Below are 72,089 nucleotides of genomic sequence, written 5' to 3'. Positions count from 1 at the left end.
TATTCTTCATAATAATATTCTTCAAATCTTCATAATTACACACAGAAATGGCATTATTAACCCTCTGAAGGGCTTTGGAGCAAAAAATGATCTTTGGACCCCTTCCAACAACTTCACACATCCCACTCCCTTTACATTGTGTCACCTTCAAGAACTCATCAAGTGCAGAGACTCAGCTGACTACATCTGGCAGCTTAAGCCAGTGACACACCAACCCGACAGCCGACATTCGGCAGAAAAGGCAGTCGGACTGACTGCCTCCCCGAGTTGGCCAAAAAAAGTGCATCGGAACACACTGAAACGATGCCGACTGCCAACGGCAGCTGATTGGACTAACGAGTCACGTGGGTCTGGTTTCTCCAGAAATTCAAAGCCAGACTACCAGTCATGGCGGTTTGTTCAGAATACAATCTCATATTTTACTAAAATAGTTCACCGAAACATGTTTCTGAAAACATTTTAAGCGAAAAATAGGCCGTGCAGTTGCTGAATCTGTCTTCATTTCAGATCGACAAAGGTCAGTTTTAAAAGATTTTCGTCAGATTTTGAGAGGCGTTAGTCACGCTAATCCTGCTGGTCATTTCCGGGTTAGCCCTCCACCAATCAGATTGGTCATTTGAGTCCGACTGCCGGCCATGCCCGCCTTCTGACCGAGCATGTCAGGTCGGCCAAAATGAAGGCCAACGGCACCTCTGACGGATGATGGCACGGAACACACCGAACAGACTTGAGTCACCGACCTCGCCAGACTGTCCAATGGCCGATTATCGGGTTAGTGTGTCAGGGGCTTTAGTTGTACAGTATTTTGCTTCGAACCACAGAAACCAAACAGTACTCCTATTCTTGAATACCTTGTTTAAGGTTTGCTGTATGTCAATTGGTAATTTGATCAAACCCAAATTTATTTATCACCATTTGACACAGAACATCAACTCAATTATTTTAGCTGAAGTTCAGGAGCAGGACCAGACCTCAAACGCTCCTCATGCCTTCCTGCCCTGCACCCCTGTTTTTTCTTCGCTGCCTTGCTTCAATAAATCCCTGCTGTTTCTATTAGTGGCACTGGATTGCCAGTTACTCATCTGGTATTTATTTTTTATTTTCTTAGGACAATGCACATTAATCAACATTTCTGTAAATGCGCCAGTGTCAGCCAGATGGGTAATTGTCAACTGTAGTGCTAGTTACCTGGCATGCATGCATGTCTTTACGGTGGGAGAAAACTGGAGCACTCGGAGGAAAACCGCGCAAACGCAGGGAGAACATGCAAACTCCACACAGAAAGGCCCTGCCCGGACCAGGGATCAAACTCTGCTGTGCCAACTTGCTGTGAGGCAGTAATGCTAACCACTTAACCACCGTGCCGCTACCGTATTCTACCCTCACCTCACTTCCTGCCATTTTCATTCACAACTCTCATTCTGCTATTCTGACCTCATTTAAGTAACCTCACGATGTTCCCATTACCAGCATTGGGATGCCAGCCTCTCAAATTACTTACCCCCTGTAGCCAACTATCCTCTGACCAACCACTTCCAGTATCACGTTTAGTCTTAGAACCTTAGAGTCTTAGAAGACTTGTTTTCCAGTCTACCCAGTACAATTTTGGGGGTTTCTAATGCGGAAAATGGTTTGCTAATGATTGACCCACTGATTTCACATGCCCCTTCACATCATAACAGCTTAGATCAAACTAATAGTCAGACTTTACATAGATGTCTAGATTCATATGTTGCACAAAGCTGTCTAGTTCTTGACTACCTTAAGTAGGACTAATTTGCTTTGAATCCTGGGTAGGTCAAGACTAAAAACATGGCTCACCGAGTAACCAGATCAAGCCACTTAGGGCGTCACTGCAGCAGAAAATGGTTTGCTCCTGGAAGAATTCAACAGTTACAAGGATATTTTACTGTGAAAAGAAAACATCCTACAAACCTGTAGCAGAGCTGGGAAATAATGCAGGACCTGTCTTAAAAGGTTATTTCATTAAAATTCCAAAACGGTCCCCCATCATTACCAAATTAATCCTTTTCATAAATCTTTTTCACAGCGATATTTTGACATGGCATAGCTACAAAAAGGACAGGTGGAACTAATACCGTTAACAATGCTTCTCCAAGCAATTATTGCAATCCAGTGCAGTAATTAACAGTGTTATTGGTTACCCCTGTGTCAGAATTTCTGCAGTGAAAAAGGTTTATTCTGAATCTCAGGTTTAACCAACCATTTAAGGCCCTTGTTATAGCAGTTGATATTGTGATTGAGTTGTGCATATTCCCAAAGAAAAATAACCACAAACCAAAATTTTTTTTGTCCCCCAGGTTTTGGGGGACTCTGGGGACTCGCAAAAGACAAATGCAAACAAGTTTCAACACACCAGAGTGTATTAACTTTTAATATCTATAGATACAGGCAGTGTTACAAAAACAACAGCCATTGTTTGAATTAAAATGCTATTCATTGATTCAAAATTTTCAATGCACGTTTTTTTTGGCATCTTTTAGGCCTTTATTTGATAGGACAGCCCAGACATGAAAGGGGAGATGACATGCAGCAAAGGGCCGTAGGTTGGATTTGAACCTGCGGGCGCTGCAGCGAGGACTGAGCCTCAGTATATGGGGCGCACACTCTACCAGGAGCGCTACCAAGGCGCCCCTTCTTTTTTCAGTATAATAGAACAAGGAAAAACACAGAGCGCCTTCCTGGACACGACTGTGACATTTCACGTGCTTTGCTGAGCTGAACTGGCAGATGTCTAACGAGGAAGAGGTTAAAAACAGCCAGAGATTCAGCGTACACGGCAGAGAAATGAGATTTTTTGTTTTCCCCAAAAGGCCCAGAAGCTCATAAGTCAGTCTAGTGTGTCAGGAGGTTTCCTGCTTTTACTGCTGGCCCAACTGTCGATGTTGACAAATGGTTTTGATTTCTCAGTCCCGTTAAATCTATTACTGAGACTGAAAGAACCCTCAGTTCTAGTCTCTAACAGTGAGTTCACACCATCACTACAGCTGCACAGACTCCAACATACTGGAGGGATAATCATCATCTCCATCATCTTTGTTTCAACAGTTTTGTAACCACTCAAACAATACCTATGAAGGTAGTTTCATGGCTGGTTTCACGATGGTACACTTCTGCCTGCAGCCCAATACATTGGAGGTCAATGGAATTCCATTTCCGTTGCTCAAAGCATCAAGAAACTGCACAATAATTATTCCATCTTGTAAGGGGCTAGAATGTCTAGAATCTGGTCTCAAATGCAAGTCTTCTTTATAAACAATCCAAGGCACACTGTAGGGTTTGTGAAAAAAATGGTAAAGCCTTTATTTTACATGGTAATATGCAATTAACATGACCAAAACATTGCGACCGACATAGGTCTTCATTTGGGTCATTGTCAGCAGTAGCTTGAACGCCTATGTTGTGTTAAACTAATGAGTGGAATGGGAGTGTGGTCCTCTATCGATGTGCAAGTAGTAGTGTCTATACGTTCACCCCATCAGAGTTAATTTAGCTGCTGCCTCAGAGGAATATCAGCTATTTGAGGGAACAAGCAACCAACTAATCAGCACTTGTCAACACCAAATAATCAGTCGCTGCATCAAAAGTTATTATTACTGTTACCATGCCAATCTCTAGGTATGGTGAAGGGTATGTGATGATGGGGGGCTATTTTAATTCCAAAGGCCAAGGGAACTTTATCAGGATGCATAGTATCCTGGATCCATGAAATAACTGGCCTTTAAAAATAAAAATCTGCCTGCCTCTATGGGAATTTAACATAGGGGTGTACTTACTTATGCCCCCTGTATTTTAAGGAAAAACATTTATTTATTTATTTATGATAAATTATTCATTCACAAAAAAAAGCCTTAAAGGTTGGATTTTTCCTCATTTTTTTAATTAAGGCATTAAGATCAATTTCCAAAAGATGATTTTTTTATTCCTCTTTTTAGTCAACTTAAGCATGGGTGTCCTAATTTTTTCACATGACTGTAGGTCTGTGGGAACATAGGCCTGTGGCAACATCCCAACTGCACAGTCTTTTTTTTCAGTAAATAGTTGATACTGAAAATGGCACTTATTATCAAGTCTCTATGCTGCATGCAATGTCCAGGCTTACATATTGACTTTTTTTGGTCCTACATGTGTTTTAATGTGCCTGCTTTACATGCTATATGCTTGCTTTTATGTATATGATGGATGCCATTCGCTTGAATGTTTGTCTTTTTCTCTGTTGTTGTAAAGTTATGATTGTCCGTGTGATTTTATATGGTGCTCTACATGCTTTACTGTATATACAGTGTTAGGGCATGAAGTTAACTTTTTTGACCACCAGTCACTGTGGCAGGTGGATTTTTAAATCCACCTGCCACAGTGACTTTTTACCAGCCAGTTTTTTTTTTGCCTCAGAAAGGTGAAAAACAGGAATTGCTGTGTCTCTATGATCCTATCCTGTCCTATTCATGGTAGCCTACTCGTGGATATTGCGCCACCATCACGTGCTGTAGTAGGGGGGCCCGCCTTGATAATCCTGCATAGGGGCCCAGTGTTGGCTCGTTACGCCACTGCATATAAGAGATGAGATGACTGACAAAATCAGGAGTAGACTACGCGCACCACAACAACAAAAAAACACTTGTAAATGCGCACCATAACACATGAGTTGTTGCAAAAAAGTTGCAATTTTTTTTGTATAGTTCTTAAAAATAAAATAAATAAAAAGGAAACTTGTTTTGGGGAGAATAATAATTATTACTATTAATTAATTACTCTGCTGAGATTTTCTAGGAACCTTGCCAAAAAGGCTCAGGATGCTGCAAATGTTGGTATAATATGAAAACGGCTGGTGGATTTAAGACACAAAATAATAATTTATTGAATGAATCAAATATGAACATATCTGTCATTGTCAGTGGCTTTTTGATCTTGACATTGTTAGATAATTTCCTAACCTGGCCTGGGACACACATTCACAAGTACTTATTGGACTTTAACTTATTATTGCACTTACAGTAACGAGCGTAGCTGTCCTCAATTTAGGTCATCCTGTCCATCTCATCTGCGTTTTTTCCTGCATCCACCGTGTGTGATTGTGTGTGTGTGTGTGTGTGTGTGTGTGTGTGTGTGTGTGTGTGTGTGTGTGTGTGTGTGTGTGTGTGTGTGCGCGTGCGTCAGTCGCGGGGGAAACGGAGCAACAGCCTCGCCCGCTGCAGAGAGCCGACAGGATTGAAACAGTTTTGTACGTTTTGTTGGTAAATGTGAGACGTTCGAGTCACACACACGTCTCGTCTTCATATCAGAAACAAGGAAATGAATTTTACCCGTTCTCACTCCCGCTTGGTCAGTGGCTGCACGTGGGACTGCTGGGATTGTGTGAGTAATGAAAATGCGATAGGGGGGCCCGGCTGTCAATCAATGTCTTCCAGTGATGGGGGCCCCTGATTGGACCAGGCCCGTACCCTGCCTACCGATAGTTACGCGTCTGAATCACTCAATTCTCATTGGCTACCTGCCAATGTGGCAGGTAGATTGACAGTGTTACCCGCCAATTGCAAAATTCACCCGCATTTGGTGGGTGGTCGGGTGTTAATTACATGCCCTGTGTGCTTATATTGTTTACTGATATTTTCTGTGTGTGTATTATAGTGCAAACAACTAAGTTGTGCACAAGCTCAGTAATAGCATTTTCAATGAAAGACAGCCGTTTCATCGGAGCGGTCTTTCTTTCTTAGACTCTCTGGCATTGAAAACAATGATAGAACGGAGGTGCAGAACTTTTTTTGTGCCTTTTACTTAATTGGGAGGTTGGGTATGTCGACATGTGTGGGTAATAAAAGAGAGAAGGAGATTGAAAAAAAAAAAAAACTCCTCCTCAAAGAACTATTCTGTGGGTGAATGTATTCTCCCAGTGTTCCCATGTGTGTGAAATAACTGGAGCCATGATTCATTACACCAGACAATGTTTCCAATTCAAAAGGATTCACAATTCACCGTTTTTGTTGAATCGCCAAAATTGACCTCGGGATCAACACCATTGTAGATCCTTTTTTCTTTTTCTTCATGAAGCAGAACTGTTAACCTCTTTCTTCAGGGAACATTTTCTGCTTTTATTGTGTTTCTCTATCTGTCCTTTGAGTGTTGTTCCGTTCTTACACATTCACTTCAGTCCTCTGTTTTGTTTAAAGCAAAGCAACTGTTCATTGTAGAGCATACTCCATACAAAAGGTAATTCAGAATACTTTACATGAAACACTGAGACAACAACAACAGATAAAATGGCAAAACATCAGACTAAAAAAAAACATGGAAATGATGACAATAAAATGGCCTGAAAAGTGAAAGGATATTAATAGTGCTAATCTGAGACACAGTCTGAACTAAAAGAAAGCTATTGCAAAATGGAAAATGCTACTTATTCTAGGAGACAATGACAAAGGAAAAATCCCAAATCTACCAGGGCACAATCAACTGAAATACAAACAATCAAAGTCTCTTACAAAGATCCTAAACGTTGTGTTCTTTTTAGGCATTACCCCCTTATTCAACCAGGCATCACTGTTCAGAAAATGTATAATGGAAACAAGTTTTAATTTGGCGTTTAAAAAGGGCATTTTTGCACCCAAGATAAAGAAAAATGCCGTGCCACTGGCGATATGGAACAGCGAGGGACCTTTTGCACCAGTGCTGCCAAATGCTTTTAAATCTTTTGTCTACCATTTCCACCTTAAATGGCACATATGGCTAATCAATATCTGAGTCAAGTCTAGACTCAAAAATCATTTTTTAACTTCTGTTTCACCTTTGGCCTCTAAACGTGCCAAGACGTTAGACAGTCTTGCAATTATATTGTCTATTCCCCAAAAAAAGAAAAGATTGTTATTTTAGATTTTTTTCGCCAAATTAAGGGACTAAAAACTGTGTTTGAGGTTGTGTTTCTCTGTCTCTGCTCCATATGTGTACAGCCACACTGACTAACTACACACACACACTAACACACACACGTGACCTTTTCTGCACTAACAGGGTGAATGGAATAGAGTAAATCAAAGGCAGTCTTTTTACGTTTGGAATATTGACAGCTTCCCAGCAGGTTGAATACTTCACTCAATAAAGCATCTCAGTCCAGAACACAAATCCACATTTGCTCAGGCCTCACCAACCTTTCAATCCGTCAGACAAAGGCGAGAACAAACACAGAGGCAGTGGGTAAGATGCCAAACAACTTGCCACTGACAGAACCTGAAAAGCAAATGAAGAAAAATGTAATTTAAGTGTAGAGAATTTGACATGAGTTTACCACTGAAAATTCAGATATTCTTTCTTATTCTTCATGATATAGTACACAGCATTTCAAATATCAAATGGAATCCACTTGTTTGTTTGTATTTCCAAAGCATCCAAAGTATTTCTACATATAAATTAAAAGGTACGTATTTTTTAAACCAAGGGTCTTAAACTATAAATCAATAATTTATGTGAAATGTGTTTTCTTTTTAAATCTTCTCACCAAGCAAATATTCAACACTGACATATTTTATATTTTGCTGAATGTGCTTAAATAAAAATGTGACCAGTCCTTAAAATAGCGGCTTGCTCTGCTGGGTGCGTGCGTTCTGTATGGAGTACACTCGGGTGTCCAGGTTCGAAGGGGGGGGTTCCGGAGCATAAAGGTGACGGAGAGGAGGATACCTGCCAGACGAGCATATGGGCCAACCAGGTTGTGATGAGATGGGATGTGACAGACAGTGAGGTCCCTGGAGATACACCTGATCTGGGGTCAAACTATAGCTGTGGAGGCATCTGTGGGCAGGAGGAAAGTCCACAGGAAAGAGACAGCTGATGCTGTGGACGTATTTTCACATACAGGTTTTGACTAAGGCGAGACACTACAGAACTGGTCAATTTTGAGATTTTGGGGCTATTTAACCTATCGTCTTTTAGACTAGTGGAGAGAAAACATCCAAAATACACATGTAGAGGTTTATTTGACTACACTTTTTTTCAGCTTTAAACCATCGTAGTGAGGACATTTTGACAGTGAAGGTTAAGACTTCAGTGTAGTCTCGCATAGCCAGACAGACCTTCCTCCACAGCACAGCACAGGAAGGTCTGGCTAGTCCACACAGCAACGGTGCCTTTCTAAAATAGTCTGGATTTACCCTGCAGAGATCTGAGGAGCAGTTAACCATAGTCCTCATGAATCCACCGGAGTTTAGAACGGCAACACAAAGAAAGTGAAAGGTGACGAACATCTGGCCGAAAATGAGGCAACATTTACATCGCTACATTTTGGTTTTTAAGCGGAGTTTTGAGCCAAAAGCGATCTCTGTGCACACAAGTTTTATTTAGCTCCAGTAGAAGAACTAATCTCTGTTTAAACTAAATGCATATCTCATGAACATTCCTGTATACTCAGCATGCATGTGCCCGGCTAAACATAAGGCAACATGGACGAATAATCACTACATTTAAAGCTATACTGTGTAGTTTCCGTCTCCCCCATGAGGAATTCTAAGTAATGACAACAAAACTGTTGGCGTGTCCACATGATACAAGCCTTCCATGATCGCGCAATTCATTTGGCAATGGCTTGAATGTAATGGACGTTCATTATTATAAAAGAAAGTTACGCACTGAAGCTTTAATAACCTGTAGTCAGTATGTTAACTCAAGAGTTTATCTGTATGTCTCCAAGCAGTACACAAAGCAGTACAAAAACTGCACTGCGCTGAGGTTAAGAGATGACTGACCCTGCTAGCTCGAAGAGTTGAACTTTATCCCCCTCCTCCTCCGGCACAAGATGAACCATATAGCATTGAAAGACTTAACGTGAACTTAACTGCACTGCGTTTCCACAATCTAACCCTGATGTACTCTCCCAACCTGGAGGAGTAAGTGCATGTTCATATGGCATTGCAAGAGCAGTGATCTTAAGAACAGATCTGCGCTCACAGTCTGTTTGATATGCAATGAAGAGACCTATTACCCCATACAGTATATCTCAGATCATTAGTCGTCACTTTTGTCTATTTCATATTCATTCCAGCTCCTCCGTGACTGTGGAAGTGAAGCATGAAGACCGTGGGAAGACCATCAGCGCAGAAAGATTTTTTTTTTTTTACAAGGCAGACTGTTTGTGTGGGCATGTGGGTGTGTGTGCTCCAAGAACTGAAAGAGATAGATCGTGTCTTTCAAATACTGAGCCCTGAATTGCCTCGTGACGCCTGTATGTCACTGGTTATATAAGCTGAATCTGATTAAATAATTAAAGGGTTTTTTGTTTGTTTGTTTGTTTGTCTTTTTGTTTTCCATTAAATGATTGGGTGAGTAGATACAGCTTTGCAAGCTCAAGCTACTACATTCAAATGTTTATTACATATAGAAACTTACTATATTATATATATTGTATATTGTCAACGACATTGTGGTATCATAGTGACCCTGTACTCCACAGGCCTCAGATCACATACAACTATTGACTTTTGCAGAAAGCGAATCTTTAAACCTGTATTAATTGATGTTTTTGGCCCCTCTTTACCTAGACACTACTGTGTATAGCCTATACCAGGGACCCCTAGGGGGTCCTCAGAGTCATTGCAAGGGGGCCTCCAAATTGTTGTTAATTTTTGAAAGTTTTTTCAAAAATTAAAAAGTCTTAACATGAATCCAACATATTAGCAAATAGAAATCCCCACTGATGATAGGCTTACTGGTCTATAGGTAAGGTAGCCATCCACAGATACAGTTCATCCTAAAGATTCACTGTGCCACATGTGTGTTTAATATTAAAACATGATTAAGAAATCATGCCAATTATTAGGCTTTTTGAAAAAGTTGCTAGTAGCCAAGGAGGACAAGGAGGATTAAAAAAACATGATGGACTCTTCAGAAGAGGTAATTATCTTCACTGGAGTTTCTGTGCGGGAAAGATCAATGCAATCAATGAGGGTCCCAACAAGTATAATAAGACAGGCATGTGTGTGCATGCAGGTATGAATATAAATCAGTGGTTATTGATCCTGCATGGTCCTCAGGATTCAGAGCCCTGCTGGTTTTCCTTCCAGTGAACTAATCAGAGATTATTTTACACCTGGGATGTCAGATGACCCTGAGGACCAAGAGAAAAAAAAGGGCTGGTGAATGAGCATGATACACCGTGGAAGCAGATACAGTTTGTGCACAGATGTGTACGTTGTTTTTTTACTCTTAAATCCTCTTTAATAGTCCCGGTGTCACAGCTTTTTGGCTGTCAATGTTCTCTCAAATGACACCGACCATCATTACATTTCCTTCCAAAATGATGTCTTGATTGATTGATTGATTGAAAAGTGTTTATTTCAAATCAGTATAAACAAATAAGACAATAAATAAATTAATAATAATAATAATTACAACAAAAACACTTGACGCAAAAGAATGAAAAGTATAAACTTATTTCATCCCACCCCGTGTCCGCAAATCAATGATTGTAAAATCGTCCTGCTTCCCAATTGCTATTTACATGTGTTCTCCCTCCCTCATACCCAAAATCAATTTCAGATTTACATCCATTATTTACAAAAAAGAGGAAAATAAGCGACGATAAACTCAAAGACGATAAATAAATAAAAAACAAATTAGTCATACATAAACGTAATCTGTATTAAGACAGTGTTGCAGTAATGATAGGTTTCGTCACATTTTGGTTTTGACTGCCATGTTTGGTTGATGAGCATCACTTGTTTGTCTTTTAGTCATTTGTCAAAAACACTCCCATGTTGTACTTTATGTGTAGTTTTTCTTAAAATGAGATTCATAAAACATTTGTTTCTCTCCGTATTTCTCTTTCTATGCATCAACGCCCCTTCAGGGGATTCCTGTCCATGAGTGTAGGTTTCTTTATTAACATTTCATGAAGGGACCAAATCCATTAGGGAAATACTATAGGATGTTATAAGACACTGTTCTATAAATATAAGATAAACAAGATCACGAAAGGCCCGAGAGGTCTTCAGCAGTCAGAAGTATCGCTCACTAATGCTCTTTGATTGTCATTGGCCTACTTACACTGTAATGAGAGCCGACAGTCTCTCCAGAGTCGATGGGTGGTTGCTCTCTCCACAATTTTCTCGTTGGATAGTGCATTCCATTTGCCTTGGAACTCGGAAGCCGAAGCTGGGAATGACGTCACACCTGAGTTGAATGCGTTCCACATTACAAGTCGGATTTTTCATTGTTTTCATTAGCTCTAGCCAGATAAGAATCTGTTAGCCATAACAGTAAATAACAAATGCTTTAGGCTGATTTTTGTGGATACAAACAGCGTAACAACATGTCCACAGATAGAAGATGAACAGCACTGTGTGTGTGTGTGTGTGTGTGTGTGTGTGTGTGTGTGTGTGTGTGTGTGTGTGTGTGTGTGTGTGTGTGTGTGTGTCGCTTTGCCAGACCTTCCTCCACAGTGCTGCGGAGGAGGGTCTGGCAAGACAACACAGCATAAACACAACATACACATACATCATAAACAGGATGATATCAAACAAATCCACATGAATAATATGGACAATAAAAGATACTAAATAAACTAAATAAAAAATCCACATGAATGTACTAAGGGAAGTATAAGATATATATATATATATATATATATATATATATATATATATATATATATATATATAAAGGGCTGTCAATCGATTAAAAAAAATTAATCAAATTAATTACAGACTCTGTGATTAATTAATCGAAATTAATCGCATATATAATTAACGGTGCCTGTTATTAAAGAAGGGTACTAAACAACAGTCGGCGACATTAAAGAACGGCTTGTTTATTGCTAAGGCCATATGGTCAAAATTAAATGATTTAATAATAATGTATAACAATAACTTATTTCACTAGTAAATCGCTGTTGAACAACAAAAACAACAACCAGATGGGAAAGGGACATTTATAATAACTTCAAATGCACCACGACACTGTAGTTTACCAGTTTCATTGAATGCACCGTCTGTGTTGTTTCTCCGACGGCAGCTGCAGATTGTTACATCCCCGTGTTGAATCCTCTACAGTAAAACAGTCAAACTTTACACCGTTTAGCGTTAGCTGTCAGCATTTTAACCGTGTTTAATCCAGCTACTAGCTAGCGGTAGGCTAACGTTAGCTGGTGTCGAGTATAGTGTTAACTAGCTAGCGGTAGGCTAACGTTAGCTGCTGTCAAGTATAGTGTTAACTAGCGTCATGTGCAGCGGTGTTTGTGTTTCAGAGCATCAGAGAGAAGAGCAGACATATCAGTGGCACCAGATTTCGGTAGCCAGGGTTGGCAGGAAGAAGATTTTTACAAGTAAATGTTTCAGTTAATAATCCAGGCAGAACATTCTCATCTCCCTCCTTCATTTTACAGTCCAATGGTGCTAGAACGGCTCCGGGTCAAACGTCAATATGGAATGGATTAATCTGTGTTATTTTTTTTAACGCATTATTTTTTCTCAGATTAATTAATCGAAATTAATTAAATCGTTATTTTGACAGCCCTAATATATATATATATTATTATTATTATTATTATTATTATTATTATTATTATTATTATATATATGTGAATCGTTTTTTAAATCAAGAATCGTTTTTGAATCGAAAATTGATATTGAATCGAATCGTGACATTTTCTGAATCGTACACCCCTAATATATATATATATATATATATATATATATATATATATATATATATATATCATATATTTTTTTATTTATTTCTAATATGAAGACCTGTCAAAGTTTTCAGAAGACGTCGAGCTAAAGAAACCCTGCAGAAGAAATGCAATAATTCCCCTTTAAAAGCCTGAACCTGCTCACCGAGCTTCTTGTTCCGAGGTGAGACGGTGCCTGTGTGTCACAACTGCAGGCTAATGGGAGCTTCACATAAAAGCAGCTCTGCACATCTCCACTATGTGCATGACAGACACTCACTCATCTTCTCCTTTCTATCATTTGGCTCTTCAGAGTGGAAATAGCAGCTTAAATAAATAGTGTCTAACGGGTAATTTACTGCCCATCATCATTCTGCAAATGAGGCACTGACTGACTAATCTACAATAGAAGCCACACACACACACACACACACACACACACACACACACCACAGTGCATTAAAAATATTGCATACTCTGTACAAATAATGTCTTTTGATGAAGGTCGTTATAGGTATGGTAGTGGGGGGTTTGGTTTAGTGTCATATTGTTAGGAGTTGTTTGTGGACATCTAAATAATCACATTTTAAAGGTCCAGTGTGTAACGTGTTTAGTTGTTTATTATCAAAATCTGTGTTGCCCGTTCACAAACGTGTCCTTTTTCATGAATATTTACCACCACCATCAATTCCAAGTATTCCTATTGGCTTGACATTTTACATTTACATTCGCATGAACTGAGGTAGACGCTCCATATTCATGCGCCATCTTGAAATACGTTAGCTGGTAAGGGACATACAGGACATACTGCTCCGCTTTTCACGTTTTCGCTGTCACATGACAAACTCACAGGTGCTGCTAATGGGTATCGTCACTTCCCGGCCCCGGCAAGTTTGAAGAAGGAAACATGGAGGACCACAAGTATTCAAAATCCTAATTTCAGGAACAGGAGTCTTCTTCTTCGCCCAGAAAAAGAAAAAGGATATTGAAAAGAGCAAGAGACCGGCGTCATCAGAAAAAAGCAAGGAGGCTACCGTAGCTGTAATACATACATGTAATTCATAATATGTGGTGCAAGAGAGAGTTGATTGCGATATATGATCTCAACGCTAGATGGGAGAAATTCCCACACATTGGACCTTTAAATGTAATTAAATCCAATCAAGTGTGTAAATGGCACTTGTCAAAGAAAACCAGACATGCACAGTCATCTCAGCTGATTTCTAGGTCGCAAAAACAAATGCATATAGTAACTTAAAGTAACTATATGTAACTTATGAATGTTTCTGAAACTGTGTAATTTTTCATCTGATCATCATAAATGACCTGTAACAGCAAATGAGACCTACAGTGAAAGGAAAGCTATTTTTATATAGTTTTTATTAATGCCACAAAGTCACAAAAGGATTTACAGCAGGTAGACCAGCTGTACAGTCACACATTCTGACGGGTCACAGATTTCGCTGTAACACTGGAAAAGCCTGTGTTATTGTATCCAGCCATGTTAGCAGTAGATTTCTTTATATAGGCCTACTTGTATTTTAATTTTATTTTAGAAGTTATCTGCTGTAGTTATGGCTGATACTGGGGCAGGGTCATCACAGAAAAAAAGAAAATTAAACGAAGAACAACTAAAAGCTAAAAGGGAAAAGGAAAGGGAAAGACAACAGGCGAAACCAAGTCAGTCTTGGTCAGGCTGTTAAAGCCAATTGGAGACAATTACGGGATTGCAAATGATTCAAAACCGACCCCGAATTAGCTCTCAGGTATGTAATATGTCTATTTCCTTTATAAAATAACATTACAATGAGCGATGTGGTTGTATGTTAGTAGCCAACATGAAATTACGCCTCCCTTCCATTTACCACTTCCATTTTATATTCATTTCAGTCCGTGTTTGTGTTGGCCTACTATTTTGTTTAAATGTACATGTGTAAATCGTCCTTGGGTTTCATGAAATACGCTATATTAATCTAAGTTCTAATTATCTAATACATCTAATTATTACGTTGGTTGCTACAACAAACTCTTAATGCTTTGGCTCGTGACACAATGACAGGGATAACGTTACCCGGTTTAGCTCATGATACATCCAAAGTAGGCTAAGTTACCGTATGCAACACTTGAAATGCAACGATGCATCTGTAACGTATTCTCTTATTGTAAATGAATGATTTTCTGTCTGAGCCAAATATTCATTACAACCCTATGACCTCCCAGTAACGCTAACTCAGTAACACAGTGGGCAACACAGCTCCGTAAAGAAAAGACCTTTACGACAGCAGGTGTGGTAAAAACACTAGCGCTTTTGTCCAAAGCGGCCACTAGAATCAACACAAACTGAAAGTTACATATAGCCACTTTAAAGAAATAGTTATAACATTTTGTAAAACTATTCATATTCTATTTCTGTTCCAGCTTTGACATTTTTTGTTTGAGTATTAACCAGACAAGATGCAATGTATGCAGTCCATTCCTTTAGTAAGTTTTAGAGGAGTTGGAAGACATCTTTTTTCACTTTGGATGGAGCCAGGCTAGCTGTTTCTTCCTGCTTCCAGTCTCTATACTAAGCTAAGCTAAGCTAACCTAACCACGTTCTATCTCCAGGTCTGAACTTAACACACATGAATACCGATGTTTGTTGATCTCCATTTTTTCTTCGCTTATCTTTTTATTATCTTTTATCTTTTTTTTTTTATCTTATCCCTAAAAATACGAACGCTTGGTCAGTGCCTCTCAGCGTCAGATACGACACAGAAATCACCCTTTAGCGTCTGTATGGAACGCACCGGGCAAAGCAGCAGCTGCCTGGCGCTTCAAGATGACATAGCATTAAGAGCGACAACAGTAGCGTGGTTGGGGGGGGTGGATGGGTCAAACAACACAGGACTTTCACCCCTGAGATCGGGGTTTGTTTCCCGTTCGTGTCCTGCGTGTCACTGTAATGTTCATTTTATTACCCAACCGACGATCTTTTCCTAAACCCAACTGTCCCGTTCTTCTTTCCTAAACCCAACTCTCCTGTTCTTGTGCCGCATGTCAGTTAAACGTCCTGACCCAGAGCGTCCAAATGCCGCTAAAGGAGACTTTTAGCGACAATAACAACTAGGGATGCACCAAATCCAGATTTTTGGGGTTTGGCCGAATACTGAATCCACTGGTTAAGATTCTGCCAAATCCCAAACCGAATAGCGAATCCTACTCCCAGGGCTAGCAAAGCTGGTAATGGTCATCTGGTTAGCACAAGTTAACTGTGACTGTGACTGTCCTTCCTTTGCCACACCTGAAGTTGCTGCATTTTGGCTGCTGTCTGTAGATTCCTTCATGCTCAACTCGTATTCTTTCGGATGTTTGATACGCAAATGTTTTAACAAGCTTAGGGTTCGGTTCGGTGGAAAAAAAATTGTTTGGCAGAAACAAACGTTGGCATCCCTAATAACAACACCACAGGCCAAGCGTCCGTATTTTACGCGATGGGAGTGAGAATGTGTTGAGATAGCACACAGAAGTACTGACGTTTTTACCCTTCTAGTTTACCCTGTAAAACAGAGCCTATTTCACACAATGTTGCCTCTACCTTGTTTTCCAGGATGCATGGCTCCTTTGGGACCAACGCAAAATAATAACCAGAAGCCCTTAAAGTGTGTTTCAGCTTATTATCCAGCTCTATAATGTTGTCTGTGCATGTGTTTGAAGAACATACTATGAATTTAACGCATTTGTTTTCATACAATCTTGTTACTTTTACCATTATTATTTAAGTGTTGCCTCATCTTTTGTTTGAAATGTATGCAGTGCATCAAGAGAAGATAAAATGTGAAGTAAAAGCCGTCAGACAGCAGATACACTGGAAATTAACTATACATCTGATTAGTGTGCTGTCCAGAAGTTTTTTTAAATCAATATTATTTCTTGCCAGGTGTGTTGTCTCATCTTTTTTTTATTTTTAGTTTTTTGATTTAACCTTTATTTTTACCAGGAATATTGAGATTCAGAATCTATTTTACAATGGAGTTTACTGGCCAAGACCGCAGCATGAAGAGTTTCACAAAAGAACAAACAACAGACTTAAAGCTTTAGTGCGTAACTTTTTGTCCGTTACATTCAAGCTGTTGCCAAATGAGTTGCTACAAAGCTAATGAAGACTATCAGCTCCACACAACTCTCTCTGGATTTCTCAGTGTGACTATGTTCAGAAGATTGTGGCGTCCTGCGACTTTCCCGCGCAGAAACTTGAGTGTAAATAATCACCTCTTCTGAAGAGTCCATCATGTTTTTTTTAATCCTCCATGTCCTCTCTGGCTACTAGCAACTGTGTGGAGGAGGGGAGAGGGGGAGGGGGCGCAGCGCTATCACGGAAGGCTTGTATCATGTGGACGGGCCGACAGTTTTCTTGTCATTACTTAGAATTCCTCATGGGGGCGACAGAAACTACGCACTATAGCTTTAAAGCAACACAGCAAATTACATCAAACAATGAGTTAGCAGTGTTCGGTAACAGGACACGTACATTGAGTGGTCAAGTAGCCCTGAGTCCTGTTTTTATAATATTCCATGCTAATAAAATAATCTGGTCTAAGGAGACTCTGTAGCTCACACCACTATGAGGGTGCAAAAACTTTGAAATATGTATTTTATGGATTATTTTTAACAATCTACAGGTTATTTATTTATTTATTACTTGAAGTATCTTGGTTTTTAAGTGTTATGCCTCTGGTGTTTCCTCAGCTCGGTTCCTGTTTTTAATGAATTTATTTTTGTCGATATAGGGGTGGGTGGGTCACTGGGGCTGGGGGGGAGGGATATATTGTTATGGGTGGAAGTGTGTGTGTGTGTGTGTGTGTGTGTGTGTGTGTGTGTGTGTGTGTGTGTGTGTGTGTGTGTGTGTGTGTGTGTGTGTGTGATGGGCGGGGTTATTGTGTTGTATGAAAAGTGCTATATAAATAAAGTGTGATTGATTGATTGATCATAATATATATATAATATTCCTGCACACTATTTCCTCTCCAGGTGCTATCACCTGATTCATCCCACCTGTGAGGTCCTTGTGCAACCCTCATTGGCCAGTTTGAAATTTGGTGGTCCAATCCGTAACAGGAACGCCCTGTAAAAGACGACTGAAGAGAGCACTCTTCTTGATTGGCAGTTGCTCTTGCATTACTTCACTGCATTATTTCACTTTATTTTTCATTTTGGTTGACTTTTTCGTGTTTCCCCTGCTTATATGATGACATATCATTTTCTGTAGCTCATATGGCCTTTCCTCTCTTATGTTCTTTCTTTGTTTCACTTGCAGTTTGAAGTTGTTTGTGTCGGTCCTCCTACATACATCTCACACGCACACACACGCAGAGGGCAGTGCTGGAGAAATCTCAGTGGGAGCACGACTTTTCTTATTTATTTTCTAAAACATAATACTATGCAACACATGCTGATGTTTTCCATTAGGACATTGTGGCTCCAATGATGTTTCTTGACAGTGTGAGATGTCAGTTACGTGCTGCGCAACTCGGCAAAATCCCCCTCAAAAGGCAGGATTTCATCAGGCACGACTGTCGGAGCTCTGCCACAGTGATTTCCAACGCAGCAAAATCATCGTTGTTCACAAAACAAATGATCACAATGCCAGTGATAAGAAGTTCACCCCATCAGAGTTAATTTAGTTGCTGCCTCAGAGGAATATCAGCTATTTGAGGGAACAAGCAACCAACTAATCAGCACTTGTCAACACCAAATAATCAGTCGCTGCATCAAAAGTTATTATTTCTGGAGAATTAGCCGTGTAGTTTTTGACATGATGACCGCAGCAGCACTTCGGTATCGCTAAACAGACTTTCTTTAATGGAGTAATTACAATGTTTCAGCTGAAAGCAAATGTATTTAATTGTACAACTACAGCAGCAAACAGTGTGTCCTGACACTACAAGGCATGTTCAAGAAATGTAATGGATATTGTTTAGTCTGTGATAGTCTCGCATTGCCAGACCTTCCTCTACAGCGCTGCGGAGGAGGCTCTGGCTAGTCCACACAGCATTCTGGGATGGGAGAAAACGTGCTCTGGTTTATTGGCATTTCTTTAAATCAATCACAATCGTCATGGGCGGACGTAGCCACGGTGCCGCTGCAAAATAGCCTCGAGAAGGAACTCGTTTTGGTGGAACATGTGTACGTTCAAAGGTTGTTTTAGTTATACAACAGAAAACTCAGATTGGACAGATAGTCTAGCTAGCTGTCTGGATTTACTCTGCAGAGACCTGAGGAGCAGTTACTCATAGTCCTCAGAAATCCACCGGAGTTTAGAACGCCAACACAAAGAAAGCGGAAGGGACATCCGGCTGAAAATGAGGGACATTCGGAGGAATTTCTGGCGGCACCTGAACAATCCCAGAAATGAAACGCTGTCAAATCTGTGCTGACCCTTTCTTTATTTCAAATTACCATGACTTTTTTTATTCTGCAGATTATCAAGTGTTAACTGAATTGTGCCTGAGGCATTGCCTGAGTGCCTGAGGTGCATATATTCCCTAAGAACTTTAGATGGATTATGTACAGTAGAACTGAAAAAAATGCCCTTTTAAGAGTCTTAATTTAGATATTTCAAAATGTGTGTAGATCATGTGTGTAGCTTTTAAGATTTTGCGTGTAAAAAATAACTTTTTCAAAATGTATTCAGCCAGTTTTAATAGTGATTGATTTCTTTGTCTTCTGCTCATTCATCTCAGTGTCCTGAGTTCATTCAGGGGGTATGATTAAACAGAAAAAGAAAGTCTTCATTCTTTCACTGCTAATCATTATTTTGACACGGGATTATGCTTTTGTTGCACTCGTTCTTGAATAAAGACTCTGATCTCTGTTAGATTTCTCCTCCAGGCGTCTTATCACCTCTTTGAAAGCACAAGCTGCTTTTGAAAAAACATCTACCAAATGTGATACCTGATCACCTCCACCAGTCGCAGTCAGACAAGGATTCAGGTGTAAAACAGCAGAATCTGGGCCGGTCTCAGCTGCTCCTGTCACAACAGATGGAGTTACATACTGACATCCAATAACACCCACACATGCACTGCTAGTTAAATTAACACACGTATCATTGTAGGTGTGGATGCATGTCACATACAGGAAAAAAGGCTCCATATAGTTCTGTATTAATTAAGTATCTACACATCAAGTATTTTTGTATTATTGAGTAATCACTTCATCTCTGAGAATGAAGTTCTCAGCAGGAGACGTTTCAAAGGACCCAGAAATAGACTCGTCACCAGATAAGTGCCCTGAATTCATACTTCAATAGACTGAAGCCCCAGGAGGAAGTTTTTCAGGGTAATAATGTGTGTGTGAAGTGTGTGTGTGTGTGTGTGTGTGTGTGTGTGTGTGTGTGTGTGTGTGTGTGTGTGTGACAAACTCACGACCACTGCGTCGAGGACTGAGCCTCTGTATATAGGTGCTTGCTCTACTAGGTGAGCTATCCAGGCGGCAATATTTTTTTTTTTACAGGGTGAGCTGAGAGTAGGGCGGGTTCTTCCCCTACCACCCTGCAAAAAAAATTCACACCCACCCAGGCGCCCAATTGTACACATTTTTATGGTATATATTTTTCATATTGTTATTGCCAATATTATTTATGTTTTTCTTTTTTACTGTTGCGGTTTGTTGTTATTCACCGAAAACACCAAGGAAAAGTCCTTGTATGTGAAAAAAACTAGGGTTGTCAGCATTAACGCGTTAATCGCGATGCGATTAAGGGCATAGTGCGTTAAGCATAATGCGTTAATTATTTTTAATCGTATTAATCGCATGCCGCCATTTATTAATTTATTTTCACTTCACTCGGCTTTGCGTCGTGCCTAACAGGCTACTATTTTGCCGTACTTCCTCGTAACACATCCTGCTGCTGCAGGAATAGCAGCGGATTTCGGTGCCTCATTCTGGTGCCACTGATATGTCTGCACTTCTCTCTGATGCTCTGAAACAGACGTTACAGGAAACAGAAACATTGCTGCACATGACGCTAGTTAACACTATACTCGACAGCAGCTAACGTTAGCCTACCGCTAGCTAGTTAACACTATACTCGACAGCAGCTAACGTTAGCCTACCGCTAGCTAGTTAACACTATACTCGACAGCAGCTAACGTTAGCCTACCGCTAGCTAGTTAACACTATACTCAACAGCAGCTAACGTTAGCCTACCGCTAGCTAGTTAACACTATACTCAGCAGCAGCTAACGTTAGCCTACCGCTAGCTAGTAGCTGGATTAAACTACGGTTACAATGCTGACAGCTGACGCTAAAGCGGTGTAAAATTTGACTGTATTTCACTGTAGAGGATTCAACACCGGGATGTAACAGCTGCTGTTGTCAGAAAAAACACAGACGGTGCATTCAATGAAACTGGTAATTTACAGCCTCATGGTGCATTCAAAGTTGTTAATGTCAAAGTCAAATGTGTGACTAGATTAAATATATAATAAACAAATACAAATCTTAAAATCAAATTCATAAAGTCACTTGCTTTGATCAAGATACACTGGTAAGAATGGCTTTCCATTGTTAATATGTACTTAAAAACAGTTTTAATCATGTGATAAAACATGCGATTAATCGTGATTAACTACAGAAATTCAATGATTAATCGCGATTAAGAAAATGTAATCGTTTGACAGCCCTAGAAAAAACCTTTAAACCTAATTCAATCAGGAGAGACTTCTTTATAAGGTGCAAAAGGAAATACATGTATTCATCACATGATGTTGAAATGGACAGAGTCTTTGGCGATTAGACTCCATCGCTATGTAAATAATTTTATAAGGGGTAGAGAAGTCAAGAATAGGCATATCCCCCCGATGGAGTCTAGACACTGGTGAAGGAGCCACAAGACTGGATGGAACTAGGTGACCTAGGGTGACGTGGGTGACGATGACCGGAGGTGAGCGGGTGGAGGAGGTTGCTAGTTAAATTAACACACGTATCATTGTAGGTGTGGATGCATGTCACATACAGGAAAAAAGGCTCCATATAGTTCTGTATTAATTAAGTATCTACACATCAAGTATTTTTGTATTATTGAGTAATCACTTCATCTCTGAGAATGAAGTTCTCAGCAGGAGACGTTTCAAAGGACCCAGAAATAGACTCGTCACCAGATAAGTGCCCTGAATTCATACTTCAATAGACTGAAGCCCCAGGAGGAAGTTTTTCAGGGTAATAATGTGTGTGTGAAGTGTGTGTGTGTGTGTGTGTGTGTGTGTGTGTGTGTGTGTGTGTGTAACCAAACTCACGACCACTGCGTCGAGGACTGAGCCTCTGTATATAGGTGCTTGCTCTACTAGGTGAGCTATCCAGGCGGCAATATTTTTTTTTTTACAGGGTGAGCTGAGAGTAGGGCGGGTTCTTCCCCTACCACCCTGCAAAAAAAAAAAATTCACACCCACCCAGGCGCCCAATTGTACACATTTTTATGGTATATATTTTTCATATTGTTATTGCCAATATTATTTATGTTTTTCTTTTTTACTGTTGCGGTTTGTTGTTATTCACCGAAACACCAAGGAAAAGTCCTTGTATGTGAAAAAACTAGGGTTGTCAGCATTAACGCGTTAATCGCGATGCGATTAAGGGCATAGTGCGTTAAGCATAATGCGTTAATTATTTTTAATCGTATTAATCGCATGCCGCCATTTATTAATTTATTTTCACTTCACTCAGCTTTGCGTCGTGCCTAACAGGCTACTATTTTGCCGTACTTCCTCGTAACACATCCTGCTGCTGCAGGAATAGCAACGCGGATTTCGGTGCCTCATTCTGGTGCCACTGATATGTCTGCACTTCTCTCTGATGCTCTGAAACAGACGTTACAGGAAACAGAAACACCGCTGCACATGACGCTAGTTAACACTATACTCGACAGCAGCTAACGTTAGCCTACCGCTAGCTAGTTAACACTATACTCGACAGCAGCTAACGTTAGCCTACCGCTAGCTAGTTAACACTATACTCGACAGCAGCTAACGTTAGCCTACCGCTAGCTAGTTAACACTATACTCAACAGCAGCTAACGTTAGCCTACCGCTAGCTAGTAGCTGGATTAAACACGGTTACAATGCTGACAGCTAACGCTAAACGGTGTAAAATTTGACTGTATTTCACTGTAAAGGATTCAATACCGGGATGTAACAGCTGCTGTTGTCAGAAAAACACAGACGGTGCATTCAATGAAACTGGTAATTTACAGCCTCATGGTGCATTCAAAGTTGTTAATGTCAAAGTCAAATGTGTGACTAGATTAAATATATAATAAACAAATACAAATCTTAAAATCAAATTCATAAAGTCACTTGCTTTGATCAAGATACACTGGTAAGAATGGCTTTCCATTGTTAATATGTACTTAAAAACAGTTTTAATCATGTGATAAAACATGCGATTAATCGTGATTAACTACAGAAATTCAATGATTAATCGCGATTAAGAAAATGTAATCGTTTGACAGCCCTAGAAAAAACCTTTAAACCTAATTCAATCAGGAGAGACTTCTTTATAAGGTGCAAAAGGAAATACATGTATTCATCACATGATGTTGAAATGGACAGAGTCTTTGGCGATTAGACTCCATCGCTATGTAAATAATTTTATAAGGGGTAGAGAAGTCAAGAATAGGCATATCCCCCCGATGGAGTCTAGACACTGGTGAAGGAGCCACAAGACTGGATGGAACTAGGTGACCTAGGGTGACGTGGGTGACGATGACCGGAGGTGAACGGGTGGAGGAGGGTTGCTCGATTTGCCTGAAATGACGACTGACAGCAGCAGAGAGAAGAACAGATTTTAAAGGTTGGTTTAACTGAAGAGTGAACGCCCCGAATCAGCTGATCAGATTAGGAAAGAGAGAGAGGTGAATGAAAGTTTAGAAGTCTTCCTGAAAGAATTTACACTGAGCTTCATTTCTGAATTATGACATTATGTAATTGTTATAGCTCAAAACTCTGTGGGTGCATCTGTTTTGTAATAACCTCGATTGAGTGTGTGGGAGTATTTGCTTTACAGTATTTACTGATGATGATGATAAACTTGTGATTAACAATTTCTTATTTTTTAAACAAGGCAAAATTATTATTAAACTAGTCTGGACCCAGCTTCTTATTGACCCACCCTTAGGATTGCCCCATCTCATAGAACAAATAATCTTGGGCTGAATGGAACCTGGGTCCCTGCAATCCAACATAGGTTATCGTGTCCCAGACCAAAATTCCCTGGACCTTATCACAGGACAATAGGCCATGAAGTAATTGGCCTATATTATGCAAAATTGAAAATAATACAATGCATAAAAAGTATTGTCATTAAAGTGCTAGACTGCTACATCATTCTCACACATTATCCGCTAATATAAAGTTTTTATGGAGTGTTCAGAGAAACAATAAACTCTGTGTAATTCCTTCCTCTGTCCAGTGGGTGGTGGCATTTTCCTCCCACTTCCGTCATGTTTAAACAACTTGTGTTCTGAAACCTTTCTTTCTTTCTCCCTGCTGTGTGTTTTACACTGAAGTGTATCCCCTGCTGATGTTGTAATTTTGTTCCTCCACATTTCAGGGCTGAAAAAAAAAAGGATGCTCTGCTCTGATGTCAGTAGCAGCACGGTGTCCTTTCCATTACAAAGCAGCAGAATAAGGAGCTGCTCCTGTAAAGACAGGTCTCTGGAGTGGACACGCAGCCTTCCTGTTGAGCTGACATATCATCTCGGTTCAACATTGCCTCCCCCGTGTAGCAGCTATTGACTTTGATGTTATGTTTATGTCCCTGCAAGAGAGTAGAAAATAAAAAACTGACTGTGTGTGCACATTTGTTGGAGAGGAGAAGGAACAAAGTGGAACAAAGGCAAGATTATGACTTTGTTGCCTTGCATTTCATGGGCATGAATTTCTTGCCTGACATATACGCATGGCATTTAATCTGACATTTAATCACTAACCTTCAGCCTCAACCTACCATGAGCTACATTCAAACATGAGCCAGCAACCTTAATATACCTAAAAATGGCAACTGAACTAAAATGACTCTAAAATTCGTACTTTTCCTCCATGTGAGGACATTACAGTCCCATGAAGGTTATTCAAGAACATGCACCAGTTGTTGCTTCCCTTATACTGTCACTGGCTGCATAATGTATATTTATTTTGTTTATCAAAATCTGCCTAACGGAGAAACTGAGTGGAGGAAGCAGGAAGCTCATGTGGAGACACCAGATGCAGCAGGGCGAAGTATTAAAATGCCGTGAGCAGGGACCTTTCATCAGCAGCTTCGGCAATGGGGGTGTAATGCCCCTTTTCTGACATCTAATGGTGACTAGCATGCATTGCAACAATACTGGCAGGCAGAGCATTAAACCAGTTACCGTACCTCCACATGCTTAAAGTGATGCTGGCGAATAATTGACACAAACTACAGAGTTCAACTGGTAATATAAATTGAAGAGAGGGGATATACACCTGCCCACACAATAACATTTGAAAGTGTTTGGCAGTCGAAATGAAAGCCAATGTAATCTCTTCTATTCAAAAAACAATGAATTCAGGCTCAGAGGTTACGGTCTGTGGAGGAGAGCAACAGCCAGCTTCCTCCGGCGGGCTGAGTCTGCTCTGGCTCAACGGAAGTACATTTCCAGGATAGAGCCTGGCATCCTGTACGTATCAGGCTTCTGTTCTGTGTTTGTTACCGTTCTCAAAGTCCCTTCGCTACGGGAAACAGATACAGATACAGATAGCTTTATTTATCCCCGAAGGGCAATTCAGTTTCTACAGTCTACCGTTTTGGAGAAAATGTAGAGGCCTGCTTGTAGGGCTGGGCAATATATCGATATTATATCGATATCGTAATATGAGAATAGATATCGTCTTAGCTTTTGGATATCGTAAAATTGTAATATGTTAAGTGTTGTCTTTTCCTGGTTTTAAAAGCTGCATTAGAGTAAAGTGATGTACTTTTCTGAACTTACCAGACTGTTCTAGCTGTTCTATTATTTGCCTTTACCCACTCAGTCATTAAATTGACATGTCTGATGATAATTTATCAAAAATCTCATTGTATAAATAACATTTTGTTGAAGCACCAATTGTCAACCCTAGGATATCGTCGCAATATCGACATTGAGGTATTTGGTCAAGAATATCGTGATATTTGATTTTCTGCATATCGCCTAGCCCTACCTGCTTGGTTCTTTCGGGGAATGATTGTAATTGTACATATTTACAAAGAATATGTTTACGGCATTTCCTCTCTAACTGGGACGTTTCGGCACCAATTGGTGGGATTGCACCAAGGCGATACACTGGTAAGACCCAATGAGGTTTAACCATATATCCAGCTAATTTAAATATCTCATGTTACTGTATTGTGTGAACAGTTTTCTTTTGCAAGCTGCCAATGTTCCACCAAAACAAGTTCCTTCCTGAGACTATTCAGCAGTGCCACCGTCGCTGCGTCCGGAGCTTCGCGCCGCCCAAGACGATTGTGATTGGTTTAAAGAAATGCAAACAATCCAGAGCGTTTTTTATTCTCCTATCCCAGAATGTATCTGTGGCGTAGCCAGACGCTAGGTCTGACAATGCGAGACTACACTGAGTGCAGCTTAGATCTGGAATATGCTCACTGACGTAGAGAGGTTGAAGGAATTAATCTGATTCATCTGATGGGGTGTATGAGCACTAAATGTCAACTGGACATATAAAAGCATGCTCAGTTAAAATGGTTTGTAGCCATTGTGGCTAGCGTGACAGTCTGAAGGAGGTGGAGGTCAGGCTCACACAACAGCCAACACGTCAAAGCCACCGAAAGCAGCAGCCTCTCTGGCTGAATACTGAAGAACCCTTGAAATTTTAGTTTTGCTCAAAAGTGGAGATCTCATGTCAATGGTGAGTTCCCAGACATCTTGATGGGTCTGGCTTGTCAGGCTACTGGAATACCAATTTAGCCAGGACTGACTAACCAACTACAGCCCTTAAACAAAGTGAGTATGTGTGTGTGTGTGTGTGTGTGTGTGTGTGTGTGTGTGTGTGTGTGTGTGTGTGTGTGTGTGTGTGTGTGTGTGTGTGATTTCCTCACAATGTTTTTTGTCAATTATAATTGTCGCATCTTTTTCATGGGCAGAGAGCTGTGTGTATGTGTGTGTGTGTGTGTGTGTGTGTGTGTGTGTGTGTGTGTGTGTGTGTGTGTGTGTGTGTGTGTGTGTGTGTGTGTGTGTGTGTGTGTGTGTGTGTGTGTGTGTGTGTTTTTATCCAACAGTATCCCCAGAACACTCCAGTTATTGGTATTGATCAAAAAAATCTTATCAACTCATCCAGCAGACACACTGTGATCGAAAGTCTTACTTATTGCACCTTTAAAATTTCATAATAGCGTTTCTACTTCATTTTTGGGAATGAAATCAATGCTTCTGCAATAGCAAGGAGTGCAACCCATATTGAGGCACACAGCACAACACCCGCTTCCAATTACAAACTGTGAAAGACAGTTTTGCTTGGCAAAAGATCAGATGGAGGTCAATCTAATAAAAAACATCCCCCACTTTAAAGGAGGTCTGTTTAAAGTGAGAACAAACTTCAGAACAAACTTCAACTTAGTCTAAGACCAACCAGACGGCCGACCGTCGGCAGAAAAGGCAGTTGGACCGATCAGTCTCCCCAAGTTGGTCAAAAAAGTGCCTCGGAACACACCAAAGCAACGAGACGTAATGCATCTCCATAACAGCAGGCGGCGCTAATCTGTATTGTCGCCCCAAAAAATGAAAACCGGCAGCTGATTGGACTACCGCATCACGTGGGTCTGGCTGCTGCTTCCGGATTTTGGATTTTTCAACCGGCTATTAATGGTGAAACATTCAGAATACGATCTCATATTGTACCAAAATAGTTCACCCAAACGTGTTTCTGAAAACATTTTAAGCGAGAAATAGACCATGCAGTTGCTGAATCTGTCTTCATTTCAGATCGACAAAGGTCAGTTTAAAAGATTTTTGTCAGATTTTGAGAGGCTTAGTCCTCCAACTGAACATGTCAGGTCGGCCAAAATGAAGGGGGACAGCTCCTCCGACGGACGACGCCACGGAACACACCGAACAGACTCGAGTCACTGACCTCGCCAGACTGTCCAACGGCCGATTATCGGCCCGATGTGTAGCTGCCTTTAGTCTTAGACACAGAAAAGATTATGATGCAAGAAGAAAACCATACTTAATGTGTGATAAGCAGTTCAGTACTGGAAAATTAAACCTACAGTCATGACAAACAATCACATTTTAAATTCAACAGTTTCTTTTTTTACTTTAATGCCTTTTTAGAGGACCTAATCCTCACTTAACATTCATCAGTTTGACACCACATACTGGGATATAGCACACACTTATGTCTAAATAATGTTTGACATTTTAAGGTTTGCAAACTCTGCTCCCTAAATATAAACAGAGCGTCTGTTGTATTACTCTATGCCTAATCCCAAGCTGCCAGGAACAAACTTATCAATGAAAAAGGAAAATGTAGAAGTAGTTAAGAAGCTTAAATCTTAATATTTGACAAGATTAGTGTGAATGGCCGTGTCCTCACATGGTGCCAGAAGAACTGATCAAAAGAGGACAACAGCAGGCTGGGGAAGGATTATCAGAAAAGTCAGTGCAATTATCGGGTGTGATATGGAGTCACTGAATGAGATTCATGACAAGTTCATGCCTTCATGGGCTACCACTTTCTGATAAGCCATTTATTAGGGGTTTATAAGCTTTTAATTAATTAGAGAAATGCATGACCCCTTTATTAACAACTAAGTGCAAAATGTGAGTAAGTCATTAATAAATAAAGTAAAGTAAATGTCAATGAGTTGTCTGTAAATGGATTATGGTCCAGTCGCCCTGCAGCCCTTTTCAACAAGTGGTCAAACCTTCCTCATAATGGATCACAGCAAGCGTGAGGCTGGAGGATTCTCCACAACATGGCAGCCCAAAAGTGACTAATCAGAAAGTGGTGCCCAACCGGGTCATTAAATATTAATGCAACACAGGAGGTTTATTACTTCCAGCTGCAGCAGGTGTACAGATTCAGCTGTTGGCTCACAGCAGCTTCTTTCAAAAGAGTAAATCAAGGTTATGTATGGCATGTATTAATGAGCCTTTTCAGGAGGATATAAATGGATATGGGACTTACACTGTAGTGTTTGACGATGCTGACCTTTTAAATGTCACATATCAGCCAGTGAGTGCTGCTTACAGCTTTTTTTGTTGGATATATTTTCCATACCTGCTTCTTCGCCAACAGAGCTACAGTATCAGAACTTTCTAATCACTAGTGATGGCTAAATGAAGCTTCGTGAAGCATTGTCTTTATATTCTGAGCCCACTAGATGTTCTCTCTGTTCAACAAAGGGTTGAGAATACACTGAATTGCAATGCCTTAGGCCTTTCTCTTAAAACCAAGAGCGCCATCTAGTGGGTTTATAAAATAAAGAAAATGCTTCACGAAGCCTCATTTGGCCATCTCTACTAATTACAGTAGATTTGAAGTTCAGATGAGTTCTGCTCCATTAGAATGTCCATCAGAGCATGAAGTCTGACTCTGAGCACTATTGCTCTATTATTTTAGTCCACACGGTGCTACTTTTAAGTTTACTTCGCTTTTTCCAGTCTGGAAATGTTTCAGACGTGCAGTCCGAATAGTGTACTAATTGACTAATTGAACTTTTTCCTCAATATTCATGAAGAGGTTTTTTTCCGGCAGATCCGTCCTTCTCTTCGTTTGAACTTCCCGCAGAGGCGTGTTCCAAAAGACATAGAAACATGGAAAGAATACGGGAATTTTGTTGGATTGAATCCCAGCTGGGACAACGGGAGTGCAATGCAAAGTAAATTCATTTAAACAGGAGTGACAAGATTAAATCAAATACAAATAATTTAGAGTTTCATGCAAACAACCCCTGACTGACCTGTGCACTTATCTCGTTATAAGCGTTTATTGTTTTCTGTGCAGTATTTCAAATTGTATTTTATGTCATTTCTAAACTGTATGTATTTCTAATGTATTTATTATCTAGCCTTCATTCCCTTTTCCTAAGTGGCTATACCACTTGTCAGGCCGCCATTGGAAATAAGAATGTTCTTAATGACTTGCCCGTAAAAAATAAAGGTAAAATAAAAATAAAAAATTAACTGGTGGTCTGGTCAAAAGAATACTTAAAAAAAAAAAAAAAACAGTAAAAGATTTTAAAAAAATAAATAAATGAATAAAACTGGATACATTTCAGTGAATTGCATGTAAAAATGTGTCAATGCATAATTATATTTCTTTGTTTTAATACAGTCAGGGAGTCTGGAAGAAAATGTAATTTTCAGAAGTTTTAATGTGTCCCATATGTGTGCTGCCACTTTATTTTCAGCCTAATTTGAATACAATATGAAGCCCACGAACAGTCTTTTTTTTTTTCCTCGGGTCAAATTTGACCCATTTTCAAAAAGTTTCTATATCAGAAATTTGGGTTTCTTTCAACCAAACTGTCAAAAATAATAACACGGATGGTTCCATACAACGCTCTTCACAAGTAAAATAAATGATATGTTTACTACTTTCATTGAATTTGGGTGTTTTATTCAATTTTCTAGCATTTGGAAAAAAAAAATGATAAAAGAACGTTGAAAGAATCGACAAAAACATCGGCAAAAGCTTCAAAAACATCGAGAAAAGTGACAAAGTGTCGCAAAAACACCAAACATTGAAAAAAAAGGTTTATATTTTAAATTTTGACCCAGAAAAACAAAGAGTTACATGGTCGACAGGAAGACAATACAAGGGTTAAAAAACAAAAACAAAATATCACTGATGTCAAATATCTATCTGTTCAGGTCATTAGTATCAGAAAAGCCGACCTGATTATGTCCAGTACTGCATGTGAACAGTGTAAGTATTGATCCCTGTGTAAATTGTTGTGTCTCAGGTCTGAGGGAATTCCCCACCGCAGGATCAATAAAAAAGTAATTACATTGCTGATGCAGCAATTACAGCCAGTGATAAGCGTGGAAACTGTGATTATCAAAGCATGTGTGTGATGGGGTTTCCCTTGGCAGATAGCAGGGATTAAAGGATTATCATCTCTGTCTCTGTCCCTCTCGCTCCATGGATTAGTTTTTATCTACAAGGTAATCAGACTCTCGTCTGACAGGACTACAACTCCCCCAGTCTTACATGCCATATATCCACACCACACAGCTGCATACAGTCCACCGTGGTGTTGACTCAAATACATAAAGGTCCCATGGCATGAAAATGTCACTTTATGAGGTTTTTTAACATTAATATGAGTTCCCCCAGCCTGCCTTTGGTCCCCCAGTGGCTAGAAATGGTGATAGGTGTAAACCGAGCCCTGGGTATCCTGCTCTGCCTTTGAGAAAATGAAAGCTCAGATGGGCCGATCTGGAATCTCCTCCTTATGAGGTCATAAGGAGCAAGGTTACCTCCCCTTTCTCTGCTTTGCCCACCCAGAGAATTCGGCCAGTCCATGAGAAAGAGAGAGACATCATGGCTTGCAAACAAGCAAAGTGGCAGTTGGTCAAGGCCACACCCCCACCCTCCACCTTGCCCCCCCCCCTCTCCTCCGCAATAGCATTTAAAGCTACAGACACAGAATGGCACATACTAAGGAAAGCTCATTGTGGGACTGGCTCTAGTGGCTGTAATTCTGCACCAAGGCTGAATTTCGGGAAAGAGACTTCATATACAGTATTAGGGGACCACTAAGGCCTATATAAAAGAGACTTCAGATACAGTATTAGGGGACCACTAAGGCCTATATAAAAGAGACTTCAGATACAGTATTAGGGGACCACTAAGGCCTATATAAAAGAGACTTCAGATACAGTATTAGGGGACCACTAAGGCCTATATAAAAGAGACTTCAGATACAGTATTAGGGGGACCACTAAGGTCTATATAAAAGAGACTTCAGATACAGTATTAGGGGGACCACTAAGGTCTATATAAAAGAGACTTCAGATACAGTATTAGGGGGACCACTAAGGTCTATATAAGAGAGACTTCAGATACAGTATTAGGGGACCACTAAGGTCTATATAAAAGAGACTTCAGATACAGTATTAGGGGACCACTAAGGTCTATATAAAAGAGACTTCAGATACAGTATTAGGGGACCACTAAGGTCTATATAAAAGAGACTTCAGATACAGTATTAGGGGACCACTAAGGCTTATATAAAAGCATCCAAAAAGCAGCATGTCATGGGACCTTTTAAACAGACAGAGAGTGAAAGCATCAGAGATAAAGTCTGGATTTCCACAGGAACATTTTTGTACAATAAGAAACCACCTGAATGAGATGTCCTGCTCTGACCTTCTTTGCTATAACAAGTGCTCTGGGCATTTGGATTTCATTCCAGTAATGGAGAAAGATATGAAAATCCAGGTGCACATACATATGTAAGACATTTTGGAGATGGATGACGATATAAGACACCTCAGGGTGCAGTGAAATAAGTGAAATTGGTAAAAGTGATCTTTTATTTCTCCTTAATAATTTGAGTTTACAAAGAAATAACAAAAGCAGGCCTGTAGCTGCAGTTGAGAACACTAAGGCCTTAGCAATATCTTTTGGAATTTGCAGGGCTGCAGTTTACCTTCATATTACTTAATATTACATGGATAATATCTAAGTCGATAAATAATAATTTATAATAATAAATAAATTAAAATTGAAGTTTTGAAGTAACATTTAGACCATCATGGAATTCCATCCGTAAAATGGAATTTTGTGATTTTTTTGTAACTTCGATGGGTGGCTATTTTCTGCTATGGGACTTTGACTCGTGATCTCAGTAGCCTATTTCTATGAGCACAGGCTGAATTAGCAATACAACGGAAATCTTTGAGAATGAATGCAATGGAAAGTTAAAATATTCACCAAAATATCAAATTTAGAGATAAAACCCTGAAAGAAATCCCACGATTGTGACGAAAAAGACCTCAGATGGGTCCTGGGTTTACCGTGTGTGTGCTTTATCAGGCTCACTAAACCCTAAACCACACACGTTGCATAAATAAAGCCAGATTTGTGTCATATACCAGCTCTATAATGATTTCTTCAGGAATTCTGTCATTTATAGTCCCCTGTGTGTGTGTGTGTGTGTGTGTGTGTGTGTGTGTGTGTGTGTGTGTGTGTGTCAGTATAGCTCTCCATAAATGTGTCTATAAATAGGAACTACTACTGTAGGTTCAAGCTAGATATGGTGCAAATCAAAGGCAACCTATATTTATTTAGCTTTATATCTGTATTGTACTTATGGATATTGAACACAACTGATCATTTCCCGTGCACATGTAACATCAGCTTTGGGGCTTTTCTCTTTCAATATAAAAATGTTAAAAATACAAAATACTATTTTCTTATAAAAAGGCTCACCTTGGCCACCAATCGTCACTATATCTCCATCAATCTGTTTTTAGAGTTTTACTCAGATCTTTATCTTGGCATAACGTTCTTCACATCATAGTGATAAAGAATGCAACAAGCTAACCAGAAAGAAAAACATTTTATTTTCTTTGAGTACACAACATTCAAGCCTCATCCAGTTAATTTAGCAACGTTTTTCTTTCTCCAAGTAAAAAATATGAAAAATATTTATACTATTGAAGACAGAGTGATTAAATGAGGAGTTTTATCAAAAATGGCAGCAATAAGCCAGCACTTATGAATATTCATGCATGATTATTGTTGCATATAACCCAGCAGACACATACACATACCATTCAAAATGTCAGTGTTCCCTGGAATCATTTGAGTCATTTTGGTTTTATGTCCATCAACATTTGGTTTAACTGCTGAACTTTGGCTCGATGGTGTTTTAAGCCCCCAATGTTGACTTCAAGGCACCTAACCCTAACCATTGCCTAATCCTAGTGCCTTCCAGGCAGCGCTGCCTGGAAGACGACAGTGGGGGCTTAAAGCACCAAACACCTGAACTTTGTGTGTTACTTTACCAACACATTAAATGTTATAATACTTTTTCCCAGATTGTGTGATGCTTGTGTCATTTTTTCATATGATGGACATGTTTATTTTTTGGAAAAGAAATATATTTTGTATGGACGTTTTGGGCAATTTAGTGCTAAAGTTGAAACACGGACACTCTTTGATTCACACACACACACACACACACACACACACACACACACACACACACACACACACACACACACGTGCCTTTTAACCCTTTCACCACGGCTGAACTTCTTTATCAGAGACAAACTTTCCGTGAGGGTCTGTGGCTCCGGGCGGCAGCAGGGCCAGGTAGACCGGAGTGATAGCGCCCTCCTCTGGTGACTTGGGGGCTTTCGGACCGGCCATGTCAGTGCGCACCCAGCCCGGACAGCAGGCGTTCAGCAAGATCTGTACAAAATAATAACAGGAGAAACAAAAAATGCATGTTAGCAATGAGGCTTCCACTGAAAACAAAACCACAAAACCATTAAACTGACGTTTCAGTGGATACAATCCTTCATTTGTTTCTGGGGACACTGTCCAACCTCCCCGTGTTACAACAAGGCGGTACCTTAAAAATACGCTTCAGCCTGCTGGGCAACCTCTTCCATTGGTGTTCCAATAGGCACGGAAATAACTCACTTCATCCTGCCACTACTGGTGCCTTAACTTCCTGACTTTGCTGAGCTTGACTGGAACATTGTCATTGTTACTAGTAATAATACTGTCACCACTTATATGTATTACCATTTGTTTGGGTTTTGGGTGTTAAGTTATAACTGCAATTACTACTCTGTCTTTATTTCCTTTGGCTTGTAGGAAATGTGTATGTAGGCTTACTCCTTTTTGTTAAAAGGAACACACCGACTTATTGGGACTTTGTCTTATTCACCGTATCCCCCAGAGTTAGATAAGTCCATATAGACCCTTCTCATCTCCGTGCGCGTTGTAGCTCTTTCCGACGGCTCCACCGGTAGCTTAGCCTAGCACGGATCCTGAAGGTAATTGGTTCCAACTAGCCTACTGCTCCCAATAAGTGACAAAATAACGCCAACATGTTCCTATTTACATGTTGTGATTTGTAGAGTCACAGCGTGTACAGATAACAAGGTCACATGAGACACAGCCATCTTCTAACCGTATATAAACTGGGAACCATATTCTCAGAAAAGCAAAGCATTTCTACGTGCTTCTCAGGTGCAAGCATATCACTCCGCCCAAGTAGCAGAGCTTCGCCTTTCTGAGAATATAGTTCCCAGTTTATATACGGTTAGAAGATGGCTGTGTCTCATGTGACCTTGTTATTTGTACACGCTGTGACTCTACAAATCACAACATGTAAATAGGAACATGTTGGCGTTATTTTGTCACTTATTGGGAGCAGTAGGCTAGTTGGAGCCGGTTACCTCCAGGATCTGTGCTAAGCTAGGCTAGCAGTGGGGGTGTCAGACAGAGTTACAACACGCACAGAGATGAGAAGGGTATGTATGGACTTATCTAACTCTGGGGGATACGGGGAATAAGACAAAGTCCCAATAAGTCGGCGTGTTCCTTTAACATGGTTTGGGGGGGGGGAAGTAGCGGGCCTGGGTAGGGATGGGGATGGGGGGTTAAAATGACATGGTTTTTTGTTACACCCTTGTGTTATTGCTTCTTTTATAAAAATGTAATGTAAAAACAAAGAAATTGTTCCCAAAAAAATAAAAACAAAAACACAAGGCCAAATTGCTTTACAGGAGACATAAAGGCATTCAATCACAAAGGAAACACAAGGCAATATACAAAATATGTTTTAAAAAGACACACATAGGAATTCAAATAATTAAAACAGAAGATTAAGGATGAAGATTAAATGGAATAAAACTGATTAAACAGTGGAATAAAGAAATACCTCGCAGCAATAGTCAATAAATAGTCTAAATTAAATCTGTGGCAAACAGAGGAGCCTTGAATTAAAAGAGCTGAGAGCTGAAGCAGTCTTTCTGGGAGTTTGCTAAGAAGTTTGTTCCAGATATGTCATACTGTATGTGGTGAATAAAAAATGAATGCTGCTTCGCCATGTTTAGCTAGTTTTGTGGGTAGCAGAAGGCAGCTCCAAGCAGATTATCACAACCCAGAGTTGTGATAAATGATACTCCCAATGATTTCATTGTTACAGGAAACCTCCTTAAAAGGTTTTGTAGATTGAGACGAGTAGGAAAAAGTAGCAGAAACAACAGCTGAGCAGAGAGCAACTGAGAAGAGCGTCTGCACCGTTACAGGATGTGAAATGCATTTAACATTATTAACATATTCCTACGTCGTTGAACAAGCTACACAAGAAGAGCTGGTTATGTTTGATTAAAAGATGGCATATTTGCATGATTACCCCGTCATTCGGTCTCTCCTTGGACAGACGACGAGCCAGGATCATGGACAGGGTCTAGAGACACTCACACACACACACACACACACACACACACACACACAGACACATTATGTATAATTAATGTCTCTATGAAAGGAAATATGGCATTAGAGAATAGGGCTGAACGATATGAGGAAAATATCTAATTGCGATTATTTTTGACTGATACTGCGATTGCGATATGATTCACGATATTGGAGGGAATGATCATTTTTGTATCGTTATTCTCATTTTCATTGAAAAATATTAAACTTAAGAAAATGTGAAAGGATTATAGTGTGATTTATGCCAGGATCTGTACCAACAAAGATGTTTTCTTTAGTCTGTAGGATACAGTTTGTAGGCCGGGACGTCTCTACAGCACCACAATACTTCATAATTCTGAATGGACACATTGTTTGCCTCTAACAAATATTGCACCCCCCACCCCCCGAATCGATACGATGCCCGACCCTACAGATGGGATGACTATAAAGCGGGAGACAGACTGATGGGTCATACCGTAAGTCCAGTCTTGGACGTTCCATACGCCGTTTCAGGCCAGCCGCCCTTCTGGATCTCGCCCTTCTTGGCCAGGTCAACAAATTGCTGCATCAGCCCCACCAGCTCCTCCTCTGTGATGTCCTCGCTGCGGAAACGCTGCTGGAGAGCCGCGCTGCACTTGTTCAAAGTGCGGGAGCCGACAAAGCTGGAGACGTTCACCACACGGCCTAAATTACACACACGCGCGCGCGCAAACACACATAATTGCAGTATTAATGTTGTCTATATTGCTCTTACACATTGCTCTTACTTACATATTATACATTGTTTATCCTTCTGTCGCTCATCAACCACACCCACACATACACATTTATAGTCAAGTGAAACAATTTAAAATATCAGAATATGGCCAGATATGGACAGAATAACTGTAAAATCAAGTGCAGTGCAATAACTACTACATCTTTAAAGCTTCAGTGTGTCATAGGTGTGTTGATTCAATTCTGGTAGTTTTAAAGGTGTAGTTTGTGTTCTTGTCGTACTGAATTGCATTGTAGCAAAAGAGTAAGGGGAAGCAGAATAAGTAAAAGAGTAAGGAACCTGTAGTCAAGTTAATAACGCTGCAAATACGCATACGGACACAAAGAGGGTAGGCCAAGGGTCTAGAGGGCCGGCTGCGTTTGACCCAAACTGTCATTATTCTTGTCTCCCCAGCTGGAAGCCCCGCCTCTCTCCCCTGTTGGCGCTCTGTGTCTTCCTGGTGTGTGAGCGGCACCGAGGAGAGTCCTCTGATTGGTTCCCCTACATCGACGCGCTGCCCACCACTTACACCTGCCCCGCCTATTTCACCGACGATGTCATGGCCGTTCTGCCGACCAGTGTGCGGAGACGGGCTTTAGAGCAGAGGGAGGCGGTGCGAGAACTCCACTCCTTTAATCAAGACTTTTTCAGGTGAGTCCCACACTGAAGCCATTTATTCAGTGTGTCTAAGGTTATGCTCTGATTAGAATAAGCAGGGCAGAGTTTACTTGCACATTGCGTGTTTTTGTAGCCCACTGACTCTTTGCATTTAGACGATAGCCTTCTATGATATTTGAATGCATGGATGTTTGAAACTGCTTACCAAACCTTTTGTGTGTTTGTCACCTAACTGCCTTTTTTTTGTTTCATTTTTTTCTGAATCAAAGTCACACAAACTTTTGAAACATACTGGAATGCTGAGAAAAACAACCTTTTTTTTTTTTGTTGCACTCTGAAGTAGGCTGTGCACTGAGCTGTTCATTAAGAAGGGCGGACAGTTAACTTGGTCCGGTTGAGTGTCCTTACCTCCAGCTTTAATGAGTGGCATGAAGTGAGTCAACATGTCTCTGGTGGCGAAGAAGTTGGTCTTGAGGGTCACCTCTGCCTGGACTGCAAATGGAGCCGTGTCTGCCTCTGAAGAGAGACGAGAGAGATAGATGATGTCACTGTGTCCTCCTTATCGACAGTCGCAGCTCCAAACGTCCGCAATAAAGTCATTTTATGCTATTTCTTGTCCGTCAATTTTGAATGAAAAATGGCAAGAATAAAAGCATGCTGGTAGTTCAAATATGTTCAAAAACATAACTATGTCATATATAAATAAATGCACTTATTGAGTGCACCACTGATGCTTTGCATTTAGAGTGCCTACTGAAATGCATCAAGTCAAGTGCTCCTTTTTCGGTGTTTCACTGCTCAGGCAACTAATGAAAGTTATTAAGTAGAGCTGAATCCTTTTTATTTGGCTTAATGCTTTAGTGGCATTACGAATATTGTTATTACTAAGCATATTCTTATTTTTCTTCCAATTTTTCTATTTAAAGAATAAAACATTTAATGTGAAAAGGGACAATTTGATTTAAAAAAAATTGTACATTTGAGGCAATATTTAAAGAGTACTATGTGGAAGCAGAGATTACTTACTCAAAAATATTTATATTATTCTCTAAAACTGAATAATAATTTGATGAATTGTAAAAAAAAAAAAAATTGTTAAATAATTGTTCAACCCTATTGCTAATACTCGTACTAATATTAAAAGTAATTATGGGTCAAATTACACTACAGTATGATTTGAATGCCAATACTGATATATAAGACTGAAGACTGATGCTGCTGGTGCTAATTTCATACCAGTATTCAGTTCGTTGGATTCATACGGTAGTTATAGTAACATATTTGAACATTATTGTGTGCATGGCCCCAGTGTGGTATCATTTAATATTGTAATTCTACCTTTGAATGCTATCCCGGCATTATTGACGAGGACGTCCACTCCTCCATACTTCTCTTTAAAGTAAGCAGCGGCGGCGGTGATGCTGTTTATGTCGTTGATGTCCAGCTGGTGAAACATGGCCTTCAGTCCGTCTGAGGCCAGAGACTTCACTGCGTCCTGACCACGGCCGCTGCAGAAGGAGCAAAACGTTTGAATCGATTTCCCACTTTATTCTCATGAGAATCAGATCTGTTGGCGACACCTCGAACCAATGAGCTCACAGGGCTTCGTGTGGGAAGTTCTAGCGATGGCCAACTGAAGCTGTACATATCTGTCTATATGGTTCATACTGATTATCCATATTGATTCTGGTTTTATTATAATATATTCTGTTAATACACTGCATATATCTACATTATTCTTACCACTATTAGAATGTTACTGCTACCACATTGCACATATCTGTACATGTTGTTCATACATTGTTCATATTACATAGCCATATTTATGCTGCTTTTATAAAAGGTAACTGCTAATACACTGCACATATTTATATTTAATTTATATTACTAAACCGCCTTCTGTAAACCAACTGTATACTACTGTCTACACTGCACTATTTTTATTGTCCTGCCTATGCACCACCTGTCTCTACCCGTCTATACTTTGTATATCACATTGCACTTTTCTGCTTTTTTGCACTTCTGGTTGGACGCAAACTGCATTTCGTTGTCTTTGTACTTTGTACTCCGCACAATGACAATAAAGTTGAATTGAATCTAATCTAATCTAAACTTGGTGAAGCGTTTTCTTTATTTTCCGAGCCCAGTAGATGGCGCTCTCTGTTCAAGAAACTTGAACTTGTATTTATTTATATAGGACCTTTCATGCAAGCATGCAGCCCGAGGGGCTTTACACAACAACATTACAAAATCACAAAATGAAAACACGACGGGAAAAAAAAAGCAAGACTAAAAATTACAACAATAAGACAAAATGTTAAAACCAGCAGAATAAAATGAACACCAGGGTTAAAAAAAAATAAAAAATGATTAACACTTAACACACATAAAATTACTCCTAATTACAAAGTGTGAAAGTACACTGAACTCCCATTCCGTGAGCCTTTTTCTTTAAACCAAGAGCGCCATCTAGCTGGGTCAACGACCACAAGTACTGGTTCATAAAGCTTCATTTGGACACCAATAAGACATTTCTCCTTTTCCAAAAAAAAAAACAATAAATCCCCACAACACTATGTTTAATGATGTCAGGAAAAGTCAAGAGGAAAAAAAAAAAAAAAAGATAAAACAAAGAGAATGTGTTGAGGTCCGGGTGTGAGCAGCTGTCTGCTACCTACACATCTCTGGCGGTCAGGTAAACGTCTCCTTTGTACTCTTTGCAGAGAGCTCGGACGATGGCCAGCCCGATGCCCTTGTTGCTGCCCGTTACAATGGCCACCTTGGTAGACATGTCTGTACACAGAGAGACATCAGGGTGTGAGCTTGCATATTAAATATGGTATCATTAATCATTAACTGTAGGGAAACAAACTATCAGCACTAGCCTCACATTAAAAACACACACACACACACACACACACACACACACACACACACACACACACACACACACACACCTGAGAAGCCAACTCAATTATGTATATAAGATAAGAGAGCGCATCTGAGTCTCGCCCACAACGGAGGGGAAAACAAACAATTCATTGCTCTCTGTTGACTTTGCCCCCTTGTCAATTCTGCTAGCAAACAACAGAAAAATGCCTAAAAAGCTGCTGTGTGGTTGGATGCACTACCAACAGGGTAAAGAACCCATAACTAAGTTTACATGTTACATGTGCACTGACATCTGTCATCAGACATGTCAGTTTTAGGCTGCCTATATTTCTGTAAGTTATAAGCTAATGCATTTTGACAGTAGGCAAACTTATATGCTTACGTGCTATGGTGGAATGTGGATAAATTATGAAAGCCATGCAAAATTATGTTTGCAAGTGCCTTAACACTTAGCTAACTAACTTAACGTCTCCTCTCTGGTAGACATATGTTGCTAAAATAATCATTTGACATGCTTAAATGTAAAGTTTTGCTAGCTACAGGCATTTTGTTAGCGTTTCTGCCCTTGGTTGCAAATTGTGGCCCTGATTGTTTTCCCCTGGTATGACTCTAGTCTACAATATTTGTAGCTCTATCTACCATGTAGGAGGAGATTGAGAAGAGATGAGATTTGCTGAGTCATGGTGACAATTTCAGAGAGAGAAAGAAAGAGAGAGAGAGAAAGAGAGAGAGAGAAAGAGAAAGAAAGAAAGAGAGAGAGAGAGAGAGAGAGAGATGTGAGAATGGTTATTTAAAATTGTCTATAATCTATTGTTACTGGAATTAAGAAAGAATTTGTTGCTAATATAATCATTTGACATGCTGAAATCTAATGTTTTTGCTAGCTACAAGCATTTTGGTTGCATATTTTGGCCCAGATTGTCTGTCTCCCCCCCCCCCGGGTATGACACGTTGCGCTCAGTCTCAGCCATGTATGAGGAGATTGAAAAGAAAGATACGATTTGCTGAGTCATGGTGACAATTTCAGAGAGCGAGAGAGAGAGAGAGAGAGAGAGAGAGAGAGAGAGAGAGAGAGAGAGAGAGAGAGAGAGAGAAAGAAAGAAAGAAAGAAAGAACTGTGAGAACGGTTCTTAAAAGTGTCTAATCTAGAACTAAAAAAGAATGATTGGGAAACTAGCTGATCATAAAAACAGACCCTTTTTACTGATATAAGACATTAAAAGTGGGAATTTAGACTGTGAACGTTTGCACATTCCTGCACAAAACTAAACAGCTCTTAATTTTAAAACAGATATAGGCATGTTGTACACATTTTTATAGTATTTTACATATTCTTATTGTATTTTCCTGACTTTTGCAGTACTTTTTTTCGCTCTGCTATGTTATGCACCAAACACGTAGGGAAATGCTTTGTGTGTGAAAACCTACTTGGCAATAAACCTGATTTTGTCTATGTATGATAATGCAATATAATTTAAAAACTTTAAATCGTCAAATGAGAGGGTCAAACAGCAACAATATATCCGGTTTCCACTTAGAAATTTAAACAAAAATCCCCAAAGTGCGCAGTCATGCCATCAGAGGGTGACAGTTATGACGAGCCCTGATTCAAATGCTAACTGTTTATTCAAGTATGTATGCAATATGACCAACTAGCAACTAGGGTGTGAAACTAACCTTAAAACTCGCAATGCATGTGTTAGGGAATATCAAGAGTTAACCTGCCTTACATTAAATACCTATACATTTCAGCTTTTAAGAGAGGACCTTTCGCCTAATTTCAGTCCATTGTTTCTGCGTTACATAACGCTGAATGGCCATAAGCAGTAGCTAGTAGAATACCCCGTTTTCAAACGAATGCAGATGCTAAAATACAAACTGTTCTGTTAGCACGTTGCTAACTAGGTATGGGGAAAGAAGTGTTCTTACTTTAAGCTGGTCTTGTAGAGTTGAGTAAACCTGCGACGGTGAAGCTGCAGAGAAAAGTGGGAGTGTTGTGCAGAAAACTGGGACACAAAAAAAGGGAGGAAAGCTGAAGGTTTGTCGCGCAGTGTCAGCGCGCATACCCGGAAAAACAAGTTAACCACGTGGGTTTGACCCATGGATGTATTAAGAGCTGCCGTGCAGGATGACAGGATCAAGATGAATGCAGATGACAACAATATCTAGGTATTATATTTGGTGTTTAACTGTGTATGATAATGATATGTACCCATAGTTAAACGTATTTGATACATACAGTTTGGTTTTGTGTGTGGTGTATGATGGGTATGTTTGTAGTGTTAACTGTAGGGGAGACAGGGTTTGGTTATTAATGAACGTTACACTACAACAGGCTTTTTGATACCACACCATAACAGTGGTTTGGCACGTTTTAACATAGTTTTAACATGCGTACAAACTTTCCTTTGAATGTTAAGCTGCAGGTATGTCTGTGTTGTCATTCTTTTGTATTCAATGTTTTATCAGAAGTACACTGAAAACTATTTAAATATAGGAAGATACCAGTGGTGTAGTCTAATGTATTGTAGTAGATATACAGTACTGTACTGTATATTGGCCAGAGTCAGCCTTTTGGCGAGGGGGGGCATATAATATTGGAGGGTCTGGGTGTCCTCCCCAGGGATGTTTTGATCATCAACGACTTCATTTCCTGTGTTCAGATTGTATGATGCACCAATTTACGGCAGAAATACCTTTTATTTAGCCTATGTTAAGAAGAAAAACACAGATCAAAATTCCAAATATATCAAAAATATAATGGAAAGTATGTTGTTGCGTGTCATTAGGCATTTTAAAGTAGAGGAGTGGAGCTTTCTTAGTGGGTATACTGCGTATACCTTCTATCACATAGACTACACCACTGGAAGATACTCCATGTTGCCAGATTATTAGGAACTAATACTAACGCAGTCTACAACAACCCTGCAATAAATCCCACCTCCATGAAGGAGTTTGGTTCAAACTAACTGTTTTTATAGAGATGCTACTGGTGCTGCTTAACTGTATTGTGTTGTACAGAGAGGTGTACATATGGGTTGGACATAACATTAGAAACACCTGTCAGTATCATGCAATATAATGTTCCACAAAAAAAAATGGCTCCAAAATAACCATTAAGTTGAATCAACACTTCTTCAAAACATATTCAAACAAACACTGATCATTATAACCTGTGTAAAGGTACAGGATTTATTAAAGGATTAGTGTATTGCACTACATTAGTTTTATGTAGGCTACCTAATAAACTGGCAACTGAGTGTAGAAGATAAACTAATAATTTGAGAGGATACAAGAGAGGATCTTTGCTTTGGTGATATTTCTAAATGTTAAAAGGGATCAGAAGATAAGCAAGTGGGGAAATAAATTGCAGCTACAACCCCAGAAAGTCACCAAATGAGAGAGAGAGAGAGAGACACACACACACACACACACAATACAAGGCAAAATAAGTAGAGTGTGTGTTTGTCCACCATGAGGAGCTTCAGGTCCAGGTGGGATCATGAGGGATCGCGGCCATCGGGCTGGACGAGCTGCGAGGAAGAGGAGGCAGCAACATGAGCGTGTCGTCCAGTCGGGTATGAACCACTTTGCTCCTGTATAGTTGCCTTCTAAAAATGTTTCGCCGCTGTAAGCTGTTTTCAGCACGGACAGTTGTAGGTCTCTGATTGTTTCGGTTTCCTCAGTCTCTCTGTGTCACCAGCCGCAGTATGTGAGGCTGATGAAGTTTCTCCACCGACGGGGTTTCACCTCAGCGCTGCTGCAGCCAGCCCTCTTCACTGGTACGTCCCTTCCAACTAGGGGTGCATGATATATCGACTCAATATCGTTATCGCGGTGTCACGTTGCGCAATATTATATCGAAAGGCTAGCGGTGGGGGGCGTCAGACAGAGTTACGACACGCACGGAGATGAGAAGGGTATGTATGGACTTATCTAACTCTGGGGGTTACGGGGAATAAGACAAAGTCCCAATAAGTCGGTGTGTTCCTTTAACATGGTTTGGGGGGGGAAGTAGCGAGGGGAAGGCCAAATTGCTTTACAGGAGACATAAAGGCATTCAATCACAAAGGAAACACAAGGCAATATACAAAATATGTTTTAAAAAGACACACATAGGAATTCAAATAATTAAAACAGAAGATTAAGGATGAAGATTAAATGGAATAAAACCGATTAAACAGTGGAATAAAGAAATACCTCGCAGCAATAGTCAATAAATAGTCTAAATTAAATCTGTGGCAAACAGAGGAGCCTTGAATTAAAAGAGCTGAGAGCTGAAGCAGTCTTTCTGGGAGTTTGCTAAGAAGTTTGTTCCAGATATGTCATACTGTATGTGGTGAATAAAAAGTGAATGCTGCTTCGCCATGTTTAGCTAGTTTTGTGCAGAGTTACGACACGCACGGAGATGAGAAGGGTGTGTATGGACTTATGTAACTCTGGGGGTTACGGTGAATAAGACAAAGTCCCAATAAGTCGGCGTGCTCCTTTTAATTACGTTTTACACAACGTCCCAACGTATGTAGCTGTTAGATGTCTTGCTCAGAGTCATTTGGCGCCATCAACACCGGGGTCTGGACGAGATCTACATCGCAGACGCACATTTTTGCAGACTGTAGGTTTGCAATGTTTGGACGAACATTTAGTTTCCTTAACAGTGACAACAATTGGTTATAACATCCCGTGATTGGCAGATACAGCAGCCAATCTGCTTCCCCAGGTTCTGCTCCTGGAGAGCAGCCATTGGCTGCGATGTGGAAAAGATTAGATAAACCTCTCACTGCATTCAACCTGTGTGAAGTAATCTGATTGAAGTACAGACTTTAACGTTTGTGTGTTTGTTGCTTCTCGTCATCCAGACACAGGCAGAGGACTGCAAGCTCTCAAGAGCATCAAGGTAGAAAACATAACCAGTAATAATTTAAAGGTGCACTATGAGTTCCTGCATGGTTCCAGCACGATGTCATTTTTGTCTCAAATCGTGGGCATCTCTCCTTGATCCGCTAGCTGCCTGCCCCCAGACTACACTGTGAAACAGCCCGGCCTCGGGAGACAACACAGGGGTCGTAAACGTCAAACAAACACTTGAGGCACAGGCTGTGCACCAAAATACAACAAACCACTCCAGCCAATCACGGACAAGATGGTTGGGGGAGGGGGGTGGGGGGTTAGTGACAGTTAGTCAGTCAGTCAGTTAGTTATGACAGTTACGGAAACATGGGGGGAGGGGGGGGGTCAGTGTAACGCTTATCAGTTCAATTTTTCTAAGCACAAACGGACATTTGGAAAAACAGAAAAATGGGTTCCAATATCCAATGTTTCATTTTTTTCCACCTTGACAAATAAAAAAAATTGGATCTTTAAACTGTTTTTCCAATTTTCTGTTTTTATTCAGAGGATCAGAAATTTAGAAAATTACAAAATTGCATCTGAGTTCCAATTATTCAATACTGCAATGGTATTCTCTCCCTCGTTCCTCCTAGCTACGCCCCCCCCCCCCCACTCCATATGCAGTTAATGACCTGCATATTCCGCAAAGTAGAGGAAGAGAATATCATCATAGTATTGAATAATTGGAGCCCAGAAATTTTCTAAATTTTTGATCCTCTGAATAAAAACCGGTTAAAGATCCAATTTTTTAATTTGTCAAGGTGGAGAAAAAAAAGATGGAAAATTTCTTTCTGTTTTTCCAAATGTCTGTTTGTGCTTAGAAAATTGAAGTGATAAGCGTTACACTGACCGAGGGGCGAGCTTGCTCTGTTTTTACTTGGAACGTCAACAGAAGTGACGTCATGCAGGAACTCGTAGTGCACCTTTAAGGTTACAGAATATCATTTCTAATTCTGTAAATGACTTTGATGACATAGAAAACCAAGCTGACACCCAGCTGGTCTTTTGTTTGATTGGTTAATCATTCCGTCTCTTTTTTTTAACTACAATTTCTTTTCTCGTGGGTTTCTGAGTGTTACAATCTTTCTCTTTTGTCTGTTGCTGTTCTTCTGTCAGCCTGGCCAGCTGGTCATTTCTCTGCCAGAGTCCTGTCTCCTCACAACCTCAACTGTTCTGGACAGCTACCTGGGACAGTATATCAAGAGGTACACACACACACACACACACACACACACACACACACATTTATAGTCAAGTGAAACAATTTAAAATATCAGAATATGGCCAGATATGGACAGAATAACTGTAAAATCAAGTGCAGTGCAATAACTACTACCTCTTTAAAGCTTCAGTGTGTCATAGGTGTGTTGATTCAACTCTGGTAGTTTTAAAGGTGCAGTTTGTGTTCTTGTCGTACTGAATTGCATTGTAGCAAAAGAGTAAGGGGAAGCAGAATAAGTAAAAGAGTAAGGAACCTGTAGTCAAGTTAATAACGTTGCAAATACGCATACGGACACAAAGAGGGTAGGCCAAGGGTCTAGAGGGCCGGCTGCGTTTGACCCAAACTGTCATTATTCTTGTCTCCCCAGCTGGAAGCCCCGCCTCTCTCCCCTGTTGGCGCTCTGTGTCTTCCTGGTGTGTGAGCGGCACCGAGGAGAGGCCTCTGATTGGTTCCCCTACATCGACGCGCTGCCCACCACTTACACCTGCCCCGCCTATTTCACCGACGATGTCATGGCCGTTCTGCCGACCAGTGTGCGGAGACGGGCTTTAGAGCAGAGGGAGGCGGTGCGAGAACTCCACTCCTTTAATCAAGACTTTTTCAGGTGAGTCCCACACTGAAGCCATTTATTCAGTGTGTCTAAGGTTATGCTCTGATTAGAATAAGCAGGGCAGAGTTTACTTGCACATTGCGTAACATTACTGGCAGAAGGCAAGTTTTTGTAGCCCACTGAATCTTTGCATTTAGACGATAGTCTTCTATGATCTTTCTTCCCTTATTTTCAATATGCAAGTATAAGCCTGATGCTTTAAATACATCCCTATATATATATATATATATAAATTTCTTCAAAAGACATGACTAGACATCAGTCTTCTTTATGTGAACAATGTCAGTATCGTCCCAAGCTGTAAGGGATTTATTCTCGATCCAGATCCCTGCAGCCAATCGTGAGTCGGCCCGTGGATGAGCTGTTGACATATGAAGCATTGAGGTGTGCACACGTACAGTACACACACACGCACACATACACACACACTTTAAATATAAGCCTTTCCATAATCTTAGCACATGTAGAAACTTTTAAAATGGTAAATCAATGAATGACCAATTCACTACAATGGTTTATGGCGATTTAAACATATCTTGATTCATTAAAATGTGTTGGACTTTCAGTCAGTGAGGTTATTAAGCTGTTCCCCTTGTCCTCCAGGTGGGCGTGGTGTAGTGTCAACACACGCTCTGTCTTCATGTCCCACCCATCCAACAGCTTTCTGTTTGGACAGGATGTTTATGCTTTGGCTCCCTTTCTGGACCTGCTCAACCACCGCCCTGACGTGCAGGTACACGCATAAACACTTAACTATGCAGTATGTAAAAGCCCTCAGTGTAGAATATATGGCCTATTCTGCTTTCCCAACTTGAGTTTGAACTGATTTGACAAATCTGTCTTCACAAATGTCATAAAAAAAAAAAAATTCCAGGTAAAAGCAAGTTTCAATGACACGACGAGATGTTATGAAATCAGGAGCGTTTCCGGGACACTCCGCTACCAGCAGGCCTTCATTAACTACGGTTCTCATGATAGCCAGCGCCTGATGCTAGAGTACGGATTCGTCGCCCCCTGCAACCCCAACAGCGTGGTCTATGTGGATACAGGTAGGAAATAGAACAAGCCTGATCATTCTTGCCTCTGAAGCAACTCCAGATTTACTTTAAAGGTCCAGTGTGTACCGTGTTTAGTTGTTCATTATCAAAATCTGTGTTGCCCGTTCACAAACGTGTCCTTTTTCATGAATATTTACCACCACCACCATCAATTCCAAGTATTCCTATTGGCTTGAAATTTTACATTTGCGTTTGCATGAACTGGGGTAGACGCTCCATATTCATGCGCTATCTTGAAATATATTAGCCAGTAAGGGACACACAGGACATACTGCTCCGCCTTTCAAGTTTTCGCTGTCACATGATAAACTCACAGGTGCTGCTAATGGGTATCCCGGCTTTTTGAAGCGCGAAGGCTACCGTAGCTGTAATACGTACTTTGAACTGCGTGGCGCGAGAGAGTTGATTGCGATGTATGATCTCAACACTAGATGGGATAAATTCCCACACATTGGACCTTTAAGGCAAAACAGATACAGATATTGTATAGATATTGCAGTTATTGTCTCAGTGTGTTGTTGTTGTTGTTGTTTTAATACAGGTGATGTGATAAGTTAATGACACTGTTACCGGAGCGTTGTGCTTGTATGTTTCACTGTGGTCCCTTAGATCTCCTCGCAGACGTTTTAGGAGGTGATAAGAGTTTGGATCAGAAGATCAAGTTTCTCAGAGAGAACAGTTTCCTTCAGTAAGACATCTGCATTGTCATTGTATCTTTCATGTATTGTATGGTTTGTCTGTAAACCATTGTAAAAGCGCTACTAGATACTATAACTACTATTATTGTTATAGTGTTATAGAGGAACCAGGAGCGATGTTAAAGGAACAGTCCTCCGTTTTTGGAGCTACATGTTGTCTTCTTGCCCAGAGTTGCAGCAGTCTGCCTGTTTCCAGTCTTTATGCTAAAATAGATTCATTAATACATATAAATAGAGAAATTGCTGCATTGCACACAGAGATTAATGAATTTAAAATAAAATGTGATACCTAAAATCACTCAAACTCCTCTTTTCTCCCTGTTAGTAATCTCACTGTGTCCAGTGAAGGTCCCAGTTGGAGGCTGATGACGGCTCTCAGACTGTTGTCCCTGCCACAAACACTGTAGTAAGTCTATACACACACATGCACACACACACACACACATATTCATATGTGTATATCTGTATAAAAGGGAACCTCTGCTTGCTTATTCTGCTGTATGATATATAAAAATATAGATGATTTATTAGATGTGTGCGTGTATTTTCATAGTCACCACTGGAAGGCAGTGTTGCTCGGCCAGGTGGTGTGTGAAGAGAGAGAGGAGAGGAGCTTGCAGACAGCTAAGACTCTCTGTCGACGACTACTACAAGACACTCACACAGCCCTGGATAAGGTGTGTGTACACACACACACACACCCACCCACCCACACACACACACCCTCACACCCTCACATTTCTTTACGTGCTGTGTGTGTTTAGATCTCCCACCTCCTCCAGCATTGTGACCAGTCAGTCAGGGAGCAGCTAGATGTGGTCAAGTCACTGCGACAGGAGGAGAGGTGCATCCTGGGAAGCTGTCTTGAGGCACTGGAAGGCACGGCGAGACAACCAGACGAACTCTTGTCATGCCAACCTGATATTGACACTGTGAGCTGACATCCGATTGGTTCCGTGGCCTGCCATTCGCTACAAGAAGCAATGTTATTGGCTGAACTGGTGATGCCAGACAGTTTCCCTGTTCCTGTTCTGCCTGTCGACAGGTATGGCTGACGAAAGACCGCAGAATTGCCTGACGTCAGAGGGTCACAGGTCTGATTCCAGGTATGCTCAAAGAGCGTCTGCCCTGTTATACCGGCCCTAAGCAAGACGGTGAGGCTCTCATCACCACCATCAGTTGATCCAAGCAATGGTCAAAATACAGTGAACTGAAGTGACTGTAAAACTATTCTTGTAACCTTCTGGACAGAATAGAGCTTCGATTCTCTGCCCGAACCCAATTGGGCCGGGCTGTAATTCATGGGTTCGTGCAAATTTCCCAGTGTTGTTTTGTTTTTTGACTGCAGACCTCATAGTCTGTGTAATGTCATGAAATGTATGAGCTGTGTGTGACCATCATCTTCTAGATAACTATTCAACTTAGGCCTCCTTCACACTGCCTGCGTGGCGTGGCGTGTCCGTTTTTTATTTCGGCTCCCATGTTAACAGGTTAGAGCTTGCACACTGCCTGCGTGACACGCACGTCGCGGAAAACGCGTGCATGCTAGAAATAGGACTGACGCCTATTTTTCAGGTGACACACAAGCGCGTTGGAAGCGTTTCCAGGGAAAAATAGAATACGAAAAGATGTTTATATGTCATTTTGACACAAATACATTTACTAAAAGACATTTTGATGTTTGAAAGTCTCTAGGTTTTGATATAAATGTAACGAAATATTCTGTAGCCTATTTTGCCGTCAATACTGCCGACGTTGTCTTTGCTGTAATCAAATCAAAGTATATATTTGTTTAACATTAAGTATACTACTGCTTGAGTGCAGTACATTTCCACAACTCTCTCCCCATATGTCGAACAAGGGTGATATATTGATATATGTGCAAACAAACGTACAAACACAAAAAGTATTGACAAAATAAAGTTGAAGAACACGCTATTATTTCATTTTTATCAATGGGAAACATACATGTGTACAGACAAGACTAGCATCAGCAGCTGCACCGCGTCAGAAATGTTTCTGGTGTGCAAAGACATAGAAAACGCCACGCAGCCGCCACGCAACAGAAATGCCACGCTCACGCCACGCAGGCAGTGTGCACAAAAAGGAGTGGAGATTGGAGGGTTTTTAATCAGCCGTGGTTTGGCTTGGTCAGAAACTATGCAGGTCCATGTAGGGTCAGGCCGGATTTTATTTGGGCTCATTCATAGCTCTAAAATACAATTATGAGGAAACAGAGTAGAGAGGAAAACAACATACTTTTTCTGATTTAAAAAAAAAAAAAAAACAAGTACAGTTCTCGATCATTTCCATTCAGGAGTTGAATTTGTTTGATTCAAGTGATTACAAAGTACAGAAGACAAAAAGCTCAACATTACACATCATGCTTTTATAACTTTAATTTCAGTTCCTGTTTATAATTATTTGTACATTTGGATGAAAAGCAAAACATAAAACTTAAGAGTTACACCAAAAGCAAGAATTGCAGTCATCTTTTTTGATAAAAATGTGTAGTTAGAGTCAAATGAAGTGTTGTGGATGATTCTCAAAGAAATATAAAGTAATGAATAATGACCAGATAGGCTTTAATGTGAGCCACATGAAATCATACATATTCAGAATGTGGTCAAAGGTGTCTGTTTGGAGGAAACAGTCTTCCTGCAGCTTAACGTCAGGCAGGTTAAGTGAAGTGGAGACTCTGACCACAGGTGTTCAAATGAGTGTGGTGTTCTCCGTGTTAGCCCAGACAGGCAGCAGGTTGATGTTGTCTGCCTGTGATGATGCGTGCTGCGGCAGGTTTCAGGTCCCTAAAAAAAACAATTCACAAGTAAAAACAGTTGCGTTTCTAAGTGTTCACTTGTTATATTAAACAGTTGAGCTGCAGAAGGAAAAGTGATTCCTGGGAGTTGTAGGTTGTGTTGTCTTACATCTCAGACGAGTGTTGTGGTCAGAGTTGAACAACAGCTTTTTTCTTCTGGTGACGCTGGACAGTCGCCATGGTAACCGTGGCTTCATAGAGAGGGACCGCCTCTTCAGGCTGAGGTCTGGAGAGACAGATCGAAACCAGACAGAACAGGACAGATTATATTGGGTTAAGTTATACTACAGTGTGTGCATCTGGAAAACAGTGGGCTGTTGGTCCTTATTCCGTGCTTGCAGTTTTGGTCTTAATGGTCTTAAATCTATAAACTCAATTATGAACTGTGTGCGCTCTTAAAATCAGATTTGAAGATTTGGGGGCACTAAAAAAAAAGTGTAGAGAAAAGACAACAGAGATGTGACTAAATATAGTTTTCCCATACAGTTTCCTGAATCTTCTATATTTAAAGCTGCACTTAGCAGATTTAACCTCCGTGGCGGCACCTACCTAAGCGGATGTTTTTTTTGGATCTGACTTCCCAGAGATCCAAACAGTGTTGCCTGTGTGACGTAGGTCAGTTGGCAGAGACCGGGAAAAATAGTTTTCCGCTTCACACATAAGTGAGTTGAGGAGCGAGTCTGTTGTGTTGGCTCCGCCTACCCTCTCTGGCGGAGCAACCACTGCTGGGTAAGTGAAAACGCATCTCTAACTGTGCGCCGCTTGGGATTTTCCCCAGAAATGTTGCCACGGACAACCAGATCGTAATACTGCAAAATGCAAGGTCTTTAAACAGAGGGCCATAGGTTCAATCACCATTGTGTTAACCTCATTATGCGGTTGTGACTTATTTAAAGTGCTCATATTATGCTTTTTGGCTTTTTCCCTTACCTTTATTGTGTTATATATCTTTTTGTGCATGTTATAGGTTTACAAAGTGAAAAAGCCCGAAGATCCCCCCCAAAGGGACTTACCATCTCCAACAGAAAACACTGTTCACAAACTGCTCCAAACAGCTCTATTGTAGTCCAGCCTTTACTTCAGAGACAAACGTGGTCACTTTGGAACACACGTTATAATGCTCGCCTAGCTGCTAGCATGGCACGCCCTCATACTCTGCTTCTGACTGGCTAGTAGTCCTTACCTAGGTACTGAGCATGTGCGACTCCCAACAAAGATGGAACAGAAGTGAGATGTCTCACTCTGTAGCTAAAACAGAGAGCTCAACACACAGGGTGAAAAGAGGAGCTGCAGCAAACAAATACATGGTGAGTTTGTACTCAGTATTATGAATGTATCCGACACCAGTATCTACTCATGGATAAACAAATGTGATGGACCCTACAACCCTACTGAGTGGTTGTTGTGTGATGAGTTACCTGAGAACTCCGGCTGACATCTTCTCCACAATGTCCTTCAGAATATCTGACACAAGTGTGTTAAGGAGGGAGTTTATGTACCTTATTATTTGCACTATATGTATTAGATTAACCACCGTCGGCACAGGATACGGAGGTATCTTCCTTGCTGAGCCGATGAAGCCGTCCACACTTCATGGTTGAGGAAAGTAAGAGAGGCTGATTTTAAGTACAGGAATCTGCAATCTGGAGGATCCAACTGTAAAAATACAAAAAACAGTGATAATCTGACGATAAGACTTTTGAATCAAGCTGTACAAAATTATGATAAAAAAATACTTCTTTTATAAAAGGTTATTTTCTAGTCTATTAGAATGAGATTTAATATGTATTCTTTTTTTTTTTTTAACCTGAAGAAATACCCTGTGTGATGCAGCTCTGACTCACCTGCAGGTCTTTGTGGGATGTGACCCAGTGGCCCCCGACTCCCAGCACACTGATGATGTCATGTTTGTGTGGGAGGAGCTTGGTCTTCTCTGACTCTTCCTCGTGCAGACGTACTACACACACACACAAAAATGTTCATGTGTTATGATGTTGAACTGAAGGTTGTGTCGTTGCTCTACTGTACCATTCTGAAGCCTGAGGGCACGCTGACAGATCTGATGTCCATTTTTTACAATAAAACTAATGTTCAACAGTAGGGCTGCACAATATATCGGGTTTTAAAAAAAAAAGTATTGTCATCGCGGTATTAACTGGCGCGCACTAAACACATCGCGAAAGGCTGCGACATCGCGAAAGATACTCCGATGTTTTGAGTTTTTGAAAGAAATAATCAGAAAACTGCACTTTAAAATGTAACTACATTTTTAGTGGTGCCTTTTATATAATGTTGGAGATGATTTCCTCTCATTTGTTTTAAATTCAACAACCAGTTTGTTGTATTTTAGCAGAACACTGAATGCAGAAGTTGAGTACACTTAATAATAATAATATCTGCTTATTAATCCCAAGTAATATTGTTAGCGCGATATTCAACAACGTTATCGCATATTGCATATTTTGCTCATATCGTGCAGCCCTATTCAACAGTGTGAATAAGACAGATCACCAGACACAGAAACAATGTGTTTACCTCCAGAGTCTATGACTATATCCACTCCCAGTCCTCCTGTCTCCTCCAAAACCACTGGCAGCAGGTCTGATGAGTCGTTATAAACTGGAATAACCTTAACTATACACACAAAGACACAGCAACATGATATCACTAATCAGTTTATAATACTTTTTTAGGATTATTTTTTATTATTATTATTGATTATTTATTATGATTTTTATTTTTATTTTTTATGATAGGAAAGCAATGAATGCTGTCTCAACGCCAGTTTGTAATTCTACTCCTATCTGCACAAAATATCTAATTGGAAGCTTATTTACAGTGCTCATATTATGCTTTTTGGCTTTTTCCCTTTCCTTTATTGTGTTCTATATCTTTTTTGTGCATGTTATAGGTTTACAAAGTGAAAAAGCCCAAAGGGACTTACCATCTTCAACAGAAAACACTGTTCACAAACTGCTCCAAACAGCTCTATTGTAGTCCAGCCTTTACTTCAGAGACAAACGTGGTCACTTTGTAACACACATTATAATGCTCGCCTAGCTGCTAGCGTGGCACGCCCTCATACTCTGCTTCTGACTGGCTAGCAGTACTTACTGCGCATGTGCGACTCCCAACAAATATGGAATAGAAGTGAGATGTCTCACTCTGTAGCTAAAACAGAGAGCTCAACACACAGGGTGAAAAGAGGAGCTGCAGCAATGTGCAGTACAACAAAAATATGGTGTTTTCTGAAAATTAAATTACATAAAACTATTGGTACAACCTCTAAATACAATTATGACCCTGAAAATGAGCATAATATGAGCACTTTAAGTTGCAGCGGTTGCAATTTCAATATTTTCCACACGGTGGCAGCAGGTTTTAGATCATCAGACCATCACTTCAGTCTCCCTTTTACAACATTTACTTCAAATGAGAAAAGAATGAGGTCTTCTCCTGGGGTAAATTGTTTGTAATATGTCTCAACTAAATGTTAACTAAAAACTGTGTAAACAGTTATTACAAAATCAATACATCTAATATACTGATGATTTGCTGTACACTGGAATCCTCCATGGATTCAGACAGACTCAAGACTCTGTGATATTAATTCATCCAAATGCTATTTAGTTCAGGAATGAGAAGATCAGCAGCAAAGAAGCAAGCATGCAAGTCAGTTAGAAAGACAGAAACAAAAGCTCTTACCTACTAAAGGATCCTGAACACCTGAGGAAAATATGAAAGGGAGGAAAAAAGAGGAAACAAACAAAGATTTTTTTTTTTTTAAAGGGTGAAAGGGAAGCAAAAGAGAAATGAAATGATCAGAAAACCGAAAAGTTCCAGTCTGAAAGGAATTGCTGTGATTTTGTAGCGATTTTGTACACTCCACGAAGATTGGGTTTAAGATGTTACTGTTAAGGACACACAAAGCTTTTTGAATGTCAACTACAGACATCACAACGTCGGCCTGTACATACCTACGCTGGGCCGAAGCTGCTCCAGGAATGTGTGCTTTTGCGGCGAGTGTGATGTCGTTAAAACCTTCACTCCGTGGTGACAAGCCAACTGGATGCACATAAGGCCAAAAGACTGAGGAGGGAGAGGAGATGGGAACATTAAACTTACACATTCTCATTTTGTCTCTATTGGATAGTTTTAAAATTAGAGAACGACAGGAAACGTGTTGCAACAAAAGGTCCCCTGACGGGATGAAACCCTCCTAGATGAGCGTTGTGGTTGCATGATGAGTGCGTTTCTCCACTGTGTCACCAGGACGTCCGATTCTTGAGTATTATACATACGCTGGCTCCGTCCATGACCAGGAGTGTGTGTCCGGCTGCCATGCGAGCGTGTGTGTGTAGAGCAGTGTGAGCACACAGGCCGTCACGCAGAGCTCCTGCGACACACACCGAGCTGAGCTTCTCTGGCTTCTGAACTGGAGAAACACACGTTTAGTGGATCCGTTTTACACATTTATTTGCGCCTTAATGACCTCACGGTGTTCTAGCTTTGACAGAGCTGATTGATATGTGTATAACATCAGAGTAATGTGATAAACATTTTGTTGCAAGGTGAACTCCCCTTTATGAACCGATTTCACAAGGACAATATACTGATTTTCTTCTTTTTTTGTCGTGTAGGGCTTCAAAATGAAGTCAGACAGCAACCACAGGTGAAACAGAGGGCAGTCTGTGCACTTAAGGTGCTTTTACACAATTCTGCCAGCAAAGCTTTTAGAAGAGGGGCTGGGACCTGGAATGGCTTTGACAGTCGGCTTGGTAAGCTGACTGTCGTGAGAATTTGTGTTTGATGATAATGGACGCTGCACATTTGCAGGAACAAAGTGCATGTGTGTGTGTGTGTGTGTGTGTGTGTGTGTACCTAAATAGTGTTCATCTATTTCAATGACATCACAGAGTCCAGAGCAGGGAGAGTCCAGAGGCAGAATGCCTGGAAAGGGACGGTCGATGAGTTTGAGAGACAGAAGGATAGACAGTTCTTTTTTTTTTTAAACTTTTATTTAACCAGGAAATAGTCCCATTGAGATTCAGAATCTTTTTTTTACAAGGGAGTCCTGGCCGCTAATTTATGAATCCTACTATGGCCACGCCAAGACCCGCCCTTCACACGCTACTATTGGCCAGGCGTCCATGCTTACGCAAGGTAACGTAACCCGATTTGTTCAGGTCCTATCCCCTGACCAATTGGCTATCCTAACCTCAACCACTCAAGGTTGAATGCCTAACCCCAACCAATCGAGCTGCTATTGAAGGGCAGGTCTTGGCGTGGCCATAGTAGGATTCTTAAGTTTTCGTCCTGGCCAAGGCAGCAGCATCAAAGTTTCAACATACAGTAACAAACAGCAAACAACAAACAGAAAAATGACATTCAACACTAAGAAAATCTGAATTCTGTAACAGGACATGTGCATTCAGGAAGTCCTTTATCCTAGTTTTAAAAATCTTCCATGCTAATAAAATAATCTAGATTAATTTTGTAGCTCACACCAAGTCTCGGTCAGGCCTGTGGCAGTGACTAGTGTATAATATGGTAGGGGCAAGGGCAATAGGAACGTTAATACTGCGGTTATGCACATTCAGTCAAGAGGTTTTATTGTTTTGCTATAATAAGATCCAACAATGTTACAGATTTTGGTTAAATATGACGTATCATTAATTTAAAGGAACACGCCGACTTATTGTGAGAATATAGTTCCCAGTTTATATACGGTTAGAAGATGGCTGTGTCTCATGTGACCTTGTTATTTGTACACGCTGTGACTCTACAAATCACAACATGTAAATAGGAACATGTTGGCGTTATTTTGTCACTTATTGGGAGCAGTAGGCTAGATGGAGCCGGTTACCTCCAGGATCTGTGCTAAGCTAGGCTAGCAGTGGGGGCGTCAGACAGAGTTACGACACGCACGGAGATGAGAAGGGTATGTATGGACTTATCTAACTCTGGGGGATACGGGGAATAAGACAAAGTCCCAATAAGTCGGCGTGTTCCTTTAAGACATGAGAGCTTACAATATCTGAATTTGAAAATGTTTTCGCAATACAATAATATGAAGAGGCAACACATGATAATTATGAATTATCACCCAGCTCGAGTTATTGTACATTATTAATTATCAGATATTACAAATGTATCTGATTACAAAAACAACAGCAAATGTCGTGTCGTGCTCTCCAGTGTCCACGCAGTTAAAATCGCATGCTCTATCTATCTTTAACCTCCAACCACTGTCAGCTCCTACATCAGATAAATAAATAAAAAGGTCCCTACCTACAACCTCATCCTCCGGCTGGAAGAAAGAGACCTTGTCGCCCACTGCAGGAACAAACACAAACAAACAATTTAAAGTGACAAAATGTCTGTGAAGGCACTTACTACTACCCTGGAAATCCAGAGTTCTCGTGAGAGCACAATTTGATTTTGCTCAGCGAGTCACTCTGGCATTGAGTAATGATGCTCATTAACTATGCCCTTGGAGCCGAGCTGCACCAATCACATCTGTGTATCTGATATAGGCGGGCCAGAGGCGAGCTAAACAGATGACGACAGCGCTGCGACGTCGAAGTCCGGAATCAAGTCAGTAAACATTGGTCGTAGTGTTATCCAATTGCGTGCAGTGATATTTTCAAATGCAGGCTTGGTGCCGCTCCTCAAGTTGGGCCATTTTCATTACTCATTGCCAGACCCTTAATCTTTCGGATTTGGGTCTGGATTTCCAGGCTAATTTACAGTACTACTAATCACGTTTTCCTTCTGAACAATCATGCAGCGCCAGGGAAAAGTGTGTTTGTGTGTTTAGCAACCTTGCAGGACGATCCCGGCCACCTCTCTGCCAACAGGAATTAGATCTCTCTGGATCCCCAAGTCATCAAGCAGCTGGAGAACAGGACGGAAGAGAAATGAGCAGAGAGAAGATGAGTCATCACTTCAGTCACACAAGGGGGGGATGTATTTAAAGATTTCAATTTGATTCAGTGACCTTTGCTGGCACAAAAGATTAAGGAACAATACTGACACAGTAGTTGTTCCGAACAGCGTTATTTAATATGCAAGAATAACAGATCAGTGACAGTGTAGCTGGACCTACGGACACATGCAGTATATGGACTACACAAGATGATAACCAAGATTTTCAAATGTATTTCAACCATTAATACATGTAATAATGCACGTAATGCAATTTATTTTAATATGAATCAAGTCCTCAAACTATATCTTTGATTGCAACAGTTGACATTAAGTGGCTGCAGATCTTTTGGATTTAACATATACCATATATATATATATATATATATATATATATATATATATATATATATATATATATATATATATATATATATATGATATAGATATATAGATATATATATCAGCAATATCAACTAGCGCAATATACATATCGCAAAAGGCTGCAACATATCACAATAGACACTATGACATTTTTTGTGTTAGTTGAAAGAAAATATCAGTAAAAAAATTCAAATGTAACTCATTCTTTTTTAAGTAGTGCCTTGTATGTTCAATTCAGTCTTCAATTGTTCAATAAAAGAATGTTAGAAATGATTTCCTTTTATTTGTTTTAAATTCAACAAGCAATTTGTTGCATTTTCGAAGAATACTAAAAGCAACAGAAAGTCAGAAGGGAGTACATTTTAATATCTGTGTGTGTATATATATATATATATATATATCTCGCAAGTAATATCGTTATCACATATGTTGTGATAACGATATATATGATGTTCAACAACGTTATCGCATGTGGCACATTTTCCTCATTTCGTAGCAGCCCTAATGCTCACATCCATTTTGACATCATCTTTGATTTAAGTACCTTGAAGTCCACTGGGCTGAGTCCACATGCCTTTACCTGAACTCGGACCAGATGGCTGCCTAAAATCTCTGGAAGACTCTGGAGGGAAACAGATAGAGACACAAACCGTCACAGAGACGTACAGACACAGAGATGGACGTACAGACACAGACGTACAGACACAGAGACGGACGTACAGACACAGAGACGGACGTACAGAGACGTACAGACACAGAGACGGACATACAGACACAGAGACAGAGATGTACAGACACAGAGACGGACGTACAGACACAGAGACAGAGATGTACAGACACAGAGACGGACGTACAGACACAGAGACGTATAGACACAGACGTACAGAGACGTACGTACAGACACAGAGACGTACAGACACAGACGTACAGAGACGTACGTACAGACACAGAGACGTATGTACAGACACAGAGACGTACGTACAGACACAGAGACGTACAGACACAGAGACGTACGTACAGACACAGACGTACAGACACAGAGACGTACGTACAGACACAGAGACGTACAGACACAGAGACGTACAGACCAGACACAGAGACGTATGTACAGACACAGACGTACAGACACAGAGACGTACGTACAGACACAGAGACGTATGTACAGACACAGAGACGTACGTACAGACACAGAGACGTACAGACACAGAGACGTACAGACACAGAGAAACAGTGCTTTACATTGTAACCCGGGGAGACACAAACAGGTTAACATCAGCTGCACAGACAAACGTCTCTTTAAAAAGATATAGAATAGTTTTCATAAAAAGACAGACACAGAAATACAGATTGTAAGGCAGACATTATGGATACATTACATACATTCTGTTTATGATGTAGGCCTATGTGTCTGTTTATGATGTATGTGTATGTTGTGTGTGATGTCTTTAAGCTACTGGGACCTTGAATTTCCCCTTGGGGATCAATAAAGTATCTATCTATCTATCTATCTATCTATCTATCTATCTCTGCAAATTAGAAATCTAACCAATGTTAATAAGTTGCCAAGTAATGTTATCAGATAATATGTGGTAGGCTGGTAGGCTTGAATTTGTGGTTTTTGAATATGCTGGACAAATGGAATCCCTGCTGCATGTCTGCAGGTGGAGGAGGCATAGTTTCACACAAGCAGATTAGTTTCCATTGCTTCCCCTGATCTGACGCTTTTAGTCGGTGGCCTACTGCAGTGAAAGGTGTTTTATAATGACGACAGGCTTCAGTCAGACAGCAGCAGCATCCACCTGCACACAGTCAGACCCCGACAGACGAAACACACACTCACCGTTTCCTGAATAACGAACTTGGGGTCAGCGTCACTCTCACCAGCTCGGCAGTATAAACCTTTCATACTGTTATTATAACCTCACCTTTAATTAATGCAGCTATACAACGTCAAAATATTCTAATATAATGTTATGTATTTTCTCCTGTAGAAGATAACGCTACTTTCTACTTGCTGCTAAACTGACTAGCTTAAGTCAGCAGACCTCTTCTTCGTTGTTGACATTTTTTCCTGTAGTATTACAATCTTTCCAATACCGCCCTCTATAGGATATTATGGATTATTACTGATGTTAAAACTACTCGCGCGAAGGCAAACTAACCCTTTATAACAGGGGTCTTCAACGTTTTTTAAGCCAAGGACCCCTTAACTGAAGAGAGACGGAGCAGGGACCCCCTACTACATATATTGTATAAAATGAAGTAGCATATTAAACTGGGCCTACAATAACGTATAGGGCGGCCTAAAGCCTTTATACATACCATTTTTGCATAGAATACTAAGCTATTTATATATAAATAGCCTTATAATTGTTGCCATGATTTTCTAAATCATGTTTTCATTTTAAAACATAGATATGGCACAGTGGAATCTTTAGGATTAACTGTATCTTTGGATGGCTACTTTAGTGACTATACCTTACCAATAGGCCAGTAAGCCTATCTTCAGTGGGGATTTATATTTGCTAATAATATGTTGGATTATTTGAAAAAACTTTCAATTAATCAACAGTCATTTGGACTCTGAGGACCCCCTAAGGGTCCCGGACCCCCTGATGAAGATCCCTGCTTTATAACATAATTTGAAGAAGAAAACAAATCTTCAATGTGAAGTGATTGGAATCACATTGGCATTTTAACCACCACCTCCCAGAAATTAAAAACATTTTTTTATGCACACTTCGAAATTGGCCCTCCTGGAACTTTATTTATTTATTTATTTTTTTTATTGAGCACATAACAAGTATACAGCCACAAGTGTATACAATACAAACAGGTCAAGTATGCCAGGGGAGATACAACAAATAAAACAATAATAAACCAACAGCCTTCTTATTACTGCAACAGTAGAAATATAGTGTTAAATGTGAATGGACAGCTCTATGAAGTTAAGTGTTTTATTTTGGAATTTGGACCTATGGATGTAAAATTTGGTCAAAATTAAAATCAGATTGATTAAATAATATTGGTGGGATTTGTGTCATAAGCCGCTTTCCGACCGGAGGGATTTTTGCAGTTCCTAGAACATAAAATTCCTAGAACCTTTTTTTTCCTTGTGTTCCGACTGGACCAATTTGGGGATTTTTAAGTTCCTCTGGCCGCAGTTCCTGTAACTCTTTCAGCTCCTACTTCAGGGCCACGGTCTTTTCGCTGTTCCCTTTTCAGCATATGAACCTAGGTCAACGAGGGTCGGGTTTCCGGTACAGACAGACCAACAACGGGACAATTTTACCAATTTTCGCCATCTTATTCATCACTGATTTCACTTCTGACAACGTTTTAGGCGAGACAGGAACTGTTTAGATTTCAAATATAGGCAGTATTGCGAAAATTAAAACCGAATTGACAATTTGCTTCAAAGTTTTCGGAGTTGAGAAGCTCCATGAAGTGAGGCGACAGCCAGCAGGCGTCTGCCCCGGCCTCTAGCTCGTCGCTCGGCCAGTCATGCTCCGAGACCTCGCTGTGAGCTGGAGGTCTCTCAGACCGCTCTCGTAAATACGAGGCTTTTATTTCGCCATGACGGTTCGTTTGTTTAAACATCACAACACATGTCCATCATGAGATTAACGGGAACCTGTGGTTAACTGTCTTTTTCGGAATTAAACTCCACAAGTGTGTCCTGCAGTTCGCTGGCCGTCACACACACACACACACACACACACACACACCCACGTCCACAGCGCAGCAGGCAGAGGCGGGGGAGAGAGAGATACCTGTTGCTCTTCGGGAGACTTGTTTAAATTATGACAAATATGCTATATACATTAGATTTAGTATTTAGTTCATACTTTTCTTGGTGTTATTTGTTTTCTGATTTTAATGCTATAAAGACCGTTGCCGTGCTTACATCACTCCCTTACCCCTCCTACCAGTCCCTATGGCCACTTGGCCAGTGCGAATGCAACTGGAAAAACCGGTTTTGGGGGAGAGTAGTTAGTAGATCTGTTTAGAAGTGGACTTTTCCTATAACTACGTTCCTGTAACTACCTGGTCGGAAAGTGGCTATAGTTAATGAAACCAAAAAGTACATTTTCCCAGCACAAGGAGAATCCAGGGTAAATAAGATCAGCTAAGTATCAAGACAGTTTACTCCAAAGTAATTTAGTATGAGGGCATAACCAAAATAAATGCACAAGAGTTTTTCTTTGATTCCCACAGAATGTACAGTTTACATTGAAGGTGCTGTAGGTAGGATTGGGAAGATCCAGGACTTTGCCAAAGAATTTGAACATCAACAACTTCTCAGTCCCTCCCCCCTTTCTGCTAAAGCCCAAAACGGTCTCCTAAGACCCTCCCCCTACAAAGGAGAATGAATGTGTGTGCATGAGTAGTGATCGTTAGACACCCACCCCCTTGTCCCTGATTGGTGCATCTGAACAGGGAGCTGTGGATTTTTGCAAATCCCACTACAGGCTGTAGGTGGAGCCAGAGGAGCTGGATCTTTTTTAAATGACCTGCTTCATGTAGTTCTACTGGAACATAGGGTCAGTTTCAACAAATATGACAGAGAGTTAGTTTTATAAGGCTTACCTACTGCATTTAATGTCTTTTTTGAGCTTCTGTAAATAGTGGTTGGTTGGGTAAGACCTATGAAGCATTTTAAAAGAAATCTCTTTGACTTTATTAGTCAGAAAAAACTTCTGCGGCAGAAGCCAGACCTTGTCCCTATACATATATCTCCAACAAAGCTGGGCCAGTGTGATAAAGAGGAGGGTGTACTAATGATGTCATGTTGAAAAAGTTGATGAATTATTTTGTCAATATTCTTACAGTGTGGAGAGAAGCAACTTCTACCAACATCAGTATCAAGTACATTACCTAAAACAGGGAGATTACCATCAGCCCTAAAACCTCTAAAGTGCAATTACACATGTGGGGATGGCATCGAAAACCATCGAAAACTCCCTAGGAATTTCTTCACCAGTATGGTATTCCAATTCCGAATAAGAATAAAGTTGACGCCCTCCTGCAACTATTTGCAATCATATGCTATCAGTCGTGTCACTCACACAGTTTGAGCCATACCCACTGTGCAAAACTCCACACATGAAGTCCACAAAAGCTTGATTTAATAATATCTTTATATACTTTTGTCATCATTGGCACTGTCTTGTAAGAGTAGAGTCTTAAAGTACATGTGTATGCTAGATGCTTTCATTCTGCTTGTCTAATTTTTACAAGGGCAATCACTCTTATATGTCCCATGCTGTAAGATGTTTTAATTAAATATCGTACTTTTAGACTCTTAAATAGATTTTTTTTTAAAAGTATGTTATGGATTTTTTAGAGTAGAAAATATAAAGTGCCATATGTCGGCTGTTTTATGTGACTAAAAACATATTCACTATGGTGGAATATATAGCTATAGCTGTCTTTTATGTAATTTCTCAATCCTGGTCATCAGAATTTTAGGATTAGTTGAGAGAGAGAGAGAGAGAAAGAGAGAGAGAGAGAGAGAGAGAGAGATTATTCCCAAAATATGAATATAATTATATTGTGTTCTTTCCCTATTTTTCTGAGAGCAAACAGCATATATACACTTAAGTAGCTTTATTGTATTTAGCTTCAAAGTTTTACCATTCTGATGACTAGTCATGTAGTCATGTTTAAACATGCCCTGTCTGCTCGCTTTAAGATGAACTGCCATTGTTATTAATGATGCAGTCAATCCTTATGCCTACTGTTTATATTTGACTGTAGTGAATAATCCACTCACACTCTACTGTTTACTTATGTAGGCTACTTATTATTGGCCATCTTGGACATTTATTGGTTTTAATGTATTCATGAACGTATGCATGTGTTGTTGTTTTTTTATTTTTTATTTTTGCTTTTTATATGCATTGCTAATTGTGTTTTTATTTTTTATTGTTTCACTCCTCTGTTGTTATGTAATGATTGTGTTATATGTTGGGACCCACTCGAAAACGAATTTGTTTTTTCTTATTTACATATTTGTCGTTTTGAGATATATATTTAAAATTATACGGGATTTGTTTCTTAATAAACAACAGCCGGTAGGAGCGAAGTAAAATCTTTTTACTTCACAGCGTCCCTGCGATTCGGGGCAAGCCAGCAGCTCGTATATTCTCGCGAGGTTGGGTCGATATCATTACAGTCTCTATGACATATCGCGATACGTCAGAAGCATTACCCCATTTTCCAGCTGTCCCTTAGTCGGTCGGGATTTCGGAACCACAGAAGAATCACCGGAAAGGGTTTAGTGATAAAACAGCACGTTTGGGAGGAAATACAACATTATATGGTTACATAAACACGCAACGAGCTACGTTATCCTGAATTACACGATGGAAACTGAACTATGAGGTAAGGGCAGAGTGTAGTATTTGTGGTGTGGAAGAATGTCCCTGAGCGGGCTGACGTTAGCTTCTCACTGGTTAGCCTACTTGCTAGCTGCAATGATATATATATATATATATATATATATATATATATATATATATATATATATATATATATATATATATACACACACACACACGTTAGCGTGGCTAGTTGGTCATTTTTACCCGGTGTGGCTTGCTAACGTGAGCCTGTAACTGTGATATTAACACGTCTAGCAGGTAGCTAATATTGGTTTGTGTAACAAGATCAGGGCGACAAAAAATAAAAGAAGATGCCACCCAGTTAGCCAGTAACGTTATGCTAATGGTAAATCACTGCATCTGCATTGGCAGCCTGTGATCTAACGTTAACATTGACGGGTGTTACTTGTGGTTCACTGTAGCCTCCCAAGTAGCCGGGTCGGTTGAGAAGAAGATGCTGAATAGACAAGGTTGCCGACAGTGATGGGGGCAGACAGCGACTTTCATGGGTGTAGGTTGTCTCAGTTCGTCTAGCATTTGCTCTCCTGATGTTTGTCACGGCTGCACATCTGGCTAACTGTCCAGTCAAAACAGCCCTCTGCTCTGAGTATCCCATTATCAGTTTGAGACCTAAACATGTATTGCGTTGTTGAGCGAAGCAACTCATCATAGGCGAGTCCACGGAAATAATGGAGGAAGTGAAGATGAATTGACAAACAGACCATTCCTGTTACAGTAAACGCTGTTTCCAGAGAAGGAAGCAAACTCATCCTGCATTAGTTGATGTGTAACTGTAAGTCTTTATTGACTTTGATTGGCTTACTAAGCTCGAGGTCGATCAGTTAGGACTAGTTTCCATGGTAATGCAAATGTTGACAGGTTTAAAGGTTGACTCGCAGATGAAAACACAATGGCCAGTGTGTTAAAAGTGCAGACGTGAGTAAATGACTACCATCCAAAACTCAATGATGCTTTGATCCAGGACCAATCTTGATTCCTACAGTGCTTATCATAAGTGAATACACCCATGCTAAAGTTGACTAGAGATTGGCATGGGGTACTTTCCATAAAATATTCTCTCAATGCAAATCAAACCAGCTATCAGGCTAACTGAAATAAAACCATGCCAATCTCTAGGTATGGTGAAGGCTATGTGATGATGAGGGGGCCAAGGGAACTTTTATCAGGATGCATAGTATCCTGGATCCATGAAATAACTGGCCTTTAAACATAGGGGTGTACTTACTTATGCCCCCTTTATTTTAAGGAAGAACATTTATTTATTGACGATACATTATTCATTCACAAAGAAAATTGGTGTCATTAAAGGTTGGATTTTTCCTAATTTTTTTAATTAAGGCATTTTTTTTTTTTTATTCCTCTTTTTAGTCAACTTTAGCATGGGTGCATTCACTTATGCTGAACACTGTATATTTGTGGGTTTCTACACACCTAAGACCCAACCTTGCTAACAATAGCAGGTGTTTTACATGGGGCTGACAAAAATGCAGCGTTGCTCACCGTCCTTCGTTCTGCAATGAGTTCAGCTAGATTTAAGCTGTAACAATTCACTGATTAATCAATTACTCAATGGATGGGAAATGAATTGGCAACAATTTTGATAAATGATTACTAGTTACAGTTGTTAAATCAAGCAAAAGTGGAAACAATTGTATGATTGTAGAATGTCAAATGTGAATATTTACTGCTTTTCTGTGTTTGTATATAATTAAGAAGAATATCTTGGGTTTCACAGGCATTTTTTTTAATACCACTGATTAATCAACCAAGAAGAACACCTCTTGTAGAAAGGGAAATCTGTAGTTCCAAAGCCTACTACATTATCATGTAATAATCAGTGACAATAGTTTACACTGTCTCTGTAATACTGATTAAAGAGACAGACTTGGTCATAATGTATATGTGTGGGGTGCATTATCATTATTTTTGGATATATGCAGGAGATGGGCAGTAAGTTTCCCCTGTGATTGGTGCCTGGTCTTCTTTATGTGTGCCCTGCAGCCTCATTCACTTTTGTTGTTATACAAAAAATCAAATCTACTTAAATCATATGAAGGGTTGTATAGATCATTCTCCATCTGAATGTTAATTCTGAATTTTACTGTGTGTGTGTGTGTGTGTGTGTGTGTGTGTGTGTGTGTGTGTGTGTGAGAAAAATCCTACACATCCTAAAGCTTTTTATTTCTGTTTTCAATGACGTTTCATGTCCCTGAGATCCTGGTTTGCTGGCAAATCCACATTGCCCGCATAATCATCCACAGTTCAAAAGTTCATCTTGGTTCAGGAGGGTGACTTTTCGTTCAAACAACCTATAAATCAGAACCACATAATACGAGGAAGGACTGCATTCAACATAGCGTTTCTTTCATTCAATGCCAACAGCTTCAAAGGACAGAATTCATAATGTTATCCTTCAGCAGTGCAAAAGTGGTGAAACATTGTAAACAGGCTTAAACAAGCCAAAGGGATCACCTTTGGCTTGTGTCACCTTTTTCAGCCCTTCTGAGTTTGCAGGTATGAATATAAAGCTAGTGATATCATTTGAAAAGGAATACCATTTGGTAACCTGATGTAAGAGTCACATGGCCAATATGATCTTAAAGTGCATCCACAGCCATGCTCACCTGTGTTTTTTTTTCACTTATTTTGCTTTAGTAGAGCAACTTCCAGTTAACTAGTTTGTTAACAACAGAACACATGTAAAGGCGGTGCAGTATTCTTATATCATGCAGTTAACCAGCGTTTTGCCAGCGTGTTGACTTCTTTTCCCCACAAGAATCGGGGTCAACAGCAGTAACAGTAGGCTAATCTTTTGGGATAATGAAGTGAACTGCTTTGACTGTTTAGTTTAAGGGCATTTTAGTTTGATAACTTGACTACGGGGTTAAACGAGAACTCGCATGGTGAATTTATGTTGTATTGCCATTTTCCTTGTAGTACGACCCAAGTGCTGTGCTTAAGTTTAGCCTGTGTTACCCTCCAAAGCATTTTGGTCCTGCTATCAGTTTTTACTATGTGATAGTTCTAACGTTAGCCAGCTGTGGAGGCTGGCAGCATGTTGGCTTGGTTTGGAAGGATGGGGGCAGGGAGCTTTAGGCAAGGATGGAGTGATACAGGAGGAGCTGTGTTACTGTCCTGTCAACCCCCCATGCCTCACCACTTGACATCAGTGTGATAAGAATGTGTTTCAAGAGAGAGAGGGGCGCAGAGCTTAGTGAGGGTGTGTTGACAGTCTGCTTCTTTAGTGTGCGAGTGAGAAAGAGAGAAACTGTGGAGTAGGGCTGGGCCATATGACGATGTATACCATCAAAACAATATAAAAATGATTTTTATATTTATTTTTCTATATCGTTTGTATCGCGATGCCAAAACGCCAAACTGCGTTACGGCAATGTTGACATCCTTTGGACGATGCTTTAAGTTCTGATCCTTGCGTGTTACCTTCATTTTGCACTAAAGTGAGAAAATACTCAGTACTTTTCATTTGTTAAGTATTTCATGTCACACCTTTACCATGTGGTTATTTCATTTATTTATTAAATTTCCCTAAAATCTGCTAGATCCTGATATATATCCTTATCGAGATATGAAATGATGACCTATATCGGGATAGAAGACTTTTAATGTCCTATGTTGAATGTCAGGAGGGTGCTGCTAGTGATTTTAAACATGCTGCAGTGTGCATAAATTACTTGACTAAGAATATTGACTCTACTTTGAGTGGTTTTGGCTTCACTTTTTATTTATTTATCAGTTTTAAATATCAAACTGTCAAAAACATGAGTAATTGAGCATTTATGACAAGAGTTCTGAACCCCCCACCCACTCCAGGGGGCATCCCAAAATAAACACACAAAAACGACAAGGAGGGTGCTAGTGATTTTAAACATGCTGCAGTGTCCATAAATGACTTAAGTATTTTGACACTACTCTGATTGAGAGCTAAATGATACACAGAGGGAAATGACTATCGGAGACAGAAAACATGAATTGCAACACTACACCACTTTCCTCTTAAATGCACTGTACAACTCGGAGCAAGTAATCAAATATAATAAGAATATTGGCGTGTATTTCACAGTGATATAAGTATCCAACATTGTCACATCCAGTTGGGCAGGGCATCAGTTTGTGTGCAGTTGTCCCAAATTCATTCCTGGAAGAAGGGAAAGGGGAACGTTAGAGGGGGTCAGCAGAAAGGGACAAAGAGGGAAGAGAGTCTGAACCCTAATCTGCATATTGTCCTAAAGCTGCCTTTTAAACGTGTGTGTGTGTGTGTGTGTGTGTGTGTGTGTGTGTGTGTGTGTGTGTGTGTGTGTGTGTATTTGTATATGAGGGGCTTAAACAGGCATCTGCCACCACAAGCCTTGATAACAAAGCAACACTCCAGCTACATCCCCATGCTCTAATTACAGTATACAGACTAATCACGCAAATACAATACATGTACACAGCGAGAACAAAGCATTAATACCCCCGAGTACACACTCCTATGGTACGCATGATGACAAAGGAAATAGATGCACGGTGACGGCAACAAACAAATTCAAAATATATAGGTAGTTGACGTTTCGTTGAAGTTTAAATTAAACTTGCAGCTGGATTTATCATTTTTGCAGACTTTTTCTGTCTAATCAAAGACATATATATTTGCATGATTGAAAGTGAACACTTGAATATGATCAGCAAATGAAAGGAATTGAAGGAATGATTAATTAATTAGTGAAGCTGCATGGTGAACATGACCTGGTGAATTCTGCTAGTAGCATGATTTCAAAATATCTTTTTAGGCTAAAAACTAAATCTCTGGCTGCTTCTACGTTTTTTGTTGGTGTCACAAAGGGTGTGATCATTCTTGCTGTATATATATATATATATAATAGAGGTATTGTGGTAAACTGGCGCTCGTAAACAAAAGTTTACTTTGATTCATAGCAGCTTATTTGCTGAACAGATTTTGGCAGCTTGATAAATAAAAGTTACTCTTGTTCCATATCCTCTAACTTCATCTAAAGATAACACCGCTCTCTGCCGCAATTTAATGACGAAATAGCTGAATATGATCCTTATAAATCCACAAACCCTTGTGTTTTGGATTTTCTCAGTTGTCCGTTCAGATTTGGTGCCTCTGGAGTTTGAATATCTCCTCAGAGAGAATAAGAATAACAGAATTTCTTAAATAATTAAAAAGTTTAATGTAGTTGACTAGCAGTTTGATGATCCTGTTCCTAGTTTAGAGCAGGCAAACAATCTACTGTAGTTGCCCAACTGCTTCGATATTTTCTCAGTGGCAGACGTGAAAGTGTGTGTGTGTGTGTGTGTGTGTGTCTGTGTGTTTTGTGTAGGGTGGGCTTTGTTCGTCTGACCTAGTTAAGCTGGTTACTTTGTCCTCCCACTCTGATGATAATGGGACACACGCTCATATGCACACTCACTCACTCACACACTCTTTAATAGGCTAAGGACAGTTTTCTACTGAAGACATAATAAGTCTTAATCGTTCACAGCAATGTCAAAGTAACTTTTTCCGAAAAGAGACATTGCAGTCAGGGTTGGGTACCGAACCCGGTACTTTTACCGGTACCGACCGAATCACGTCAGTATTACCGAGTATTGGTTCACTTAAAATCAAACGGTGCCAAATTTTGGTACCTGAGAGCGCGTAAGCACAAGCTTATCTGTCCTCTCTGCATGTTGACAGAGAGCGGAGCTCCGACACACACGCACACACAAACACGCATTAGTTCTGATGCGAAAGGTACCCAACCCTGAGTGCAGTTGAGTTTTTTTTTTTAAGTTTGCGAACTATGTACTAAATTCCATCCATATCTCCATTATATTGTGGTTGTGACAAAACCTTAGAGTCTCCTTAAATTGACCTTTTTAACTGGGTTTCTCCTCATCCCTGAGTAAAAAAAAAAACAGATTTTTATTTACTGAGGGTAAAAAGTCAGAAACCCACACACCCTTCTGAAGTCCTTGTCTCTTGCAATGTGTATGTCAGATTATTCTTTAAGTTTTATTATGGGTTGTCTGCTGGCTACAGGGATACAGGCAGGTCTGGATCTGATTAACATACCTCTACTAGGGCAGAGGTATCCACACACACACACACACACACACACACACACACACACACACACACACACACACAGTGTTATTGTGAGTGTGTAAGGCACTCTTTTATTTCACATTTTTAAACATCCCAAATATACAATTTGGACATAAACCCTAACTGTCACCTGTTTTGAGAGATTCTTTTTTAATTAATTAAAATAACTGAGTTTTTTGCAGTAACTTTAATACATGTTTTAATGGTTGTTCTGTCCATATAGAGGATTCTTTCAACCAACATTAGATGTTTTCAGATTTTTTTTTAACATCATCTGTTTTTTGGGGGATTTTAGTAAGCAACTTCCAGTTTGTATTGCCTAAAAGAAAACACTCCAATGGAGCTTTTTTACAGGCCAACTTAAAAAAAAAAAAAACTGGTGTTCACTGTGGTCAGCTCCCAAGTGAGAATGTGTGTAAATGAGTGTGAAGCAGAGTGGTTTTGAAAACAAGCAAGTATGTTCAGGCTGGCTGCCCTGCATAAATAAAGGTTTGCTGCCCTGTTGACATGCACGAGCATGGCTGAAATGGTCCAGTCCCCTTGGACTGGGACCAGCCTAAATACCAGATG

General features: G+C 40.2%; 4 protein-coding genes across 9 annotated transcripts in view; 2 read left to right on the top strand and 2 right to left on the bottom strand.

Moving 5' to 3' along the window:
- Window positions 1-33,225: 33,225 nt before the first annotated feature.
- cbr1 (carbonyl reductase 1) lies at window positions 33,226-42,433 on the bottom strand. Its single transcript, XM_078272339.1, has 7 exons — window positions 42,323-42,433; window positions 40,180-40,294; window positions 38,840-39,009; window positions 37,910-38,017; window positions 36,602-36,810; window positions 36,062-36,115; window positions 33,226-34,101 (listed from the first exon to the last, which is right to left on the bottom strand). Exons 2-7 carry the CDS (start codon window positions 40,290-40,292, stop codon window positions 33,928-33,930), a joined length of 828 nt encoding a protein of 275 aa, XP_078128465.1. The 5' UTR covers window positions 40,293-40,294; window positions 42,323-42,433; the 3' UTR covers window positions 33,226-33,927.
- Window positions 42,434-42,453: 20 nt separating this feature from the next.
- Window positions 42,454-51,137, top strand: setd4 (SET domain containing 4). 3 transcript variants are annotated; one of them, XM_078272333.1, is made up of 13 exons: window positions 42,454-42,562; window positions 43,873-43,971; window positions 44,080-44,175; window positions 45,253-45,290; window positions 46,400-46,488; window positions 46,873-47,109; window positions 47,440-47,499; window positions 47,719-47,848; window positions 47,990-48,164; window positions 48,783-48,861; window positions 49,197-49,277; window positions 49,425-49,548; window positions 49,636-51,137. In XM_078272333.1, the coding sequence occupies exons 2-13, from the start codon at window positions 43,896-43,898 to the stop codon at window positions 49,810-49,812; spliced, it is 1,362 nt and encodes a 453-aa protein (XP_078128459.1). In that variant the 5' UTR covers window positions 42,454-42,562; window positions 43,873-43,895; the 3' UTR covers window positions 49,813-51,137. The 3 variants fall into 3 exon arrangements, with proteins under 3 accessions (XP_078128459.1, XP_078128461.1, XP_078128460.1); XM_078272334.1 differs by having other exon boundaries at window positions 42,458-42,562; window positions 43,876-43,971; XM_078272335.1 differs by lacking the exon at window positions 44,080-44,175.
- cryzl1 (crystallin, zeta (quinone reductase)-like 1) lies at window positions 51,045-61,074 on the bottom strand. Of its 2 annotated transcripts, XM_078272336.1 has the most exons (14): window positions 60,841-61,074; window positions 59,545-59,622; window positions 58,514-58,586; window positions 57,981-58,025; window positions 56,571-56,639; window positions 55,991-56,124; window positions 55,667-55,778; window positions 55,395-55,415; window positions 54,225-54,323; window positions 53,534-53,646; window positions 53,240-53,345; window positions 53,108-53,153; window positions 51,799-51,915; window positions 51,045-51,678 (listed from the first exon to the last, which is right to left on the bottom strand). In XM_078272336.1, exons 1-13 carry the CDS (start codon window positions 60,904-60,906, stop codon window positions 51,819-51,821), a joined length of 1,059 nt encoding a protein of 352 aa, XP_078128462.1. In that variant the 5' UTR covers window positions 60,907-61,074; the 3' UTR covers window positions 51,045-51,678; window positions 51,799-51,818. The 2 variants fall into 2 exon arrangements, with proteins under 2 accessions (XP_078128462.1, XP_078128463.1); XM_078272337.1 differs by lacking the exon at window positions 55,395-55,415.
- A 4,150-nt stretch (window positions 61,075-65,224) lies between these two features.
- The window catches only part of itsn1 (intersectin 1 (SH3 domain protein)), a 54,667-nt gene continuing 47,802 nt past the window's right edge, over window positions 65,225-72,089 (top strand). For all 3 annotated transcript variants that reach the window (XM_078273845.1, XM_078273846.1, XM_078273844.1), the window contains exon 1: window positions 65,225-65,387. The gene's annotated coding sequence lies outside the window, so the exon portion shown is untranslated. The remainder of the gene's footprint in view (window positions 65,388-72,089) is intronic.

This window comes from Sander vitreus, chromosome 17 (genome assembly GCF_031162955.1).
Source record: "Sander vitreus isolate 19-12246 chromosome 17, sanVit1, whole genome shotgun sequence".
NCBI lineage: Eukaryota > Metazoa > Chordata > Actinopteri > Perciformes > Percidae > Sander > Sander vitreus.
Note: the sequence above shows the minus strand (reverse complement) of the source record. Positions and strands in the feature narration are given on the sequence as shown.

What these genes read in the sequence shown, in the direction of transcription:
- setd4 (XM_078272333.1), top strand. Translation starts at nt 43,896, where the DNA reads ATGAGGGATCGCGGCCATCGGGCTGGACGAGCTGCGAGGAAGAGGAGG. An exon ending in CGTGGTCTATGTGGATACAG is followed by an intron (nt 48,165 to 48,782) that starts GTAGGAAATAGA and finishes GTGGTCCCTTAG; the next exon opens with ATCTCCTCGCAGACGTTTTA. An exon ending in TCCCTGCCACAAACACTGTA is followed by an intron (nt 49,278 to 49,424) that starts GTAAGTCTATAC and finishes GTATTTTCATAG; the next exon opens with TCACCACTGGAAGGCAGTGT.
- cryzl1 (XM_078272336.1), bottom strand. Translation starts at nt 60,906, where the DNA reads ATGAAAGGTTTATACTGCCGAGCTGGTGAGAGTGACGCTGACCCCAAG. An exon ending in GCAGCTTCGGCCCAGCGTAG is followed by an intron (nt 55,416 to 55,666) that starts GTATGTACAGGC and finishes TATTTTCCTCAG; the next exon opens with GTGTTCAGGATCCTTTAGTA. An exon ending in TCAGCAAGGAAGATACCTCC is followed by an intron (nt 53,154 to 53,239) that starts GTATCCTGTGCC and finishes CACTTGTGTCAG; the next exon opens with ATATTCTGAAGGACATTGTG.
- cbr1 (XM_078272339.1), bottom strand. Translation starts at nt 40,292, where the DNA reads ATGTCTACCAAGGTGGCCATTGTAACGGGCAGCAACAAGGGCATCGGG. An exon ending in TACCTGACCGCCAGAGATGT is followed by an intron (nt 39,010 to 40,179) that starts GTAGGTAGCAGA and finishes CTCCTTCTGCAG; the next exon opens with CGGCCGTGGTCAGGACGCAG. An exon ending in AGGAGAGACCGAATGACGGG is followed by an intron (nt 34,102 to 36,061) that starts GTAATCATGCAA and finishes TATTTTGTACAG; the next exon opens with ATCTTGCTGAACGCCTGCTG.